This window comes from Musa acuminata, chromosome BXJ1-9 (genome assembly GCF_036884655.1).
Source record: "Musa acuminata AAA Group cultivar baxijiao chromosome BXJ1-9, Cavendish_Baxijiao_AAA, whole genome shotgun sequence".
Lineage (NCBI taxonomy): Eukaryota > Viridiplantae > Streptophyta > Magnoliopsida > Zingiberales > Musaceae > Musa > Musa acuminata.
The window spans coordinates 36,798,291-36,870,379 of record NC_088335.1 but is presented as its reverse complement, the minus strand read 5'-3'; the positions used below and the strand labels follow the sequence as shown (position 1 = coordinate 36,870,379).

The 72,089-nt window shown below is 35.6% G+C and overlaps 2 protein-coding genes across 2 annotated transcripts; both read left to right on the top strand.

Annotated features, from left to right (window-relative positions):
* Nucleotides 1-16,015: 16,015 nt before the first annotated feature.
* LOC135594323 (tricetin 3',4',5'-O-trimethyltransferase-like) lies at nucleotides 16,016-18,257 on the top strand. Its single transcript, XM_065084718.1, has 4 exons — nucleotides 16,016-16,522; nucleotides 16,620-16,930; nucleotides 17,054-17,118; nucleotides 17,933-18,257. The coding sequence occupies exons 1-4, from the start codon at nucleotides 16,098-16,100 to the stop codon at nucleotides 18,227-18,229; spliced, it is 1,098 nt and encodes a 365-aa protein (XP_064940790.1). The 5' UTR covers nucleotides 16,016-16,097; the 3' UTR covers nucleotides 18,230-18,257.
* A 45,147-nt stretch (nucleotides 18,258-63,404) lies between these two features.
* LOC135594322 (tricetin 3',4',5'-O-trimethyltransferase-like) lies at nucleotides 63,405-65,657 on the top strand. Its single transcript, XM_065084717.1, has 4 exons — nucleotides 63,405-63,922; nucleotides 64,020-64,330; nucleotides 64,454-64,518; nucleotides 65,333-65,657. The coding sequence occupies exons 1-4, from the start codon at nucleotides 63,498-63,500 to the stop codon at nucleotides 65,627-65,629; spliced, it is 1,098 nt and encodes a 365-aa protein (XP_064940789.1). The 5' UTR covers nucleotides 63,405-63,497; the 3' UTR covers nucleotides 65,630-65,657.
* The last annotated feature ends 6,432 nt before the right edge of the window (nucleotides 65,658-72,089 follow it).

The following is a 72,089-nucleotide window of genomic DNA, read 5'->3' as shown; positions in this document are numbered from 1 at the left end:
GAATCGAGCTCCTCCGAAGACGAGGAGAAAATCAAGAAAGGTGAGGTGGCAAACTACGCCTTAACCGCCCTCAATGAAAAGGTAATCGAAATCCTCCTGATTTATTTTGAAATTACTTGATGCTTTCATGATGTATTTTCTTTTTTAGTTTAGAATTAATTTTCTTGAAAATTACATATTTAAAAATAAAAATACAAAAATTATGACCATGCTAGTAATTTCGAAAATGATAACATTGCATATTTTATGATAAACAAACAAAATGATTTTGATTGAAAATATGTAATCATAATGTGTATCATGTTTGATTAACATTGCCGAATGAAATCATGTTTGATTTGAAGTAATGCATAATGATGTAATAAAAATATTAAATGTTTTTGATATAATGATTGATAATTTTATGCATGAGATTTTAAGTTATACATGATGATAAGCATGTGTTATTCTCATGAGTGTATATGGCAAAACCATGTTCGAATGCATGAAAGTGTTAAATTTCATTTTCGGATTTTCTTGACCATAACAATTCATTTTTGAAAATCTATTCATCTTAATGATTTTGATGTCATGCATGAGTTTTTGAAGTAAATGTTGATTTGAAACTCTCATTTTAGATTAACATGTTCTTGGTCTAATCGTTTTTTATGACGAATTAAGATAACATAGTACATGTACATCTATGTATGAATTTTTGATAGTCTTTTGATGATAGATGTGTTTGGTCTTGACGATTTCATAATGAAACTTATGTTTTGATTTTAAATGATGATACATGTTTTCATAAAAGACTTGAATACCCTCACATCAAATCAATTGTATGAAATGGAAATGAATTTTCTATCTTATTGAGATTAATGAGTTTATTTTACCAATCTTGTGAATCTCATGAAAATAAACATGATGAATATTTTGAAAAATAAATGAGTGTATCATGCTTTTGGTATTAATGATTTCATGATATTTTGTGAATCTCGAAATTGATTTTGATAACTTGATAATGAATTTCAAGTTATCGATTTAAATTTGAATGAGTTTGTATTCAAATTATGATCTTGATTTCTTGGATATACTACTTGAGATTTTTTTTAATCACAATCTCTTCTTTGTACACCTACAATTTTTGTTATTTATAAAAGAAAGAGATTTGATAAAATGAATCATGTCTTTTGGCATTCAAATAGTCTTATCTTTGATGATATGATTTCTTTGTATCTATGATATAAATACCTTGAAATGATTGAAATATTTTACACTTTTATGCTCTTCCCTACTTCTTTCTTGTTTTCAATGATAAAACGGGGAGAAGTTTTGATCATGCATGGTAGGATATAATTTGACAAAATTGATATCATCATGATATGAAACATTTATGATGTGCAATTATGCATGCAATACTTGTGCTTTCTAATTATGATGTGATGTATTGCATATGATGTAAATCATGATTTAAAATGCTATGAGTGCTAAGTTACACATTTTGAGAAGAAATTGCTATACTGAAATATTAATGTAATTATGAATGATGATATGATATTATGCATGTAATACTTCAACTTATGATAATGATGCATGCAATGATAAAATATTCATGATGAAAAATTGTCTTGACATTCATAACTTGATTATTCATCCTTTGTCATGATTTTGAAATCGTTGTAAAAGGAAAAAGAACTACAAAACTGTATTCTTCCTTTCTTTTTGACAATGACAAAGGGGGAGATAGCTAGCTTGCATAAGTCAAGAAGATGCAAAAACTTGATTGCTAGCTTGCCTATCTTAAGTAGTAAAGATTGCTAACTTGCTTATTTCAAGAAGCAAAAATTGTCTTCTTGAACATCACTATCTTGAATATCTCAAGAAGCAAAACTTGCAACTTGCACATTGCAATAGGAAGCAAGAATCATGAGCTTACACAAGAAAGCTATCTTGCATTTGCTTTCGAAATTTTTGCTAACTTATATATTGTGAAACTTGTATATCATAAAAATTGCTAGCTTATGGTCTAAAGAGAAGCACAAAGTTGCTATCTCAAAAGAAACAAATGTGCTATCTTGCCTATCTCAAGAGGCAAAAATGCTAACTTGCACATCTAGCAAAACTTGACAAATTTGCATATTTCAAGAAGCAAGAGTTGCCTTCTTGAATATCTCTAAATTGCTAGCTTGCAAGTTCTAAAATGTTGTAACATTGCTAGCTTGCATGTTCTAAAAGTGCTATCTTGTATGCTGTAAAACTTGCATATCTAAAACTTGATAGCTTGAATATTCTAAGCATGATGTAACATTTGCTAAATTTTCTGGCTTCAAAACTGCATGATGATAAAACTTGATAATATGTTTTTCATGCAATAAGTTAAACCAATATCACAAACACTTTATTGTGGTACTTCTCCTTTTTGTTGATGACAAAGGGGGAGAAGTATGTTGATGATATGACATGTTATGCATAAGTTTATGCATAAGTTCATGATGATATGTTACAAGTATTCATGATGAATATTGCAATGACTTGAATTCAAGGTTCTATCAATATGGCATATTGATAGGGGGAGTGTGTTTAAACTCCGGGAGTTAAGGTTAAATCCGTCATCAAGTAGTTGTCATCATCAAAAAGGGGGAGATTGTTGAATCTCGTATTTTGATGATGAAACCACTTGATATATGTTTATGATTTAATCTGTGTTTTGAGTAACACAGGATGCTTTGATCAGGATGAGACAATTAAAGCAGGAAAATCATGTTGTGCCGGAGATACATGTCAGAAGATTGGACGTCGGGCTGATGGATCGGTCGACGTATCGATAGAAGGCTTCGGGCCGTGGACTTGGGCATCGGACCAAGAAGAGCGGGTATTGCGCCAAGGATATCGGAGTTGCGGAGTCAACAGGCCGATTGGGCAATAGGCCGCAGGAGAGGACGATGCGCCGAAGAATCAGACGAAGCGTCGAGGGACCAATGACATGCCAGACAACTTGGTTAATTGCTTAGGATTAATTATCTCGATCGAAGTTTTATTTTAATTGTGCAGGATTAACTATGATAACGATAAAGATATAAAGCGAAACAAAGTATCGGAGTCAAGCGCGAAGGATTCGTTGTGAGTTCGAGAGTTTGACGGAAGTCCGAAGGTTCATCGGGAATGTTACCGGAACTAGCCGAGAATGAGTTGGGAGCTTGCCGAAGGGTTTTCGGAAGCTCGCCGGAAGGTTCGTTGGAAGTTCGCGGAGCTCGCCGAGAAAGATAGGAGCTTGCCAAAGAAGCTCGTTGGAACTCGCTAAAATCAAATCGTGAAGTCTAGGAGCTTGCCGGGAGTCTGTAGAATGGTTTCCGAGAGTTCATCGGAAGACCGTCGGAAGTTTGCCGGAAGCTCGCCAGAAGAAGTCTTGACTTGCGGACTTTGTAATAGCTTAGAAAATATCTTTAAAATCATAGTTAACACATTAATTAGGGTTAGGATTAGGTGTTAATCCTATAACCCAAGTAGGGGCCAATTAGGCCCAAGTTCGGACTGGTTTGGGCCAAGTTTGGGGCCAAACCAAGTGAGCTGAAATAGTGAAAGAGGTGGCACCGCCAGGGTCAGCGGTGGCACCGCCTAGGAGAGGATCTTCCAGCGAAGCTGGGCAGTGCAACCGCCCCAGGCAGGCGGTGGCACTGCCTGGGGCTCAATCTCCGAGCGAGACTGGGCGGTGCAACCTCCTATGACAGGAGGTAGCACCGCCTGAGCTCGGTCTTCGAGCTCTGGCAGGCGGTGCAACCGCCCCAGTCAGGAGGTGCAACCGCCTGAGCTCGGTCTTCGAGCTCTGGCAGAGAGGTGCAATCGCCCCTAACAGAGGTGGCACCGCCTGAGCTCAGTCTTCGAGCTCTGCCAGGCGGTGCAACCGCCCCAGTCAGGAAGTGCAATCGCCTGATCCCGAAATTCCGGGAATTGATAGTTTTGAGCTCCAAATTTGAATTGGGTTGGGGTCTATAAATACCCCACCCATTCAGCACTGAAATGTGATCAACTAACACCGAAATCTTGATTCTTTTATGTGATTCTTAGAGCTCAAAATTGTTGTAAAGGCCAAAAGTTCTTCTCCCTCTGTTCTTCCAATTTTTGAGTTGTAAAGAGAGGAGAGAAAATTTCTGTAAGGGTTGTCTCTTAAGCCTGTCAAAAGGAGTGAAACTGTAAGAGGGTGGTTGGCCTTCGCCTATTGAAGGAAGGCCTCTAGTTGACGTCGGTGACCTCGTCGGTGGAGGAAGCCAAAAGTGGAGTAGGTCAAGATTGACCGAACCACTCTAAATCTTGGTTTGCATTTACTTTGAGCATTTTATCTTTACTGCAAACCTCCTAAATAGCTACTGCCTTCTGCGCTTTTATGAACAAGTCTCAAAGTTCAAACCTTTCCGAATCTGCCTTTAGATGTAAATCGGCTTTGTCGTGCGATCATCACAGTTCAGTTTACGTTTACGTTTTGATTTCAATCATATCTGCAAACTGCCTTCTGTGCACTTATAAAACATATCTCAAAGTTCAGTATCTTCAAAATTGACATTTAGACGTAAACCGGTTTTATCGTACGAACGTCGCATTTCAGTTTATACTTGTATTCTGGTTTTCGTCAGAGCTGCAATATGCCTGCATAGATTAACTTTCATATCATCTTGCTTAGAATCGGATTTTACACAGAAACTATTTTCATCATTCGAACGCAGTTTCGTTTTAATCGCAGAAAGTTTTCCGCTGCACTAATTCCCCCCCCTCCTCTTAGTGCTCTCGATCCTAACACATCGTATGTCCCTGTTTCCATGTAGATCCTTAAGAGAGGGTGAAGGAGGTTAGGCGTCCTCCTATCTAACGGTGATCCACACAGTAGGACTACGACGACGCTCCTCAAAAACTCCAAGCCTACTCTAAGATTGAGAGGGGAAGGAGAATATGAGAGGCAAGCAAAGGCTCTAACCTATGAGACTCTGAATACCTCCTATTTATATAAGTCCTCTGTCAAACTCTAATGGATCCTCCCCTAGTGGGTATTAGATCTGCATATAATAACCCAAGCCTTTTAGATTAGTGGATCTCTATCCAATAATCTCTCATGGGCTCTTATTGGATCTCGTCAATGGGATCCAATCATTCAGGAGCTTATTGGATATCCAATAAGACAAGGACTTCGTCGGATATTTTATATATGAACCTCTACTCATCGCAATGCCTACCATATATGTGTGACTCTCTAGGCCCAATATTGAGCTGGCTGTGAGTCATACTTGTCAGAACTCCTTATAACTCAGTGAATTATTATCTTTGTAATAATTCACTTGACTCATCGACTACGGACATACTAGGCCACTACGTCGTAGTCCCCAGACGATATAGGAGAATCCAATCCATTGGACCTATCTATCCTCATTTACCGTGTACCTATAGTCTCTCATCCATCTAATATCCTAGAGACCATATATCGAGCATGGTGCTGTTAGACCCATATAGTTTCTACTTGAGTCTCGCTCTAATCAAATTCTCCCGGAGAACTCTTTCTCTCTCAACCCGAATGACCCTAGCAAGGGATTTGTTTGAGCAAGAATACTTGGGATATTCTTCTCATGACGCTGAGAGTGGATGATCCTCTATCGACACTCAATAGCTCTCGTAAGGTCGATTACCACTCCCAATGATCAACTGTACTAAATTTGGGACAGCCAAACCTATAAGTCTTGTATTAAAGAGTGGAGCACTCATACAGGACATCTTTGGTTTCTCAAGTCTAAGGACCAGATATACCACTAGGACTACGGTTATCACGATGTCCCTCTCGAGTAACCTATGACCGGGATTATTTAGGATATGTGTTTAAAGGTGAATCGATCTCATTTTCGTGATATCATCATGATCCGATTCCCATTGCATAAATCCAAGGACATCATAATATATATATATATATATATATATATATATATATATATATATATATATATATATATATATATATATATATATATATATGCAATAGTTATAAAGTGATATATGTCAAAATATAATAAGCAAAGAGATTCTGTATCAAGTCACATGTGCCGTCACTCACGTGATTGGTTTGCTGGGTACCTATGACTAGCAATCTCCCACTTGACCTAAAGCTAATCACCTATGTGTTTGATCCCCATCAGACCCCTATGACGCTCAAAGACAATCCGAGACAACGGCTTTGTTAGTGGATCTGCAATGTTATTTTCGGAAGAAACTCTTTCCACTACTATATTTCTTCGGGTTACGATCTCTCTGATAAGGTGGAACCTTCTTAGAACATGCTTAGTTTTCTTCTCATTGGTACCTTCAGGTTCCTCGTCGTAGATAAGATCATTATCCTCTCTATTTTACTCCTTTTCAAAAAGATTAACTTTAGCTTTCTTTACAGGACACTCAAATTTTCCTAATATTTATTTCCTCCTACCGTATGGGTTTGGATGCTCAAATGTTGTACCCTTATTTTATTGGAATGCTATTTTCTCCTTTGTAGTTTTAGAGTTTGTCTCTTCTTGATCGATTACTTTTCTCTTCATCATTCAGCACCATTTGATAAGTCCTCAGGAGAGTGAATATAATGCATCAAAAGTTCACCGGAAGAATCAATTACATTGTTACCATGTTTCACGTTTGCTTAGAGCAGGATTGTTGGAATTCTTTGGAGTAGATCAGTCATCATCTACTGTAAAGTTTCATATGATTAACACAGATCAGCCATTTCTACTTCTAAATTAACTTATTTAATATTTCTCCTTTGTTGACGAGTCATTGATGAAGAATTAAAGATCCAAAATAAAATCATGATAACTTGACAAATGCCCAATAATTTGATAATAACTTTTAGTAGAGAACTCAAAATCATGCACCAGTTTTTTTTTAAAAAAAATTAGACAGAGAAAGCTTTAAATTCCTTATCAATAAAACTAATTTAATATGTAAAGTTAGTAAAGGACCCAATTCAAAGTAGTAAAGTGTAAGCTGCACTAATATCAACTTGTTGTCATATATAATTTTGGTCAAAAATCTGAAGGCTTTGACTAAGAAAAATATATGTTAGGATGCTACTAAACAAGGGGTGAACTTGACATTACCAATAGCATATATCGTTCAATACGACCAAGCAATAAACTTGACAGGGAGGCTCAATTTACATAAGAACTTGCTAAGAAGGATCTATAATTTTTTTTTAGAAGTAAAATCTATACTAAATTTCTTTTCATTCTGATGATAAGCATATGATTATCAAGAATACCCTTTAGCTTAAACACATCCCAACCAAAATATATGTTCCCAAGTAAACTCTTCTTCGTGCTAAAAGAGAGCTCATGGTTTCATTCTTAGGTATGAGGAGGAAGTTTCCTTAATTGTGGATATATATCCTTTGACTTGTGAAGCTCTTGCTTTTTAATTACCAATAATTGAAGCAGATGGGTATGACAAACGTCCGAATTGAAGTAGATCCACATTCACTAATGCTGAGGGATATTGTAAACCTTTATTTTCCATATATACCATAGCTAATTTTTAACATAATTTGAGACATCCAACTGCTGCTGTCTCTATGTTTTATTTACAATCATTCTCAACAAGACGATCCATCCCATGCCAAGCGTTGTCAGTCAAATTTCTTGTGTCATGACAACTGGTCCGCCGAACATTTTGATATCATATCCTCTATATGCTAATGCAATATTTTGTAATAGTTTAAGTAATACGTCTTTCCTTTGTTTTTTTTAAGGACTTCTTTTTTATTTTTGTCAGACACTGTCATCAACGTGAAACATGGGCAGTATATATATATTAATATGTATACATATATCTTTCATAATTCATACTTGCATGTTCTAGAATAAATTATAAGATATATACAAAATTCAAAAACTTATAGATATTTTAAGACTTAATAATTTTATTTTATATACCTTAAATATTGATCTGCTAGTAATATACCTAATTCCAAATCTTATCTAATAAATGAAGGTATTAACTAGTATAATTGCTAAAGTTCTTAATAGTTTATTATAAGGTTTTGGTTTCCAATCCTACCTTTATTTTTTATTGAAAAGTAAGACAAGACAAGATATTTTATCTTTCACTCAAAATTCTTTATAACTTCAAAACATTAAATGCTTTATGACCCAACATATCAAGATTTATATAATCAACAAAAGATACATTACAATAATTATACTCAAAATGAATTATTCTATTTCAAGAAATCCTTTAAAGAACCAATAGCAAATTTGGTTTGTGCTTCTATAGACATTTAATTTATTTCTTCTCTTGATACGATGAACGTCTCTCTTGATACAACGAAATTTTTTTTTTGATGAAATTAACCTCTTTATGACACTTTAATAAGTTTAAATCTAATATTCTCTCCCCTTAAACTTATTATATCCAACATATCAAGTTTCTTTCGAAGTTGTCGAAATATTTCAAATCTGAAATGTTTTGTAAGTATTGCTAGTCAAAGGTACCCTACAAGCCAATCATATGAGTGATGACATGCATGACATAACATGTAATCTTTTTGCTTATTATTATTATTATTATATTTTCTCATTTTATATTGCTTAATGCATAAATATATTATGATGTCTACAGATTTGTGCAATGAGAATCGGATTATGATGAGATCATGAAAATAAGACCGATTCACCTCTAAACATAAATTCTAAATAATCCTAGTTATAGGTTATTCGAGATGGACATCGAGATAACCGGACAAACTAGTATGCTGTATACTCATCTATATAAACCTAAATGCATCGACAATATCTTAAAGATGATTCATGGGTTATCGTAATACAAGAAGAGTTGAACCAATTTGAGAGAAATGAGGTATGAAGCTCATTCTGAGGTCAAATGACCATTTAGTTTTTGGTACTAAATGGATCTTTAGAAACAAGCAAGATGAATTTATTAGGAAAGGGGTTGGCAATAAGAAAGGGGGGGGGGGTGAATTAGTGCAGTAGTAAAATCATGTCGGTTACGAAAATTTCTTCATACATTGAAAACTGATTTTGGAAACTTAACTTGAAAGCATGTTTATAAAAGTATTGAAGGCAGTTTGCAGTTAATGTAAATTGCAAGAAGGAAATGCAAACTATATTTTATAGTGGTTCGGTCATCGTGACCTACATCCACTCCGCTGATTCTTCTTCCATCAAGTTCATCGGCATCCACTATCGGTCTTCCTTCAATAGGCGTAGGCCAACCACCTTTTACAACTCGATTCTCCTTTTACCAGGTTTAGGAGATAACCCTTACACCCCCACTCACTCCTCTCTCAAACTATTCTAACACTTAAAACTTTTGAGAGGAGTTCACACAAGATTGCAACAGCGTTTCTTTCTATTTTTAGTTCTCAAGCCATATGTATGTTAACCAAAGATGAGAGGGGTATTTATAGGCTTTAGGTTGATTCGAACTTGGAGCATAAAAACATCTCATCCCAGGTTTCCTTGGTCCGGGCAGTACCACCGCCAGTGTTAGTCTGACATTGATACTACATTGGGTGGTACCACTGCTTGGGAGGCTATGCTAAGTGGTACCACCACCAAGACTGGCAGTATCATCGCCTAGCACCCTATCGTGACATAATCTCGAAGACTATGCCACAATGGTATCATCTCTCGGAACACCGTTTGGGCCTCTTATTGGGCTTAACACAGTCTTTACATGAGCCCAACTGGCCCCTAATTGGGTTGGACCAAATCCAAACCCAATTATATGCTAACTATGTTTCCTAAGATATATTCTAAGCTAAACAAGTCTGTAAGTCTAGTTTCTTCCAGGGAGTTTCCGACGAACTCTTGGCAATGTTCCAATGGACTCTCGGTAAGCTCCTGGACTTCATGATGATATTCTTAGCGAGTTCCAATGAGTTTTTTTGGCAAGCTCCTAGACTTCTCGGTTGGTTCCTGTAGAACTTTCCACGAACGTCTGGACTTCCGACAAACTCTCGAACTCCCAACAAAATCGCATCCTTGACTCCGGGACTTCAATTTGCTTTATTCCTTGCTATCATAGTAAATCTTACACATGTAAAAACATACTTTGATCTAGATAATTAATACTAAGCATGAATCATGTTGTCCGGCATGTCATTGGTCTCTCGATGCTTCGTCTAATTCTTCGGCGCATCGTCCTTTCTTGCGACCTATTGCCCAATCGACCAGTTGACTCTACAACTCCAATATCCTTAGCACAATATCCACTCTTCTTTGCCCGATGCCTGAATCCATGGCCCGAAGCCTTCTGTTGATACGTCGACTGATTTTTCGGCTCGACCTCCAATCTTTTGATATGTTTTTCTCCGAGCACAACATAATTCTTTCTACTTTAATTGTCTCATCGTGATTGAGGCATCCTATATCACTCAAAACATAGATTAAATCATAAATACTTAATAATTGGTTTCATCATCAAAATCCGAGATTCAACATTCTCCCCATTTTTTATGATGCCAACCAATTTGATGACGGAGTTAACCTTAACTCCCGGAGTTTAAACAAACTCCTCCCATCATTATGGCATATTGATAGAACCTTGAATTCCAGCCGAATTCAAGTCATTGCAAATTTCAACATGAATATTTGCAACACATCATCATGCATAATATGATCATACTGCTCCCCCTTTGTCATCAACAAAAATGAAAAGTGCAACATTCAATGTGTTTTGAAATATAAGTTCAAATCTTTGCATAATAAACATTAAGTTTTATTATCATGTAAGCTAGCAAAAATTTTACAGCATTTTAAAATATGTAAATTAGTAATTTTGAGATGTTAAAGAAAGCAACTCTTGCTTCTTGAAATATACAAGTTGCAAGCTAGCAAATTTTTGCTTCCTTCACAATGTTTGAGCTTGTAATTTTGCTTCCAATGCAAAGTGCAAGTTAGCATGTTTTGCATCTTGAGCTAGTAATATTTCTCTCCCTTTGTCTTTGTCAAAAAGAAGGGAAGAATACAATTTTGTATTTCTTTTTCCCTTTACAACAATTTTCAAATCATGACAAAGGATAATTAACAAAGATGAAAAATCAAGTTATGAATGTCAAAACAATTTTTCATCAAGAATATTTCATCATTGCATGCATCATTATCATAAGTTGAAGTATAGCATGCATAATACCAAATCATCAAGTATATTTCTAAAATATAAAATGTATGATTCCATATCATCATTATTAATTACATCAATATTCTAATCATTATTTCAATCATAATAAATGAAAGATAAAGTCTAAAATTCAAGAGATCAAGATTATAATCCAAAAAATGTATAAAAAGAATTTATGTATTTGGAAGATCCAATATGTCTAAGTTTCTCATTTAAGCTAGCAATTTTCTTTCTCCCCTTTTTTATTGTACACAAGGAAGAAGTAGAGTGGAAGAATATAATTTTTACATCAATACTCTACTTATAATATAAGGTTTACAACCACAAATACAAAGGAATTTACACATCATGTTATGAAAGATAATAATATCAAATCATGAATGCCACAAGACATTATTTATTTTATGAAATCTCTTCTTTTTTAAAAATAACAAAAAGGAACATAAGATATCAAATGATACAATATCTTGATTCATGCATAAGAAATTTCAAGTTATAAATATCAAAAAATCAAGATAAAGCTCATTCAAATTTAAATCGTCAACTCAAAATCATTTTCAAGAGATTCACAAAAGTGATACAAATAGATTCATTAATATCCTTTTAAAAAAAATCAATAAAATAGAGAAATTTTTCAAGGAGAAAGGTTTCCTCTTTTTAGTTTCTTTTATACACCCATGTTTTTATCTTTTTTACCAAACAAAAATATGCATCATATTTAAAACCGAAAAAGCCACTATCATTATGGTAAAAATCGATAATCCATATATCGCAAGGATCATCATGCATAATTTCGAAATATAGATTTATTAAGTATGATCTCAAATTACATTATTTTATCAAGCATGATTTCATAAAGCATTTTTAATCAAAATAATTTTGTTTATCATATACATGTAATTTTCATGATTATTTTCAAAATTACTAGATAAGCATGATTCCTAAATTTTTTATGTTTTTATTTATTAAATATGTAATTTTCAAGAAAAATAATTATTCTAAACAAAATTAAAAGTAACTCATGAAAAGCATTATGTAATTTTGAAATAAACTAAGGGCATTTTGATTACCTCATCGTTGAAAGCTTTTAAGGCGTAGTTTGCCACCTCGCCTTTGTTGATTTTCTCCTCGTCTTTGTTGGAAAAATCTTTGGGGGCGACATCACATGCGCAGCGAAAGAATAAGAAAATAAAATCCTCGATTCCCAAAGAGATATTCGTCATCGTTCGAAGATTGGTACGTAAAATCCACGAAACTAAAAAATTACGTATTAAATAGATTATGTTACCTAGGGACATCGTATGTCCTTGTTTCCTTGTAGATCCTTAGGAGATGATGAAGGAGGTTAAGCGTCCTCCTCTCTAATGGTGATCCACACTGTAGGGCTATGACGATACTCCTCAAAAACTCCAGGCCTGCTCTGAGGTGGATAAGGGAAGGAGAATAGGAGAGGCAAGCAAAGGCTCTAGCCTATGTGGCTCTGAATACCTCCTATTTATAGAGGTCCCCTATCAAACTCTAATGGATCCTCCCCTAGTGGGTATTAGATCTGCATCTAATAACCCAAGCCTTTTAGATTAGTGGATCTCTATCCAATAATCTCTTATGGGCTCTTATTGGATCTTGTCCATGGGATCCAATCATTCAAGGGCTTATTGGATATCCAATAAGACAAGGACTCCGTCAGATATCTCATATCCGAACCTCTACTCATCGCAATGCGTACCATATGTGTGTGACCCTCTAGGCCCAATATCGAGCTGGCTATGAGTCATACCTGTCAGAACTGCTTCTAACTCAGTGAATTATTATCTCTGTAATAATTCACTTGACTCATCGACTACGGACGTACTAGGCTACTACGCCATAGTCCCTAGACGATATAGGGGTATCCAATCCATTGGGCCTATCTGTCCTTATTTACCGTATTCCTATAGTCCCTTATCCATCTAATATCCTAGAGACCGTATATCGAGAATGGTGCTATCAGACCCATATAGTTTCTACTCAAGTCTTACTCTAATCGAATTCTCCCGGAGAACTCTTTCTCTCTCAACCCGAATGACCTTGGCCAGGGATTTATCTGAGCAAGAACACATGAGATATTCCTCTCATGACGCTGAGAGTGGATGATCCTCTATCGAGACTCAATAGCCCTCGTAAGGTCGACTACCACTCCTAATGACCAACTGTACTAGATTTGGGACAGTCAAACCTATAAGTCTTGTATCAAAGAGTGGAGCACTCAAACAGGACATCCTTCGTGTCTTAAGTCTAAGGACCAGATATACCCCTAGGATTACGGTATCGCTATTTGACAATAAGGCATCATCAACCATCCAGCATTCTATAAGCGGATCAATCAGTGAACTCATTCTCCAATGAGCATCTGTACTATATCTCTAGTATACCTATACGAGCAGCATTGAGACCAATTGCATCCATCATATGGATGGGTATACAGCACACCAGTCTATCCGGTTATCACGATGTCCCTCTCGAGTAACCTATGACCGGGATTATTTAGAATATTACAAATTATATTCATAATCCCCTAATTAATTTGACCTAATTATATTCATAATCAACTCAATTACAATCTAAACTACTTCGATCTAGACAAATTATTACAAATCATGAATCACATATTTGTCCAGCACATCATTGGTTGATCCGGTGTTTCATCTGACCCTTCGGCTCATCGTCCTTTCCTTTAACGTATTATCTAATCGGCATGTTGACCTCCTGCAACACCGAATATTCTTGGCACAATATCCAATCATTCTAGTCCGATGCCTGAACTCGTGGAACGAAACCTTTTACCAGCACGTCGACCAATCTTCTAATATTGTCCATTACGGCCCAATAACTGATTTTTTCTACTTTAATCAATTTGTCTCTCCTTGATCGAAGCCAGTCCTACGTCACTTAAATACACATTAGATCATAACTTTATCAATTTATTTTATCATCAAAATCCAAGTTTCAATAGATATATCATAATTTAGTGAAAATAAAAAAAATGGAAAAAATAAGAAAGCTATAAATTGTTTAGATTTTGAATAAATCAAAAAATAAAAATACTATAAACTAGAAAAGGAGTGGTATATACCCATTTGGATCCAATTCAAAGCTTTAATTTATTATTATTATTAATTTATTAATTATATATTTTTTTTATAATTTACTATATATATATATATATTATTTTTTAATAATATAAATTGATATATAAGTAATTATTTAATGGAATTATTTTTGATATTAAGATGATACATTTTTATTGATATGTTCCATATAAATTTAACTTTTAAAGGGCAAAATTAGTAAATAAATAATTTTAAAGCTTAAAAATAAAAAATAATGGCCATATAGACCTTTCAAATTTATTTTTAAGTATCTTAAAAATTTTAAAATTATATATTTTCTTTTTAAAAAATATGTAAATAGTATTATTATATTACTCTTGAGTTTATAGTTAGAAAAATAGTATTAAATTTATATTTATTTTCAAAATAATTTATTATATTATATATTATTATTTGTAATAATATAAATTGAAATATAAGTAAATTATTTAATATAATTTATTTTAAAATAATTGAAGTTTTAGATTGGTTGAACTAGTTCAACTGTATAGGTCGGTTCATTAAAAATGTAGTATAGAAGATGGCAGCTTTTAACGGGAGAGATAAGATAGCAACTTTTAAGGAGAAAAGACAAAAGTTATTGGAAAAGTTTTGGAAAGTTGAGGCTCTCTTGAATGTTAAACATAGTGTTTGTGCTGACCAAGAGAACTTTTCATAATATAAAGATTTTTAATTTAAATTCGAGTATTTTATACATTCTTTAATATAATATTTTTTTTTCTAAAAAATCAGAATTTCTATCGAGTATAGTTAACATCGTTTTACAAATTTTAGGTTAGATAAGAAAATCCCAACCGAAAATAAGCACCCAAAGGAATCTTACAACTACAATTGATGTTATTCAACATTCAAACTTACAGTTTGTGCTGACCAAGCAAACTTACCTTAAAGATTTCTAATAGTATTTTTAAAATAATTTATTTTAAAATAATTGAAGTTTTAGATTGGTTGAACTAGTTCAATTGTATAGGTTGGTTCATTAAAAATGTAGTATAGAAGATGCAGCTTTTAACGGGAGAGATCAGATAGCAACTTTTAAGGAGAAAAGAGAAAAGATAAGACAGCAACTTTTAAGGAGAAAAGACAAAAGTTTTGGAAAGTTGAGGCTCTCTTGAATGCGAAAGATAGTGTTTCTGCTGACCAAGCAAACTTACCAGAACATAAAGATTTTTAATTCAAATTCGAGTATTTTATACATCCTTTAATATAATATTTTTATTTTTTAGAAAATCAAAATTTCTATCAAGTACAGTTGGTATCGTTTTACAAATTTTATGGTAGATAAGAGAATCCCAATCGAAAATGGAATCTTACAACTACAATTAATGTTATTCAACTTTCAAACATAGAGTTTGTGCTGACCAAGTAAACTTGCCAGAACATAAAAATTTTTAATTCAAATTTGAGCATTTTATTCATCCTTTAATATAATACTTTTTATTTTTCTAGAAAATCAGAATTCCTATCAAGTATAGTTGGTATCGTTTTACAAATTTTAGGGTAGATAAAAGAATCTCAATCGAAAATCAGTACCCAAAGAAATCTTACAGCTACAATTGATGTTATTCAACATTCAAACATAGTGTTTGTACTGGCCAAGCAAACTTGCCTGAACGTAAAGATTTCTAATAGTATAGCTATTCTTTATTAAAAAAGTCAACATAAATTAAACATGTGGTGCAGCGTGTTGAACGTGAGAAAAACCAAAATTACCGGGTATATAAGTGCTAGCAGCCCTATAGATTTCCTTCAGAAGGCCTCTCCCTCTATTCCACAGTTCAAATCCTCCTTCCTCTCTTGCTACTGCAACTCATGGCAAGCATGGGATCCATCAGGGATGTGATGCAGCCGACGCTCGATGAGGACGAGGAGGCATGCACGTACGCCCTGCATCTGGCGATCGGCTCCGTCCTCCCCATGGCCCTCAAGGCCGCCATCGAGCTCGAGCTACTGGAGATCATCGTCAGTGCCGGCCCCGGCGCCATGCTCGGCCCAGCCGACATCGCGGCCAAGCTGCCAACCGCAAACCCGCAGGCTGCAGTCATGGTGGACAGGATCCTCCGACTGCTCGCCGCCTACAGCGTTGTCAGCTGCACCGTCGAGGCCGGCGACGACGGCCGCCCCTCGCATAAGTACGGCGCCGCGCGCGTCTGCAAGTACTTGACCAAGAACGAGGACGGCGTGTCCCTGGAATCCATGAGTTTGATGAACCAAGACAAGGTCCTCATGGAAAGCTGGTAATCAGGAGAGAGCGTTAACGGAAAGCAATTAACTCTTCTCGTTTCTTGTCGTACTATTTAATCTGCTTGGGTTTCTCGTCGACAACGGTGGCAGGTATTACTTGAAGGATGCGGTGTTGGAAGGCGGCATCCCCTTCAACAAGGCCACCGGGATGGCGCCGTTCGAATACCACGGAAGCGACCCGCGGTTCAACTGGCTGTTCAACGACAGCATGAGGGGTCACTCCACCATCCTCATGAAGAAGCTACTCCAAGTTTACCGCGGCTTTGACAGCATCAAGGTGCTCGTCGACGTTGGTGGCGGCATCGGCGCCACACTCCACATGATCACCTCCAGGCACTCCCACGTCAAGGGCGTCAACTTCGACCTTCCTCATGTCATCTGTGAGGCACCACGCTACCCAGGTAGGTCCAACATGTAATGATTCAACGTAAGCACTTCTACCGTACCCAGTCCTACGTATTTATAAAGAAGGATTCTTGTGTAGTATTTGGCTTGCATTCATTCTTGGGATGTATTGGCTGCAGGAGTGGAGTATGTTAGTGGAGATATGTTTATAGGAATCCCAAGTGGAGATGCCATTTTCTTGAAGGTAATTAGAGATCTTGTCTAAGATCCAATTTCTACCTGGATCAGTTGGATGATCGGAATGACATCATGAGACACATCACACAAATAAAGTAGGATAATCAAGAACATGTGACTTATGTTATATGATTACAATTTTAAAATGATTGAGATTGCATTTAGAAATATATTTATATTTTTAATATGTAATTGAATAAAAAAATTTGAGTGATTATATAGTTATAGATTGCTTTGAGTGTTTGATAAATAATAGATGAAGACTGTATTTTAAATGTACATTGATTTAAGTATTATTTGATAAATTATATTTCAAAAGTCCATTGAATATTTATGATAAATTTATCATTATAATATTTTTAATATTTTTATTTTATATTTAAACTAATAAGTAAATAAATAAATTTTTTAAATATATAATAAATAAAAAATATAATCATATAATAAATATAAAATATTTTTAAAAATAAGTAGATAAAATTTTATCTTTTGGAAAATATAAATTATATTAGTTTCTAACTAAATCACAAATGCTGAAATGCTACTGAAATAGCATTTGCATTTGAGCATTTCAAATGCGACTTGAAAAAAATATAGTAAATACTGATTCAATACCAATTCATGTTTGAAATGTACATTAAAGATTTAAGATTTAAACACTTCAAATAACATCCAGACTAGATACGATTTAAACAAAATTTATTAAATACCGATTCACGCATTAGTACATTGGAATCAATAAACAATTGACTATTGCCTTTCCGTTATAGTGTTTTTTGGACTTACCTTTATTAATATTGACAAAGAAATTAAACATTCAGTGGATTCTTCATGATTGGAGTGATGAGCATTGTGTGAAGATATTGAAGAATTGTTGGAAGGCACTGCCCGAGAAAGGAAAGGTGATTGTGTTGGAAAGTGTTCTACCAACAATCCAGGAGTCGACTCCTCAAGCCAAATGTGCTTATGAAACAGATGTTATCATGTTGGCTCACAGCGATGGAGGCAGGGAGAGGACCCAAAAGGAGTTCCAGGACCTGGCAAGGGATGCTAGCTTCTCAGGATTCAACATCACTTATCTCTTCGCCGCTACTTGGGTCATGGAATTCACCAAATAGATTACTGGAAGCTATATATATATATATATATATATATATATATATATATATATATATATATATATATATATATATATATATATATATATATATATATATATATATATATATAGACACGCACAATGCTCAATCTCATTTTATATTCACAATGTTATCTTACTTGTTTTGCTTTATAAGACTCCTTGGTTGTCAGCTTGTATCCAAAATAAAGTTTTACAACAGCTAATGGATCCTGATTCTGTTGTCAAACATAGCATCCCGAAGTTTTGTTTCCGCTTCACAAGACATCCCATGCACTATGTTGGCAGAGGTCAAATGTAGTAACATATGGCTGGAAACAAACACCAGTCACGTAATAGATCAAGTCACCGATTTGCATGTTTATAATGAAACCGTAGACTCGGGTAATTAACTGCTGCATGAAAGTGAGTTGATCCTGACGCAGCCATCTCCATCTTCGCTGTAGGCCATTGTTGACCCCTCACTGGAACCAAAAGGTCGCCAGTGACCTCTCTGTGCTTCTGGATCATGCATACAAACAGTACATATCGTTTTCTCAAGTGTAGTGGATATATATATATATATATATATATATATATATATATATATATATATATATATATATATATATATATATATATATATATATATATATATATATATATATATATATATATATATGATATAATATCCATGCCAAAAAACATTACCATTGTCTCAGCGTGGAGCAACCATTTTATTATCATTTTTTATTTATTAATTACTTTAATTTTAATTATTAAAATTTTTAATTCTTGTGAAGATTGTTAGATTTAAATTTATAAAAAAATTAAAGTTAAAATTTTAAAAATATTTTTAAATATTTTAAAAATGAAAGGATGTGAAGGGACTGTATATATCCTTCTATATAGAAATATATATCCTTCTATGATAACCTTACGTTTTTGGACTCTATAAATAGAGTCTTAAAACAATTTTTTCTCTTTAATTTAATTTAGATTAAAACATTTTTTTTTCTCTTTATGATAATCAATTCAATTTAGATTAATACATATTTTTCTCTTTCATAATTTTTTTAGTATATTTATTTTGATTTTATATAATTGCTCGGCTCACTAAAAGAGATTAGTTAAGTGATCATGTTCACAAGGGGGATAATACTAATTGAATCTTGAAGTGAGAATCTCGATCAATCCTACACATAGAGATGAGATTTTACATTAAGATAGCTATTACAAACCTTTGGATTCTTTCTAAATTTTATTCTTCTATTTTATTATTTTAATATTTTATTAATTTTTAATCAAAATTTGAACATCTTATCTTTTTATCTCAATAGTTTAAGATAAAATCTCGATGGATTTTGATTAGGATGCTAATAAAGAGTGAATATGATTAAGACTGATTTTTGTCAATATTTGTTATTTTTTAAACTGAACGTTCCACTAGTGTGTAATTTCATCATATAATAGTTGTAATTTTATCAGTTCATCGGAATACATTTCCACTAATGGATTAGTAAGTTTCACTTTCTATTTTTGATTAGATATTTGATGACTGACATGTCAAATGTGTGTTATTTATGGGCCGATATCGCTGTACAGTTTTCCATTTATTCAAAAGGAAAGTTATTTATATCGATGTACAGTGTTTCATTTATTGAAAAGGAAAGTTATATACTATGTTTTGTTAGCCGATTTGTGTTAGAAATCCGTAATCACCCTTTTGGTTTTTAGAATTTTCGGTGTGTCCTTTACTTCCACAGCATTCAGACGTTTCCTCTTGTGCATGAACAAATGCCGTGCTTCCTATGCTGGTTCTACCCGTTTTGTACGTGCAATATGGCAATGTTTTGTTGGGCGGAAAATGCTTTTTAAAACATTTCTTCTAGCTACATCATTATATCATTACTAATTCATCTTGACCAACGATGATTCAGCATGTACATGTCACGTTGTTGTTATTGTTGTTGTCATTTTAAGAAATATCAACTAAAACATCATATACATGTCGCTTTACCGTTTCAGGTTCTTAAAACTTCAAATAGCTCCTCATCACTTGTGACTGTGTTGTTTAGATCTGTCGCACTAATCTTGGCTTTCTGTTACTGTGAAATTTAATTTCTGCTCGTCGAACCTTTGTTTTTTTGCTAAGCGCATGCCTGCACGCAAACAAAAAAATGTACTTAAGTACTAAAATATGTTGACAACACTATATGTTCCTTTGTGAATTTTATATAGTGTGAATGGAAGGTTGTGTTTCTGTCCATGTTGCTCGTTTTCTTTGTGTTTCTTTCCAAGAATTGTTGCTGATTAGTTTTTAGGATCACATGATTCATAGAGCATCCATGATCTATAAATTATGATCAAGTACAATGATTGCTATACATTATGTTTGATTTAATAGACAAATTTTGCAGCATGGTTTCTACAAAATTATCTCTAGAATTTAATGTATATATATATAAATATTATTGTTTTTTGAATTTTTGATTAATTAGGCTTTGATTTCTTCAATTGAATCATCGAATCTCTAATGTCTTTTAATGTTGTGAAAAATCTACCAAATATTGGTATTAATTCTTCTCTCATATCATTGTGAAGAATTGTTACTTGGCTTGGTATAACGTGATACTAGGATTTATAATTATTTATTATTTTGCAACATGATGTGGTATAGTGCCAAAATTATATGATATTCTTTCTCAACTTTAAAATTTATTGTTAAGAATATGCAGAGGGAACTATTTGGATGGATTTTTAAGTCATGAATAATAATATCATGATTAAACTTATGAGAAAGAAAAAGACTTGGGTAATACTTAAAAAGAGAACTATAATATTTAATAAACTTGAGAATGGATGCTCCATCAACCAAGCCGAGCTTCTGTATAACCCAAGAGACCTTAAGAATATAATAAAAAATTCAAATCCCATAATTTTAGGAAACGAGTGGTACTATCATCGTAAATTTTGATGTCGTAATTCTAGACTTCTATAATATTACTATCATAAAATTTAAATCATGGATGATACTATCATCGTCATAGGTGGTACCATCGTCAAAAAGACTAACAAAATACAAATAGTGCTTATTAGTTAACTTAAGTGGTACTATCACTTGGACATGATGGTACCATCATCCATTTATCCTTTCAATGAGCCTAATTTGATCTAGTTTTAAGCCTAATAATTTTCTTGACTAATTGGTATTATTTCGGCCCAATACCAACTCAAATTGACCCAAAATGACATCGATCGAGATTTTGACAAATCAACCATACATCCGATAAATTTATAAAGCTTTCGGCATATTGTATGCTCTTTTGACATATCGTCAGATTATCTAACTCAAATTGACAAAAAAAAAATGACAACAATCGAGGTTTTAATAAATCAACAACATAACCGACATATTTATGAAGCTTTCGACATATTCTATGCTCTTTCGACATGTTGTCTAGTCTTGTAGCATGTTGTATGCTCTTTCGATGTGTCATTCGATCTTTTAGCACTTCGTTTGAACCTCTGACATGTTAACTTTTCTACTAGCATGTCAAAGGTTTTTTATAACATCCCATTTTCTAGCGTAATATCTAATCTTTTTGGCACGATGCCTAAAACTATAGTACAAATTCTGATCTCAAGCATATTAACCAATTCTCTAGTTCAAACATCCAATTTTTAATATGATAATTGCTTTGCATAATGTCCGACTCTCCTACTCAATAGTTGGACCTTTGGTGGTCAAATTCTATGATCGAAGTATTCTCGTACATCACTTATCTCAAAAGAATATTAATCCAATAAACTCATCAATTGGTTTCATTATCAAAATTCAGGATTCAACAATCATCACATAGCCTAAAAACATAACTTTATTTGTTATGAAATATATTTTTTGAGATTGATGTACAATTGGTTGTCACGAAGAACCCTAAATATATTTTTAAGTGCTCTAAATGATATAATTTATCATGGCTATATACTAAGATATCATCAAAGTAAATAATAATATACTTTTCTAGGAATCATTTCAAGACTTGTAATCAACTTTATAAAAATACAAGGGGCATAGGAAAGCCCAAATGACATAACAAGTCATTAATACACCCCTCTTTAATTTTAAAAATCGTCTTTCATTCATCACTTAGTATAATACAAATTTGATGATAACTATAATGAAAGTCAATTTTAGAAAGAATTTTAGCAACCACAAGCATATCAAACATGTCATCAAGACGTGGGATTGAAAATCTATATTTAATTATTTTTTTGTTTACAACCATAGTATCAATACACATTCTTAATGTTTTATCTTTTTTTTTATTATTAAAAGAGTTGATACTGCACACGGACTAAGTAATTCCTTAATTAGTCTTTTGACCAGTAAACTCTCTATTTGTTTTCGTAATATAGCATATTCTTTTCGTAACATATAATAATGAGGAAGGTAAAAAATTATAGCACCCAGAATAAAATCAATATAATGTTGGATATCACAAAAAAAAGGATAAGTCAGTTGGAAGGTCATCGCTAGCCAAACCTTCAAACTACTCTAGCATATTTTTTACTTCTTTTGAAATCTCATGGGTACAGTTTTATCTATCTTGTTTAGCCACCGATCAATATTCTCTTCTTTGTAGGGCTATTTAAACTCTTTGTAATTTATCAAACTAACTAAATTTTCATATTGTACAGTGGTAGTGTTGAATCTCGTATTTTGATGATGAAACTACTTGATATATGTTTATGATTTAATCTGCGTTTTGAGTGACGCAGGATGCTTTGATCAGGATGAGACAATTAAAGCAGGAAAATCATGTTGTGCCGGAGGAACATGTCAGAAGATTGGACGTCGGGCTGGTGGATCGGTCGACGTATCGACAGAAGGCTTCGGGCCGTGGACTCGGGCATCGGGCCAAGTAGAGCGGGTATTGTGCCAAGGATATCGGAGTTGCGGAGTCAACTGGCCGATTGGGCAATAGGCCGCAGGAGAGGACGATGCGCCGAAGAATCAGACGAAGCGTCGAGGGACCAATGACATGCCGGACAACTTGGTTAATTGCTTAGGATTAATTGTCTCAATCGAAGTTTTGTTTTAAGTGTGCAGGATTAACTACGATGAAAGATAGACAAGCAGCAGGAGTTGCGCCGGAGTCAAGTTCATGATCACGTTGGGAGTTCGAGAGTTCGACGGAAGTACGGACGGTCGTCGGAGGTTCTGCGGGAACAGATCCGAGAAGTCCAGAAGCTTGCCAAGCGAAGCTCGTCGGAACTCGCCAAGTGGATCATCGCAAAGTCCAGGAGTTTGCCGGAAGTCCGCAGAAGCATCACCGAGGGTTCATCGGATGATCGACGGAAGTTCGCCGGAAACTCGCCGGAAGAAGCGATTGACGCATCGGAGCAAAGCTGCAGAAGTTGTCTTAGAGTTAATCGTAGTTAGCATGATGATTAAGCATGAAAATGGGAGGTGATCCCATTAGCTTAATCTTGGGGCAATTGGGCCCCTGAAAAGATTCAAAGTGGGCCGAATGGAGTGAACCATTCGGACCCTGATTGCACCAGGAGGTGCAACCGCCCCAGCCAGGAGGTGCAACCGCCTGGGCTGTGGGGTTGGGAGGTGCAACCGCCCCAGCCAGGAGGTGCAACCGCCAGGGCTGCGAGGCTGGGAGGTGCAACCGCCCCAGCCGAGAGGTGCAACCGCCCAGAGCTCAGTCTACGAGCTAAACTGGGCGGTGCAACCTCCTCTGCCAAGAGGTAGCACCGCCAGAGCTCAAGTTTCGAGCTCTGCCAGGCGATGCAACCACCGAGCTCAGTCTTCGAGCTCTGGCAGAGAGGTGCATCAGCCTGAGCTCAGTCTCGAGCCCTGCCAGGTGATGCAATCACCGAGCTCAGTCTTCGAGCTCTGGCAGAGAGGTGCATAAGCCTGAGCTCAGTTTGGAGCTCTGCCAGGTGATGCAACCACCGAGCTCAGTTTCGAGCTCTGCCAGGTGATGCAATCACCAAGCTCAGTCTTCGAGCTCTGCCAGGTGATGCAATCACCGAGCTCAGTCTTCGAGCTCTGGCAGAGAGAAGCAATCGCCTGAGCTCAGTCTTCGAGCTCTGCCAGGCGGTGCCACCTCTCCAGTCAAGAGGTGCAACCGCCTGATCCCAGAATTCTGGGATTTGATCGATTTGATCGTTTTGAGCTCCAAATTTGAACTGGGTTGGGGCCTATAAATACCCCACCCATTCAGCACTGAAAAGATACAGATCCACACCGAATTCTTGATCTTTTCAGTGATTCTAAGAGCTCAAATTTGTGTAAAGTCCTAAAGTTCTCCTCCTTCTGTTCTTCAAGTCTTGAGTTGTAAAGAGAGGAGAGAAAGGATCTGTAAAGGTTGTCTCCTGAGCCTGTCAAAAGGAGAGAAACTGTAAAAGGGCAGTTAGCCTTCGCCCATTGAAGGAAGGCAGCTAGTTGACGTCGGTGACCTCGTCGGAGGAGGAAGCCAAAAGTGGAGTAGGTCAAGACTGACCGAACCACTCTAAATCTCTGGTTTGCTTTTACCTTGAGCACTTTATCATTACTGCAAACCTCCTACATTGCTACTGCCCTCAGCGCCTTTACGAACGAGTTTTTAAGCTCTGATCTTTCAGAATCTGCATTCAAACGTAAATCGTGTTTTCGTACGATCTTCACACTGCAGTTTACGCTTACATTCGGATTCCATTTATAACTGCAAATTGCTTTCTACGTAAAACGCTTTTCAAGGTTCAAAACTGCTTTTAGACGCAAAACTACATTTAGACGTAAAATTACGTTTAGACGTAAAACTGCGTTTAGACGCAAAACTGCGTTTAGACGTAAAACTGCGTTTAGACGTAAAACTGCGTTTAGACGCAAAACTGCGTTTAGACGTAAAACTGCGTTTTGACGTAAAACTGCGTTTGGACGTAAAACTGAGTTTAGACGCAAACTGCGCTTAGACGCAAACTGTGCTTAGACGCAAACTGCGCTTAGACGCAAACTGTGTTTAGACGCAAACTGCGCTTAGACGCAAAACTGCGCTTAGACGCAAACTGCACTGTGATTCTGCTTTTATATCGAAATCATTTTTTATCGGACGAACGCAGCTTTAGCTTTTAAATTGCTGTAAGATTTCCGCTGCACTAATTCACCCCCCCCCTCTTAGTGCTCTCGATCCTAACAATTGGTATCAGAGCAGGGTATTTCTCATTTCGGATTTACACCCGAGAGAAATGGCTCTTCAAGAGGGCTATTCGGTCTTTCGTCCACCGTTCTTTAACGGATTGGACTACACTTACTGGAAAACTCGAATGAGAGTTTTCTTGATTTCTCTAAATCTGGATTTATGGAATATCATTGAAAACGGTTTTCAACTTCCCTCTAAACCAACAAACGAATGGTCGGATTTGGAGAAGAAGTATTTTTCTTTAAACGCAAAGGCTATGAATGCCTTATTTTGCGCTTTGGACAAAAATGAGTTCAATCGGATTTCTACGTGCGAAACGGCTTTTGACATTTGGCGAACACTTGAAATCACGCACGAGGGAACTAGTAGAGTCAAAGACTCGAAAGTTCACTTTTTATTGCATGATTTTGAGCTTTTTCGAATGCAACCAAGCGAGACTATAGGCGACATGTACACCCGTTTCACGGATGTCGTCAATAGTTTAAGAGCTCTTGGAAAATGTTTTTCGGATTTTGAACTCGTAAACAAGATTTTGCGTTCTCTTTCTAAGAAGTGGAATTCAAAAGTAACTGCAATACAAGAAGCTAAAAACCTAAACAACTTACCACTTGAAGAACTAATTGGTTCGTTGATAACATACGAAATGGTGCACAATGAACATGATGAACATGTTGAACACAATCACCTTCCAAAGAACAGGAAGGATTTGGAACTCCGGACAAATGAATGCCACTTGAGCGATGACTCAAGTGATGAGGACAATGATGAACAAAACAACCTTCCAAAGAACAGGAAGGATTTGAGACATAGAACATTTGAAGACCACTCGAGCATAAGCTCAAGTGATGGTGAACTTAAACTACAAATGAAACGAAAATTAAAAAGCAAAAAGAATGGAACTACTTGCTTTAAACGCAAGAAGAAGAACAAAAGTTGGGATGAATCGAGCTCCTCCGAAGACGAAGAAAAAATCAACAAAAGCGAGGTGGCAAACTACGCCTTAACAGCCTACGACGTTGAGGTAATTAGAATGCCTTTGATTTATTTTGAAATTACTTGACGCTTTCATGATGTATTTTCTTTTTAGTTTAGAATTAATTTTCTTGAAAATTACATGATCATGCTAGTAATTTCGAAAATGATAATATTGCATATGCTATAATAAATAAATAAAATGATCTTGATTGAAAATATGAAATCATGGTTAAGAAGTAAAAATGTGTATTACGTTGATTTCCATTGATATTTCTCGACTTTAATTAAAGATAATGTTTGATTTGAAGAAATGCATAATGATGAAATTAAATATTTTGATTAACAATTTTATGCATGAGGTTTTAAGCCAATGATAAGCATGTGTTATTCTCATGAGTATATTTGAAAAACTATGGCAAAAATGTGCTCGAATGCATGAACGTGTTAAGATTATTTTTCGGACATTCTTGATTCAATGATCAAATCACTTAATTGCCATGATGATTTTACACTATAACATGTTGGAAATTATATGTTTTGGATACTTAAATTTTTATGATCATGAGCATGTTTTATCTTCATAATTGAACTTGAAAATCTATAGCAAAATCTTATCCGAATGCATGAAAGTACTAATTTCATTTTCGGATTCACTTAACAATTGGTATCCTAACAATCGGGTTTTCTCATACACTTATGAAAAATATTTTTCTAAAATGGATTTGATGAAATGATTCCTGCTTATAAATTCCATCTTGAAATATGAATGATAGTGTCTTTGCTTGCAAAGATTTGTTTCACATACATATCTCCTATGATTCATGTGCAGAAAAAGAATTTATAAATCATAATACAATGAGAATTCTAATGCAAAAATAAAGTGCTTTTGTGATTCTTTGCTAAAGAGAATAATTATTAAAATCATGATCTTGATAATTATAACATGAAGCTCTTTATAAATCAAGATCGTTCATTATGCTCCCTAGATTTATCAAAAAGGAGTTCTTCAAATGAAATGCAACTTGTCTTTTGATTTCATGATATTTTGTGAATCTCGAAATTAATTTTAATGACTTGATTATGAATTGATTTGAATAAGTTTTATTTAAATCATAATATTGATCTTGCAAAATTGAAGTCACAAATAATATCTTGTGGTATTCATGAATTGATACTCACAATATGAAAGCATTGATATTCATGACTTGGATTGGATTGAAACATTGTGTGCTTAAATTAATCATTCTCCTATGTTTCAAAAATTCCTTAAATGCCTTATGTGATGATTGAAAACTAACTTGATTTATGATGAATCATGAATCATGACTTGATCTATGATGTAAATGCCTTGAAATAATTGAAATATTTAACACTTTTATGCTCTTACCCCTACCTTCTTCTTGTTTTCAATGATAAAATGGGGAGAAGTTTTGATCATGCATGGTAGGATATAATTTGACAAAATTGATACCATCATGATATGAAACATTTATGATGTGCAATTATGCATGCAATACTTGTGCTTTCTAATTATGATGTGATGTATTGCATATGATGTAAATCATGATCTAAAATGCTATGAGTGCCAAGTTACACATTTTGAGAAGAAATTGCTATATTGAAACATTAATGTAATTATGAATGGTGATATGATATCATGCATGTAATACTTCAACTTATGATAATGATGCATGCAATGATAAAATATTCATGATGAAAAATTGTCTTGACATTCATAACTTGATTATTCATCCTTTGTCATGATTTTGAAATCGTTGTAAAAGGAAAAAAGAAGTACAAAACTGTATTCTCTCTTCCTTTTTTACAATGACAAAGGGGGAGATAGCTAGCTTGTACAAGTCAAGAAGATGCAAAAACTTGACTGCTTGCTTGCCTATCTTAAGTAGCAAAGATTGCTAACTTGCTCATTTCAAGAAGAAAAATTGTCTTCTTGAACATCACTATCTTGAATATCTTAGTTGAAGCAAAACTTGCAATTTGCACATTGCAATAGGAAGCAAGAATCATGAGCTTACACAAGAAAGCTATCTTGTATTTGCTTTCGAAATTTTTGCTAGCTTATATATTGTGAAACTTGTATATCGTAAAAATTGCTAGCTTGTTGGTCTAAAGAGAAGCAAAAAGTTGCTATCTCAAAAGAGGCAAAAATGCTAACTTGCGCATCTAGCAAAGTGAGCAAAATTTTCAAGAAGCAAGAGTTGCCTTCTTGAACATCTCAAAACTGCTAGCTTGCATGTTCTAAAAGTGCTATCTTGTATGCTGTAAAACTTGCATATCTAAAACTTGATAGCCTGAATATTCTAAGCATGATGTAACATTTGCTAAATTTTCTGGCTTCAAAACTGCATGATGATAAAACTTGATAATATGTTTTTCATGCAATAAGTTGAACCAATATCACAAACACTTGATTGTGGTACTTCTCCTTTTTGTTGATGACAAAGGGGGAGAAGTATGTTGATGACATGACATGTGATGCATAAGTTTATGCATATGTTCATGTTGACGTGTTGCAAGTATTCATGATGAATATTGCAATGACTTGAATTCAGGTTGAATTCAAGGTTCTATCAATATGGCATATTGATAGGGGGAGTTTGTTTAAACTCCGGGAGTTAAGTTTAACTCCGTCATCAAGTGGTTGTCATCATCAAAAAGGGGGAGATTGTTGAATCTCGTATTTTGATGATGAAACTACTTGATATATGTTTATGATTTAATCTGCGTTTTGAGTGACGCAGGATGCTTTGATCAGGATGAGACAATTAAAGCAGGAAAATCATGTTGTGCCGGAGGAACATGTCAGAAGATTGGACGTCGGGCCGGTGGATCGGTCGACGTATCGACAGAAGGCTTCGGGCCGTGGACTCGGGCATCGGGCCAAGTAGAGCGGGTATTGTGCCAAGGATATCGGAGTTGCGGAGTCAACTGGCCGATTGGGCAATAGGCCGCAGGAGAGGACGATGCGCCGAAGAATCAGACGAAGCGTCGAGGGACCAATGACATGCCGGACAACTTGGTTAATTGCTTAGGATTAATTGTCTCAATCGAAGTTTTGTTTTAAGTGTGCAGGATTAACTACGATGAAAGATAGACAAGCAGCAGGAGTTGCGCCGGAGTCAAGTTCATGATCACGTTGGGAGTTCGAGAGTTCGACGGAAGTACGGACGGTCGTCGGAGGTTCTGCGGGAACAGATCCGAGAAGTCCAGAAGCTTGCCAAGCGAAGCTCGTCGGAACTCGCCAAGTGGATCATCGCAAAGTCCAGGAGTTTGCCGGAAGTCCGCAGAAGCATCACCGAGGGTTCATCGGATGATCGACGGAAGTTCGCCGGAAACTCGCCGGAAGAAGCGATTGACGCATCGGAGCAAAGCTGCAGAAGTTGTCTTAGAGTTAATCGTAGTTAGCATGATGATTAAGCATGAAAATGGGAGGTGATCCCATTAGCTTAATCTTGGGGCAATTGGGCCCCTGAAAAGATTCAAAGTGGGCCGAATGGAGTGAACCATTCGGACCCTGATTGCACCAGGAGGTGCAACCGCCCCAGCCAGGAGGTGCAACCGCCTGGGCTGTGGGGTTGGGAGGTGCAACCGCCCCAGCCAGGAGGTGCAACCGCCAGGGCTGCGAGGCTGGGAGGTGCAACCGCCCCAGCCGAGAGGTGCAACCGCCCAGAGCTCAGTCTACGAGCTAAACTGGGCGGTGCAACCTCCTCTGCCAAGAGGTAGCACCGCCAGAGCTCAAGTTTCGAGCTCTGCCAGGCGATGCAACCACCGAGCTCAGTCTTCGAGCTCTGGCAGAGAGGTGCATCAGCCTGAGCTCAGTCTCGAGCCCTGCCAGGTGATGCAATCACCGAGCTCAGTCTTCAAGCTCTGGCAGAGAGGTGCATAAGCCTGAGCTCAGTTTGGAGCTCTGCCAGGTGATGCAACCACCGAGCTCAGTTTCGAGCTCTGCCAGGTGATGCAATCACCAAGCTCAGTCTTCGAGCTCTGCCAGGTGATGCAATCACCGAGCTCAGTCTTCGAGCTCTGGCAGAGAGAAGCAATCGCCTGAGCTCAGTCTTCGAGCTCTGCCAGGCGGTGCCACCTCTCCAGTCAAGAGGTGCAACCGCCTGATCCCAGAATTCTGGGATTTGATCGATTTGATCGTTTTGAGCTCCAAATTTGAACTGGGTTGGGGCCTATAAATACCCCACCCATTCAGCACTGAAAAGATACAGATCCACACCGAATTCTTGATCTTTTCAGTGATTCTAAGAGCTCAAATTTGTGTAAAGTCCTAAAGTTCTCCTCCTTCTGTTCTTCAAGTCTTGAGTTGTAAAGAGAGGAGAGAAAGGATCTGTAAAGGTTGTCTCCTGAGCCTGTCAAAAGGAGAGAAACTGTAAAAGGGCAGTTAGCCTTCGCCCATTGAAGGAAGGCAGCTAGTTGACGTCGGTGACCTCGTCGGAGGAGGAAGCCAAAAGTGGAGTAGGTCAAGACTGACCGAACCACTCTAAATCTCTGGTTTGCTTTTACCTTGAGCACTTTATCATTACTGCAAACCTCCTACATTGCTACTGCCCTCAGCGCCTTTACGAACGAGTTTTTAAGCTCTGATCTTTCAGAATCTGCATTCAAACGTAAATCGTGTTTTCGTACGATCTTCACACTGCAGTTTACGCTTACATTCGGATTCCATTTATAACTGCAAATTGCTTTCTACGTAAAACGCTTTTCAAGGTTCAAAACTGCTTTTAGACGCAAAACTACATTTAGACGTAAAATTACGTTTAGACGTAAAACTGCGTTTAGACGCAAAACTGCGTTTAGACGTAAAACTGCGTTTAGACGTAAAACTGCGTTTAGACGCAAAACTGCGTTTAGACGTAAAACTGCGTTTTGACGTAAAACTGCGTTTGGACGTAAAACTGAGTTTAGACGCAAACTGCGCTTAGACGCAAACTGCGCTTAGACGCAAACTGTGTTTAGACGCAAACTGCGCTTAGACGCAAAACTGCGCTTAGACGCAAACTGCACTGTGATTCTGCTTTTATATCGAAATCATTTTTTATCGGACGAACGCAGCTTTAGCTTTTAAATTGCTGTAAGATTTCCGCTGCACTAATTCACCCCCCCCCTCTTAGTGCTCTCGATCCTAACAGGTAGGAGATTCCGTTAATGGCTAGAAAGGAAACTTTACTCCATTTTTAGCTAGAGAAAAGCATTTTGATCAAATTATCATAGTCTACTAAGAAGTAAATGACATGCATCCATCCATAGGAAGTATAATAAAATGAAGTTCATCTTTATACCTCCCAATAGAGAATTTGATGTTGCACCTTTAAGACATCAAGATCTCTCTACCCTTCTTAGACTATGAAACCTTATATAGCTTTGGATGATGTCACAATGAAAGCTTTAGTTTATCTACCATAAGCTTTGAAGTCATATTCTATATACTACTTAAATAAATCATTAGAAGACTTTTTTTTTCAACGAGACAAGCAATATGTTCTAAAAATATTATTTCTAGACCACTAATCATCTTCTTGGGTTATCATGATATAATGGAAAATAAGATTTTTCATCCTCAAAGTTGAACTCATAGTTTTCTTCTCATTGGTACCTTCAGGTTCCTCGTCGTAGATAAGATCATTATCCTCTCTATTTTACTCCTTTTCAAAAAGATTAACTTTAGCTTTCTTTATAGGACACTCAAAAGAATAGTCACTAGCTTCATCACATATGACATTTAGTACTCGAAGTAGAACCATCTTTTTCCTAATATTTATTTCCTCCTACCATATGGGTTTGGATGCTCAAATGTTGTACCCTTATTTTATTGGGATGCTATTTTCTCCTTTGTGGTTTTAGAGTTTTTCTCTATTTGATCGATTACTTTTCTCTTCATCATTCAGCACCATTTGATAAGCCTCCTCAGGAGAGTGAATATAATGCATCAAAAGTTTACCGGAAGAATCAATTGCATTGTTACCATGTTTCACGTTTGCTTAGAGCAGGATTGTTGGAATTCTTTGGAGTAGATCAGTCATCATCTACTGTAAAGTTTCATATGATTAACATAGATCAGCCATTTCTACTTGTAAATTAACTTATTTAATATTTCTCCTTTGTTGAGGAGTCATTGATGAAGAATTAAAGATCCAAAATAAAATCATGATAACTTGACAAATGCCCAATAATTTGATAATAAATTTTACTAGAGAACTCAAAATCATGCACTAGTTTTTTTTTTTTAAAATTAGACAGAGAAAGCTTTAAATTCCTTATCAATAAAACTAATTTAATTTGTAAAGTTAGTAAAGGGCCCAATTCAAAGTAGTAAAGTGTAAGCTGCACTAATATCAACTTGATGTCATATATAATTTTGGTAAAAAATATGAAGGCTTTGACTAAGAAGAATATATGTTAGGATGCTACTAAACCAGGGGTGAACTTGACATTACCAATAGCATATATCGTTCAATATGACCAAGCAATAAACTTGACAGGGAGGCTCAATTTAAGTAAGAACTTGCTAATGCATAAATATATTATGATGTCTACACATTTGTGCAATGAGAATCGGATCGTGATGAGATCGTGAAAATGAGACCGATTCACCTCTAAATATAAATTCTAAATAATCCTAGTTATAGGTTATTCGAGATGGACATCGAGATAACCGGACAAACTAGTATACTGTATACTCATCTATATAAACATAAATGCATCGACAAGATCTTAAAGATGATTCATGGGTTATCGTAATACAAGAAGAGTTGAACCAATTTGAGAGAAATGAGGTATGAAGCTCATTCCGAGGCCAAATGACCATTTAGTTATTGGTACTAAATGGATCTTTAGAAACAAGTAAGATGAATTTGTTAGGAAAGGGGTTGGCAATAAGAAGGGGGGGGGGGGGGGGGGGGTGTGAATTAGTGCAGCGGTAAAATCATGTCGGTTACGAAAATTTCTTCATACATTGAAAACTGATTTCGGAAACTTAACTTGAAAGCGTATTCATAAAAGTATTAAAGGCTATTTGCAATTAATGTAAATTGCAAGAAGGAAATGCAAACCATATTTTATAGTGGTTCGGTCATAGTGACCTACAACCACTTCGCTGATTCTTTTTCCATCGAGTTCACCGGCATCCACTATCGGTCTTCTTTCAATAGGCGAAGACCAACCACCTTTTACAACTCGATTCTCATTTTACCAGGTTTAGGAGATAACCCTTACATCCCCACTCACTCCTCTCTCAAACTATTCTAACACTTAAAACTTTTGAGAGGAGTTCACACAAGATTGCAGCAGCGTTTCTTTCTATTTTTACTTCTCAAGCCTTGTGTATGTTAACCAAGGATGAGAGGGGTATTTATAGGCTTTAGGTTGATTCAAACTTGGAGCCTAAAAACATCTCATCCCAGGTTTCCTAGGTCCGGCCAGTACCACCGCCAGTGTTTGTCTGACATTGATACTACATTGGGTGATACCATTACCTGGGAGGTTGTGCTAGGTGGTACCACCACCCAGACTGGCAGTATCATCGCCTAGCACCCTACTAGAGGTGGTACCATCGCCTAGACTGGCGATACCATTGCCTGACATTATCTCAAAGACTATGCCACGATTGTGTTATCTCTTGGGACACTGTTTGGGCCTCTTATTGGGCTCAACACAGTCTTTACATGGGCTCAACTAGCCCCTAATTGGATTGGCCCAAATCCAATCCTAATTATGTGCTAACTATGTTTCCTAAGACATATTCTAAGCTAAACAAGTCTGTAAGTCTAGTTTCTTCCAGCGAGCTTCCGGCAATCTTCCAGCGAACTTCCGACGAACTCTCGACAATGTTCCAGCGGACTCTCAGCAAGCTCCTGGATTTCATGATGATATTCTTGGCAAGTTCCAATGAGCTTCTTTGGCAATCTCCTGGACTTCTCGACTGGTTCCTGTAGAACTTCCGACGAACGTCTAGACTTCCGACAAACTCTCAAACTCCCAACAAAATCGCGTCCTTGACTCCGGGACTTTAATTTGCTTTATGCCTTGCTATCATAGTTAATCATGCATATGTAAAAACATACTTTGATCTAGACAATTAATACTAAGCATGAATCATGTTGTCCGGCATGTCATTGGTCTCTCGATGCTTCATCCGATTCTTCGGTGCATCGTCCTCTCTTGCGGCCTATTGCCCAATCGGCCAGTTGACTCTACAACTCCAATATCCTTAGCACAATATCCACACTTCTTTGCTCGATGCCCGAATCCATGGCTCGAAGCCTTCTGTTGATACGTCGACTGATCTTCCGGCTTGACGTCCAATCTTCTGACATGTTTTTCTCCTAGCACAACATGATTCTTCCGACTTTAATTGTCTAATCCTGATTGAGGCATCCTGCATCACTCAAAACGAAGATTAAATCATAAATACTTATTAATTGGTTTCATCATCAAAATCCGAGATTCAACATTCTCCCCATTTTTGATGATGACAACCAATTTGATGACGGAGTTAACATACTCCCGGAGTTTAAACAAACTCCCATCATCAATATAGCATATTGATAGAACCTTGAATTCTAGCCGAATTCAAGTCATTGTAAATTCCAACATGAATATTTGTAACACATCATCATGCATAACATGATCATACTTCTCCCCCTTTGTCATCAACAAAAATGAGAAGTGCAACTTTCAATGTGTTTTGAAATATAAGTTCAAATCATTGCATAATAAACATTAAGTTTTATTATCATGTAAGCTAGCAAAAATTTTACAGCATTTTAAAACATGCAAATTAGCAATTTTGAGATGTTAAAGAAAGCAACTCTTGCTTCTTGAAATATACAAGTTGCAAGCTAGCAAATTTTTGCTTCCTTTGCAATGTTTGAGCTTGCAATTTTGCTTCCATTGCAAAGTGAAAGTTAGCATGTTTTGCATCTTGAGCTAGTAATACTTCTCCCCCTTTGTCTTTGTCAAAAAGAAGGGAAGAATATAATTTTGTATCTCTTTTTCCCTTTATAATAATTTTCAAATCATGACAAAGGATAAATAACAAAGATGAAAAATCAAGTTATGAATGTCAAAACAATTTTTCATCATGAATATTTCATCATTGCATGCATCATTATCATAAGTTGAAGTATAGCATGCATAATACCAAATCATCAAGTATATTTCCAAAATATAAAATGTATGATTCCATATCATCATTCATAATTACATCAATATTTAAATCATTATTTCAATCATAATAAATGAAATATCAAGTCTAAAATTTAAGAGATCAAGATTATAATCCAAAAAATGTATAAAAAGAATTTATGTATTTGGAAGATCTAACATGTCTAAGTTTCTCATTTAAGCTAGCAATTTTCTTTCTCCCCTTTTTTATTGTAAACAAGGAAGAAGTAGAGTGGAAGAATATAATTTTTACATCAATACTCTACTTATAATATAAGGTTTACACATCATGTCATGAAAGATAATAATATCAAATCATGAATGCCACAAGACATTATTTATTTCATCAAATATTTTCTTTTTTAAAAATAGCAAAAAGGAACATAAGAGATCAAATAATACAATATTTTGATTCATGCATAAGAAATTTCAAGTTATAAATCTCAAAAAATCAAGATAAAGCTCATTCAAATTCAAATCGACAACTCAAAATCATTTTCAAGAGATTCACAAAAGTGATACAAATAGATTCATTAATATCCCTTTTAAAAAAATCAATAAAATAGAGAAATTTTTCAAGGAGAAAGGTTTCTTCTTTTTAGTTTGTTTTATACAATCATGTTTTTGTCTTTTTTACCAAATAAAAATATACATCATATTTAAAACCAAAAAAACCACTTTCATTATGGTAAAAATCGATAATCTATATATCGCAAGGATCATCATGCATAATTTCGAAATATAGATTTCTTAAGTATGATATCAAATTACATAATTTCATCAAGCATGATTCATAAAGCATTTTTAATCAAAATCATTTTGTTTATCATAAACATGTAATTTTCATGATTATTTTCAAAATTACTAGATAAGCATGATTCCTAAATTTTTATATTTTCATTTATTAAATATGATATTTTTAAGAAAAATAATTATTCTAAACTAAATTAAAAGTAATTCATGAAACGCATGTAATTTTGAAATAAACTAAGGGCATTTTGATTACCACATCGTCGAAAGCTTTTAAGGTGTAGTTTGCCACCTCGCCTTTGTTGATTTTCTCCTCGTCTTTGTTGGGAAAATCTTTGGGGGCGACATCACATGCGCAGTGAAAGAACAAGAAAACAAAATCCTCGATTCCCAAAGAGATGTTCGTCATCGTGCGAAGATTGGTGCGCAAAATCTACGAAACTAAAAAACTACGTTAGATTATGTTACCTAGGGACATCGTGTTGAATCTCGTATTTTGATGATGAAACCACTTGATATATATTTATGATTTAATCTACGTTTTGAGTAACGCAGGATGCTTTGATTAGGACGAGACAATTAAAGCAGGAAAATCATGTTGTGCCGGAGAAACATGTCAGAAGATTGGACATCAGGCCGATGGATCGGTCAACGTATCGACAGAAGGCTTCGGGCCGTGGACTTAGGCATCGGGCTAAGAAGAGCGGGTATTGTGCCAAGGATATCGGTGTTGCGGAGTCAACTAGCCGATTGGGCAATAGGCCGCAGGAGAGAACGATGCGCCGAAGAATCAGACGAAGCGTCGAGGGACCAATGACATGCCGGATAACTTGGTTAATTGCTTAGGATTAATTGTCTCGATCGAAGTTTTATTTTAATTGTGCGGGATTAACTATGATAACGATGAAGACATAAAGCGAAACAAAGTGTCGGAGTCAAGCGCGAAGGATTCGTTGTGAGTTCGAGAGTTCGACGGAAGTCCGAAGGTTCATCGGGAATGTTACCGGAACTAGCCGAGAATGAGTTGGGAGCTTGCCGAAGGGTTTTTCGGAAGCTCGCCGGAAGGTTCGTTGGAAGTTCGCGGAGCTCACCAAGAAAGATCAAAGCTTTCCAAATAAGCTTGTTGGAACTCGCTAAGATAAAATCCTGAAGTCTAGGAGCTTGCCGGGAGTCCGTAGAATGGTTTCCGAGAGTTCATCGAAAGACCGCCGGAAGTTTGCCGGAAGCTCGCCAGAAGAAGTCTTGACTTGCGGACTTTATAATAGCTTAGAAAATGTCTTTAAAATCATAGTTAGTACGTTAATTAGGGTTAGGATTAGGTGTTAATCCTATAACCCAAGTAGTGGCCAATTAGGCCCAAGTTCGGACTGGTTTGGGCCAAGTTTGGAGCCAAACTAAGTGAGCTGAAATAGTGAAAGAGGTGGCACCGCCCAGGAGAGGATCTCCCAGCGAAGCTGGGCGGTGCAACCGCCCCAGGCAGGCGGTGGCACCGCTTGGGGCTCAGTCTCCGAGCGAGACTGGGCGGTGCAACCTCCCATGACAGGAGGTAGCACCGCTTGAGCTAGGTCTTCGAGCTCTGGCAGGCGGTGCAACCGCCCCAGTCAGGAGGTGCAATCGACTGAGCTCGGTCTTCGAGCTCTCGCAGAGAGGTGCAACCGCCCCTGACAGAGGTGGCACTGCCTAAGCTCAGTCTTCGAGCTCTACCAGGCGGTGCAACCGCCCCAGTCAGGAGGTGCAACCGCCTGATCCCGGAATTCCGGGAATTGATAGTTTTGAGCTCCAAATTTGAAGTGGGTTGGGGCCTATAAATACCCCACCCATTCAGCACTGAAATGTGATCAACTAACACCAAAATCTTGATTCTTTTCTGTGATTCTTAGAGCTCAAAATTATTGTAAAGGCCAAAAGTTCTTCTCCCTCTGTTCTTCCAAGTTCTGAGTTGTAAAGAGAGGAGAGAAAATTTCTATAAGGGTTGTCTCCTAAGCCCGTCAAAAGGAGTGAAACTGTAAGAGGGTGGTTGGCCTTCGACTATTGAAGGAAGGCCTCTAGTTGACGTCGGTGACCTCGTCGGTGGAGGAAGCCAAAAGTGGAGTAGGTCAAGATTCACCGAACCACTCTAAATCTCGGTTTGCATTTACTTTGAGCATTTTATCTTTACTACAAACCTCCTAAATAGCTACTGCTTTCTGCGCTTTTACGAACAAGTCTCAAAGTTCAAAGCTTTCCGAATCTACGTTTAGATGTAAATCGGCTTCGTCATGCGATCATCACAGTTCAGTTTACGTTTACGTTTTGATTTCAATCATATCTGCAAACCACCTTCTGTGCACTTATAAAACATATCTCAAAGTTTAGTATCTTCAAAATTGACATTTAGACGTAAACCGATTTTATCATACGAATGTCGCATTTCAGTTTACGCTTGTATTCTGGTTTTCGTCTGAGCTGCAATCTGCCTGCATAGATTAACTTTAATATCATCTTGCTTAGAATCAAATTTTACATAGAAACTGTTTTCATCATTCGAACGCAGTTTCGTTTTAATCACAGAAAGTTTTCCGCTGCACTAATTCACCCCCCCCCCCCCTCTTATTGCTCTCGATCCTAACAATTGGTATCAGAGCTCGGTTTTTCTCATTTCGGATTTACACCCAAGAGAAATGACTCTTCATGGCTTTCAAGAGGGCTTATCGGTCTTTCGTCCACCGTTGTTTAACGGATTGGACTACAGTTATTGGAAAACTCGAATGAGAGTTTTCTTGATTTCTACAAATTTGGATTTATGGAACATCATTGAAAACGGTTTTCAACTTCCCTTTAAACCGATGAACGAATGGTTGGATTTGGAGAAGAGGTATTTTTCCTTAAACGCAAAGGCTATGAATGCCTTATTTTGCGCTTTGAACAAAAATGAGTTCAATCGGATTTCTACGTGCGAAATGGCTTTTGACATTTAGCAAACACTTGAAATCATGCACGAGGGAACTAGTAGAGTCAAAGACTCGAAAGTTAACATTTTATTGCATGATTTTGAGCTTTTTCGAATGCAACCAAGCGAGACTATAGGCGATATGTACACCCGTTTCACGGATGTCGTCAATAGTTTAAGAGCTCTTGGAAAATGTTTTTCAGATTTTGAACTCGTAAACAAGATTTTGCATTCTCTTTCTAAGAAGTGGGATTCAAAAATAACTACAATACAAGAAGCTAAAAACCTAAACAACTTACCACTTGAAGAACTAATTGGTTCGTTGATAACATATGAAATGGTGCACAATGCACATGATGAACATGATGGACAAAATCACCTTCCAAAGAACAGGAAGGATTTGGAACTCCGGACAAATGAATACTACTTGAGCGATGACTCAAGTGATGAGGACAATGATGAACTTGAACTTCGAATACTAAATCTTAATAAGTTTATTAAATAAAAATCTAAAATAGACAATGAACTTGCACGGAGGAAGAGGCCAAAGAAGAAGAACATAAAGTGGGATGAATCGAGCTCCTCCGAAGACGAGGAGAAAATCAAGAAAGGTGAGGTGGCAAACTACGCCTTAACCGCCCTCAATGAAAAGGTAATCGAAATCCTCCTGATTTATTTTGAAATTACTTGATGCTTTCATGATGTATTTTCTTTTTTAGTTTAGAATTAATTTTCTTGAAAATTACATATTTAAAAATAAAAATACAAAAATTATGACCATGCTAGTAATTTCGAAAATGATAACATTGCATATTTTATGATAAACAAACAAAATGATTTTGATTGAAAATATGTAATCATAATGTGTATCATGTTTGGTTAACATTGCTGAATGAAATCATGTTTGATTTGAAGTAATGCATAATGATGTAATAAAAATATTAAATATTTTTGATATAATGATTGATAATTTTATGCATGAGATTTTAAGTTATACATGATGATAAGTATGTGTTATTCTCATGAGTGTATATGGCAAAACCATGTCCGAATGCATGAAAGTGTTAAATTTCATTTTCGGATTTTCTTGACCATAACAATTCATTTTTGAAAATCTATTCATCTTGATGATTTTTATGTCATGCATGAGTTTTTGAAGTAAATGTTGATTTGAAACTCTCATTTTAGATTAACATGTTCTTGGTCTAATCGTTTTTATGCCAAATTAAGATAACATAGTACATGTACATCTATGTATGAATTTTTGATAGTCTTTTGATGATAGATGTGTTTGGTCTTGACGATTTCATAATGAAACTTATGTTTTGATTTTAAATGATGATACATGTTTTCATAAAAGACTTGAATACCCTCACATGAAATCAATTGTATGAAATGGAAATGAATTTTCTATCCTATTGAGATTAATGAGTTTATTTTACCAATCTTGTGAATCTCATGAAAATAAACATGATGAATATTTTGAAAAATAAATGAGTGTATCATGCTTTTGGTATTAATGATTTCATGATATTTTGTGAATCTCGAAATTGATTTTGATAACTTGATAATGAATTTCAAGTTATCGATTTAAATTTGAATGAGTTTGTATTCAAATTATGATCTTGATTTCTTGGATATACTACTTGAGATTTTTTTTAATCACAATCTCTTCTTTGTACACCTACAATTTTTGTTATTTATAAAAGAAAGAGATTTGATAAAATGAATCATGTCTTTTGGCATTCAAATGGTCTTATCTTTGATGATATGATTTCTTTGTATCTATGATATAAATACCTTGAAATGATTGAAATATTTTACACTTTTATGCTCTTCCCTACTTCTTTCTTGTTTTCAATGATAAAACGGGGAGAAGTTTTGATCATGCATGGTAGGATATAATTTGACAAAATTGATACCATCATGATATGAAACATTTATGATGTGCAATTATGCATGCAATACTTGTGCTTTCTAATTATGATGTGATGTATTGCATATGATGTAAATCATGATTTAAAATGCTATGAGTGCTAAGTTACACATTTTGAGAAGAAATTGCTATATTGAAATATTAATGTAATTATGAATGATGATATGATATTATGCATGTAATACTTCAACTTATGATAATGATGCATGCAATGATAAAATATTCATGATGAAAAATTGTCTTGACATTCATAACTTGATTATTCATCCTTTGTCATGATTTTGAAATCGTTGTAAAAGGAAAAAGAACTACAAAACTGTATTCTAAAATTGCTAGCTTGCAAGTTCTAAAATGTTGTAACATTGCTAGCTTGCATGTTCTAAAAGTGCTATCTTGTATGCTGTAAAACTTGCATATCTAAAACTTGATAGCTTGAATATTCTAAGCATGATGTAACATTTGCTAAATTTTCTGGCTTCAAAACTGCATGATGATAAAACTTGATAATATGTTTTTCATGCAATAAGTTAAACCAATATCACAAACACTTTATTGTGGTACTTCTCCTTTTTGTTGATGACAAAGGGGGAGAAGTATGTTGATGACATGACATGTTATGCATAAGTTTATGCATAAGTTCATGATGATATGTTACAAGTATTCATGATGAATATTGCAATGACTTGAATTCAGTTCTATCAATATGGCATATTGATAGGGGGAGTGTGTTTAAACTCCGGGAGTTAAGGTTAACTCCGTCATCAAGTAGTTGTCATCATCAAAAAGGGAGAGATTGTTGAATCTCGTATTTTGATGATGAAACCACTTGATATATGTTTATGATTTAATCTGTGTTTTGAGTAACACAGGATGCTTTGATTAGGATGAGACAATTAAAGCAGGAAAATCATGTTGTGCCGGAGATACATGTCAGAAGATTGGACGTCGGGTTGATGGATCGGTCGACGTATCGATAGAAGGCTTCGGGCTGTGGACTTGGGCATCGGGCCAAGAGGAGCGGGTATTGCGCCAAGGATATCGGAGTTGCGGAGTCAACTGGCCGATTGGGCAATAGGCCGCAGGAGAGGACGATGCGCCGAAGAATCAGACGAAGCGTCGAGGGACCAATGACATGCCAGACAACTTGGTTAATTGCTTAGGATTAATTGTCTCGATCGAAGTTTTGTTTTAATTGTGCAGGATTAACTATGATAACGATGAAGACATAAAGCGAAACAAAGTGTCGGAGTCAAGCGCGAAGGATTTGTTGCGAGTTCGAGAGTTCGACGGAAGTCCGAAGGTTCGTCGGGAATGCTACCGGAACTAGCCGAGAATGAGTTGGGAGCTTGCCGAAGGGTTTTTCCGAAGCTCGCCGGAAGGTTCGTTGGAAGTTCGCGGAGCTCGCCGAGAAAGATCGGAGCTTGCCAAAGAAGCTCGTTGAAACTCGCTAAAATCAAATCCTGAAGTCTAGGAGCTTGCCGGGAGTCTGCAGAATGGTTTCCGAGAGTTCATCGGAAGACCGTCGGAAGTTTGCCGGAAGCTCGCCAGAAGAAGTCTTGACTTGCGGACTTTGTAATAGCTTAGAAAATATCTTTAAAATCATAGTTAACACATTAATTAGGGTTAGGATTAGGTGTTAATCCTATAACCCAAGTAGGGGCCAATTAGGCCCAAGTTCGGACTGGTTTGGGCCAAGTTTGGAGCCAAGCCAAGTGAGCTGAAATAGTGAAAGAGGTGGCACCGCCAGGGTCAGCGGTGGCACCGCCTAGGAGAGGATCTCCCAGCGAAGCTGGGTGGTGCAACCGCCACAGGCAGGCGGTGGCACCGCCTGGGGCTCAATCTCCGAGCGAGACTGGGCGGTGCAACCTCCCCTGACAGGAGGTAGCACCGCCTGAGCTCGGTCTTTGAGCTCTGGCAGGCGGTGCAACCACCCCAGTCAGGAGGTGCAACCGCCTGAGCTCGGTCTTCGAGCTCTGGCAGAGAGGTGCAACTGCCCCTAACAGAGGTGGCACCGCCTGAGCTCAGTCTTCGAGCTCTGCCAGGCGGTGCAACCGCCCCAGTCAGGAGGTGCAACCGCCTGATCCCGGAATTCCGGGAATTGACAGTTTTGAGCTCCAAATTTGAACTGGGTTAGGGTCTATAAATACCCCACCCATTCAGCACTGAAATGTGATCAACTAACACCGAAATCTTAATTCTTTTCTGTGATTCTTAGAGCTCAAAATTGTTGTAAAGGCCAAAAGTTCTTCTCCCTCTATTCTTCCAATTTCTGAGTTGTAAAGAGAGGAGAGAAAATTTCTGTAAGGGTTGTCTCCTAAGCCCGTCAAAAGGAGTGAAACTGTAAGAGGGTGGTTGGCCTTCGCCTATTGAAGGAAGGCCTCTAGTTGACGTCGGTGACCTCGTCGGTGGAGGAAGCCAAAAGTGGAGTAGGTCAAGATTGACCGAACCACTCTAAATCTCGGTTTGCATTTACTTTGAGCATTTTATCTTTACTGCAAACCTCCTAAATAGCTACTGCCTTCTGCGCTTTTATGAACAAGTCTCAAAGTTCAAAGCTTTCCGAATCTGCCTTTAGATGTAAATCGGCTTTGTTGTGCGATCATCACAGTTCAGTTTACTTTTACATTTTGATTTCAATCATATCTGCAAACTGCCTTCTGTGCACTTATAAAACATATCTCAAAGTTCAGTATCTTCAAAATTGACATTTAGACGTAAACCGGTTTTATCGTACGAACGTCGCATTTCAGTTTATACTTGTATTCTGGTTTTCGTCTGAGCTGCAATATGCCTGCATAGATTAACTTTAATATCATCTTGCTTAGAATCGGATTTTACACAGAAACTGTTTTCATCATTCGAACGCAGTTTCATTTTAATCGCAGAAAGTTTTCCGCTGCACTAATTCACCACCCTACTCTTAGTGCTCTCGATCCTAACACATCGTATGTCCCTGTTTCCATGTAGATCCTTAAGAGAGGGTGAAGGAGGTTAAGCGTCCTCCTATCTAACGGTGATCCACACAGTAGGACTGCGACGACGCTCCTCAAAAACTCCAAGCCTACTCTAAGATTGAGAAGGGAAGGAGAATATGAGAGGCAAGCAAAGGCTCTAACCTATGAGACTCTGAATACCTCCTATTTATATAGGTCCTCTGTCAAACTCTAATGGATCCTCCCCTAGTGGGTATTAGATCAGCATATAATAACCCAAGCCTTTTAGATTAGTGGATCTCTATCTAATAATCTCTCATGGGCTCTTATTGGATCTCGTCAATGGGATCCAATCATTCAGGAGCTTATTGGATATCCAATAAGACAAGGACTCCGTCGGATATTTCATATATGAACCTCTACTCATCGCAATGCCTACCATATATGTGTGACTCTCTAGGCCCAATATTGAGCTGGCTGTGAGTCATACTTGTCAGAACTCCTTATAACTCAGTGAATTATTATCTTTGTAATAATTCACTTGACTCATCGACTACGGACATACTAGGCCACTACGTCGTAGTCCCCAAACGATATAGGGGAATCCAATCCATTGGACCTATCTATCCTCATTTACCGTGTACCTATAGTCTCTCATCCATCTAATATCCCAGAGACCATATATCGAGCATGGTGCTGTTAGACCCATATAGTTTCTACTCGAGTCTCGCTCTAATCAAATTCTCCCGAAGAACTCTTTCTCTCTCAACCCGAATGACCCTAGCAAGGGATTTGTTTGAGCAAGAATACTTGGGATATTCCTCTCATGACGCTGAGAGTGGATGATCCTCTATCGACACTCAATAGCTCTCATAAGGTCGATTATCACTCCCAATGACCAGCTGTACTAAATTTGGGACAGCCAAACCTATAAGTCTTGTATCAAAGAGTGGAGCACTCATATAGGACATCTTTGGTTTCTCAAGTCTAAGGACCAGATATACCACTAGGACTACGGTTATCACGATGTCCCTCTCGAGTAACCTATGATCGGGATTATTTAGGATATGTGTTTAAAGGTGAATCGATCTCATTTTCGTGATATCATCATGATCCGATTCCCATTGCATAAATCCAAGGACATCATAATATATATATATATATATATATATATATATATATATATATATATATATATGTAATAGTTATAAAGTGATATATGTCAAAATGTAATAAGCAAAGAGATTCTGTATCAAGTCACATGTGCCGTCACTCACGTGATTGGTTTGCTGGGTACCTATGACTAGCAATCTCCCACTTGACCTAAAGCTAATCACCTATGTGTTTGATCCCCATCAAACCCCTATGACGCTCAAAGACAATCCGAGACAACGGCTTTGTTAGTGGATCTGCAATGTTATTTTCGGAAGGAACTCTTTCCACTACTATATTTCTTCGGGTTACGATCTCTCTGATAAGGTGGAACCTTCTTAAAACATGCTTAGTTTTCTTCTCATTGGTACCTTCAGGTTCCTCGTCGTAGATAAGATCATTATCCTCTCTATTTTACTCCTTTTCAAAAAGATTAACTTTAGCTTTCTTTACAGGACACTCAAAAGAATAGTCTCAAGCTTCGTCACATATAACATATAACATTTAGTATTCGAAGTAGACACATCTTTTTCCTAATATTTATTTCCTCCTACCGTATGGGTTTGGATGCTCAAATGTTGTACCCTTATTTTATTGGAATGCTATTTTCTCCTTTGTAGTTTTAGAGTTTGTCTCTTCTTGATCGATTACTTTTCTCTTCATCATTCAGCACCATTTGATAAGTCCTCAGGAGAGTGAATATAATGCATCAAAAGTTCACCGGAAGAATCAATTACATTGTTACCATGTTTCACGTTTGCTTAGAGCAGGATTGTTGAAATTCTTTGGAGTAGATCAGTCATCATCTACTGTAAAGTTTCATATGATTAACACAGATCAGCCATTTCTACTTCTAAATTAACTTATTTAATATTTCTCCTTTGTTGAGGAGTCATTGATGAAGAATTAAAGATCCAAAATAAAATCATGATAACTTGACAAATGCCCAATAATTTGATAATAACTTTTAGTAGAGAACTCAAAATCATGCACCAGTTTTTTTTTTAAAAAAATTAGACAGAGAAAGCTTTAAATTCCTTATCAATAAAACTAATTTAATATGTAAAGTTAGTAAAGGACCCAATTCAAAGTAGTAAAGTGTAAGCTGCACTAATATCAACTTGATGTCATATATAATTTTGGTCAAAAATCTGAAGGCTTTGACTAAGAAAAATATATGTTAGGATGCTACTAAACCAGGGGTGAACTTGACATTACCAATAGCATATATCGTTCAATACGACCAAGCAATAAACTTGACAAGGAGGCTCAATTTACGTAAGAACTTGCTAAGAAGGATCTATAATTTTTTTTGAGAAGTAAAATCTATACTAAATTTCTTTTCATTCTGATGATAAGCATATGATTATCAAGAATACCCTTTAGCTTAAACACATCCCAACCAAAATATATGTTCCCAAGTAAACTCTTCTTCGTGCTAAAAGAGAGCTCATGGTGCTCACATACTAAAAACGGATGAATTGGTTTCATTCTTAGGTACGAGGAGGAAGTTTCCTTAATTGTGGATATACATCCTTTGACTTGTGAAGCTCTTGCTTTTTAATTACCAATAATTGAAGCAGATGGGTATGACAAACGTCCGAATTGAAGTAGATCCACATTCACTGATGCTGGGGGATATTGTAAACCTTTATTTTCCATATATACCATAGCTAATTTTTAACATAATTTGAGACATCCAACTGCTGCTGTCTCTATGTTTTATTTACAATCATTCTCAACAAGACGATCCATCCCATGCCAGGCGTTGTCAGTCAAATTTCTTGTGTCATGACAACTGGTCCGCCGAACATTTTGATATCATATCCTCTATATGCTAATGCAATATTTTGTAATAGTTTAAGTAATACGTCTTTCCTTTGTTTTTTTTAAGGACTTCTTTTTTATTTTTGTCAGACACTGTCATCAACGTGAAACATGGGCAGTATATATATATTAATATGTATACATATATCTTTCATAATTCATACTTGCATGTTCTAGAATAAATTATAAGATACATACAAAATTCAAAAACTTATAGATATTTTAAGACTTAATAATTTTATTTTATATACCTTAAATATTGATCTGCTAGTAATATACCTAATTCCAAATCTTATCTAATAAATGAAGGTATTAACTAGTATAATTGCTAAAGTTCTTAATAGTTTATTATAAGGTTTTGGTTTCTAATCCTACCTTTATTTTTTATTGAAAAGTAAGACAAGACAAGATATTTTATCTTTCACTCAAAATTCTTTATAACTTCAAAACATTAAATGCTTTATGACCCAACATATCAAGATTTATATAATCACCAAAAGATACATTACAATAATTATACTCAAAATGAATTATTCTATTTCAAGAAATCCTTTAAAGAACCAATAGCAAATTTGGTTTGTGCTTCTATAGACATTTAATTTATTTCTTCTCTTGATACGATGAACGTCTCTCTTGATACAACGAAATTTTTTTTTTGATGAAATTAACCTCTTTATGACACTTTAATAAGTTTAAATCTAATATTCTCTCCCCTTAAACTTATTATATCCAACATATCAAGTTTCTTTCGAAGTTGTCGAAATATTTCAAATCTGAAATGTTTTGTAAGTATTGCTAGTCAAAGGTACCCTACAAGCTAATCATATGAGTGATGACATGCATGACATAACATGTAATCTTTTTGCTTATTATTATTATTATTATATTTTCTCATTTTATATTGCTTAATGCATAAATATATTATGATGTCTACAGATTTGTGCAATGAGAATCGGATCGTGATGAGATCATAAAAATAAGACCGATTCACCTCTAAACATAAATTCTAAATAATCCTAGTTATAGGTTATTCGAGATGGACATCGAGATAACCGGACAAACTAGTATACTGTATACTCATCTATATAAACCTAAATGCATCGACAATATCTTAAAGATGATTCATGGGTTATCATAATACAAGAAGAGTTAAACCAATTTGAGAGAAATGAGGTATGAAGCTCATTCTAAGGCCAAATGATCATTTAGTTATTGGTACTAAATGGATCTTTAGAAACAAGCAAGATGAATTTATTAGGAAAGGGGTTGGCAATAAGAAAGGGGGGGGGGTGAATTAGTGCAGTAGTAAAATCATGTCGGTTACGAAAATTTCTTCATATATTGAAAACTGATTTTGGAAACTTAACTTGAAAGCATGTTTATAAAAGTATTGAAGGCAGTTTGCAGTTAATGTAAATTGCAAGAAGGAAATGCAAACTATATTTTATAGTAGTTCGGTCATCGTGACCTACATCCACTCCGCTGATTCTTCTTCCATCAAGTTCATCGGCAACTACTATCGGTCTTCCTTCAATAGGCGTAGGCCAACCACCTTTTACAACTCGATTCTCCTTTTACCAGGTTTAGGAGATAACCCTTACACCCCCACTCACTCCTCTCTCAAACTATTCTAACACTTAAAACTTTTGAGAGGAGTTCACACAAGATTGCAACAGCGTTTCTTTCTATTTTTAGTTCTCAAGCCATGTGTATGTTAACCAAAGATGAGAGGGGTATTTATAGGCTTTAGGTTGATTCGAACTTGGAGCATAAAAACATTTCATCCTAGGTTTCCTAGGTCCGGGCAGTACCACTGCTAGTGTTAGTCTGACATTGATACTACATTGGGTGGTATCACTGCTTGGGAGGCTATGCTAGGTGGTACCACCACCAAGACTGGTAGTATCATCGCCTAGCACCCTATCGTGACATAATCTCGAAGACTATGCCACGATGGTGTCATCTCTCGGAACACCATTTGGGCCTCTTATTGGGCTTAACACAGTCTTTACATGAGCCCAACTGGCCCCTAATTGGGTTGGACCAAATCCAAACCCAATTATGTGCTAACTATGTTTCCTAAGATATATTCTAAGCTAAACAAGTCTGTAAGTCTAGTTTCTTCCAGCGAGTTTCCGACGAACTCTTGGCAATGGTCCAGTGGACTCTCGGTAAGCTCCTGGACTTCATGATGATATTCTTAGCGAGTTCCAATGAGTTTTTTTGGCAAGCTCCTAGACTTCTCGGCTGGTTCCTGTAGAACTTCCGACGAACGTCTGGACTTCCGACAAACTCTCGAACTCCCAACAAAATCGCGTCCTTGACTCCGGGACTTCAATTTGCTTTATTCCTTGCTATCATAGTAAATCCTACACATGTAAAAACATACTTTGATCTAGATAATTAATACTAAGCATGAATCATGTTGTCCGGCATGTCATTGGTCTCTCGATGCTTCGTTTGATTCTTCGACGCATCGTCCTCTCTTGTGGCCTATTGCCCAATCGACCAGTTGACTCTACAACTCCAATATCCTTAGCACAATATCCACTCTTTTTTGCCCGATGCCTGAATCCATGGCCCGAAGCCTTCTGTTGATACGTCGACTGATTTTTCGGCTCGACCTCCAATCTTTTGATATGTTTTTTCTCCGAGCACAACATAATTCTTCCTACTTTAATTGTCTCACCCTGATTGAGGCATCCTATATCACTTAAAACACAGATTAAATCATAAATACTTAATAATTGGTTTCATCATCAAAATCCGAGATTCAACATTCTCCCCATTTTTTATGATGCCAACCAATTTGATGACGGAGTTAACCTTAACTCCTGGAGTTTAAACAAACTCCTCCCATCATTATGGCATATTGATAGAACCTTGAATTCCAGTCGAATTCAAGTCATTGCAAATTTCAACATGAATATTTGCAACACATCATCATGCATAACATGATCATACTGCTCCCCCTTTGTCATCAACAAAAATGAAAAGTGCAACATTCAATGTGTTTTGAAATATAAGTTCAAATCTTTGCATAATAAACATTAAGTTTTATTATCATGTAAGCTAGCAAAAATTTTACAGCATTTTAAAATATGTAAATTAGTAATTTTGAGATGTTAAAGAAAGCAACTCTTGCTTCTTGAAATATACAAGTTGCAAGCTAGCAAATTTTTGCTTCCTTCGCAATGTTTGAGCTTGCAATTTTGCTTCCAATGCAAAGTGCAAGTTAGCATGTTTTGCATCTTGAGCTAGTAATATTTCTCTCCCTTTGTCTTTGTCAAAAAAGAAGGGAAGAATACAATTTTGTATTTCTTTTTCCTTTTACAACAATTTTCAAATCATGACAAAGGATAAATAACAAAGATGAAAAATCAAGTTAGGAATGTCAAAACAATTTTTCATCAAGAATATTTCATCATTGCATGCATCATTATCATAAGTTGAAGTATAGCATGCATAATACCAAATCATCAAGTATATTTCTAAAATATAAAATGTATGATTCCATATCATCATTATTAATTACATCAATATTCTAATCATTATTTCAATCATAATAAATGAAAGATCAAGTCTGAAATTCAAGAGATCAAGATTATAATCCAAAAAATGTATAAAAAGAATTTATGTATTTGGAAGATCTAACATGTCTAAGTTTCTCATTTAAGCTAGTAATTTTCTTTCTCCCCTTTTTTATTGTAAACAAGGAAGAAGTAGAGTGGAAGAATATAATTTTTACATCAATACTCTACTTATAATATAAGGTTTACAACCACAAATACAAAGGAATTTACACATCATGTCATGAAAGATAATAATATCAAATCATGAATGCCACAAGACATTATTTATTTTATGAAATCTCTTCTTTTTTAAAAATAACAAAAAGGAACATAAGATATCAAATGATACAATATCTTGATTCATGCATAAGAAATTTCAAGTTATAAATATCAAAAAATCAAGATAAAGCTCATTCAAATTTAAATCGTCAACTCAAAATCATTTTCAAGAGATTCACAAAAGTGATACAAATAGATTCATTAATATCCTTTTAAAAAAAATCAATAAAATAGAGAAATTTTTCAAGGAGAAAGGTTTCCTCTTTTTAGTTTGTTTTATACACCCATGTTTTTATCTTTTTTACCAAACAAAAATATGCATCATATTTAAAACCGAAAAAGCCACTATCATTATGGTAAAAATCGATAATCCATATATCGCAAGGATCATCATGCATAATTTCGAAATATAGATTTATTAAGTATGATCTCAAATTACATTATTTTATCAAGCATGATTTCATAAAGCATTTTTAATCAAAATAATTTTGTTTATCATATACATGTAATTTTCATGATTATTTTCAAAATTACTAGATAAGCATGATTCCTAAATTTTTTATGTTTTTATTTATTAAATATGTAATTTTCAAGAAAAATAATTATTCTAAACAAAATTAAAAGTAACTCATGAAAAGCATTATGTAATTTTGAAATAAACTAAGGGCATTTTGATTACCTCATCGTCGAAAGCTTTTAAGGCGTAGTTTGCCACCTCGCCTTTGTTGATTTTCTCCTCGTCTTTGTTGGAAAAATCTTTGGGGGCGACATCACATGCGCAGCGAAAGAATAAGAAAATAAAATCCCCGATTCCCAAAGAGATATTCGTCATCGTTCGAAGATTGGTACGCAAAATCCACGAAACTAAAAAATTACGTATTAAATAGATTGTGTTACCTAGGGACATCGTATGTCCTTGTTTCCTTGTAGATCCTTAGGAGATGGTGAAGGAGGTTAAGCGTCCTCTTCTCTAATGGTGATCCACACTGTAGGGCTACGACGACACTCCTCAAAAACTCCAGGCCTGCTCTGAGGTGGATAAGGGAAGGAGAATAGGAGAGGCAAGCAAAGGCTCTAGCCTATATGGCTCTGAATACCTCCTATTTATAGAGGTCCCCTATCAAACTCTAATGGATCCTCCCCTAGTGGGTATTAGATCTGCATCTAATAACCCAAGCCTTTTAGATTAGTGGATCTCTATCCAATAATCTCTTATGGGCTCTTATTGGATCTTGTCCATGGGATCCAATCATTCAAGGGCTTATTGGATATCCAATAAGACAAGGACTCCGTCAGATATCTCATATCCGAACCTCTACTCATCGCAATGTGTACCATATGTGTGTGACCCTCTAGGCCCAATATCGAGCTGGCTATGAGTCATACCTGTCAGAACTGCTTCTAACTCAGTGAATTATTATCTCTGTAATAATTCACTTGACTCATCGACTACGGACGTACTAGGCTACTACGCCGTAGTCCCTAGACGATATAGGGGAATCCAATCCATTGGGCCTATCTGTCCTTATTTACTATATTCCTATAGTCCCTTATCCATCTAATATCCTATAGACCGTATATCGAGAATGGTGCTATCAGACCCATATAGTTTCTACTCGAGTCTTGCTCTAATCGAATTCTCCCGGAGAACTCTTTCTCTCTCAACCCGAATGACCTTGGCCAGGGATTTATCTGAGCAAGAACACATGAGATATTCCTCTTATGACGTCGAGAGTGGATGATCCTCTATCGATACTCAATAGCCCTCGTAAGGTCGACTACCACTCCCAATGACCAACTGTACTAGATTTGGGATAGCCAAACCTATAAGTCTTATATCAAAGAGTGGAGCACTCAAACAGGACATCCTTGGTGTCTTAAGTCTAAGGACCAGATATACCCCTAGGATTACGGTATCGTTATTTGACAATAAGGCATCATCAACCATCCAGCATTCCGTAAGCGGATCAATCAGTGAACTCATTCTCCAATGAGCATATGTACTATATCTCTAGTGTACCTACACGAGCAGCATTGAGACCAGTTGCATCCTGTTAGGATCGGAGCGGCACTAAGAGGGGGGGGGGTGAATTAGTGCAGCGGATTAAAACTTTGGTTTTAGAAAATCTTTCGTACGATAAGAACGGAACTTGAAAAGCTTAATGTTGAAAGCATATTCTTAAATATGCGCAGCAAGGGTAATAAGGAACTAAAGCATGTAAGAAGGTTTGCAATAATGTAAATAGCAATAAAGAAATGCAAACCAAGGATCACGCCGATTTTAGAGTGGTTCGGTCAAATGACCTACTCCACTTGCGAGGCCCCTCTTCAATGAGGCTCCCACCTTCCACTAGCAAATCTCTTGAAATGGAAGGGTAAATACCCCTCTTACAACTCTTTACAAGCGGTTCACTCTCTTACAGATTTTCGAGAAGGGATGAGGTGAACACTAGCAAATTGAAAAGAAGACAAGCTAACACTTTTCTAAGACCTTTCTCTCAAACACTTGCTGCTTAAAAAGTTGTCCTCTCTGCTGTAATTTGAGGGGTATTTATAGGCCTCAAGAGGATTCAAATTTGGGCTCCAAAATTTGAATTTTCTTTGGGTTCCCGATGCTGGCGGTGCCACTGCCCAGCCAAGCGGTGCCACCGCCCAGCGCTCGGGTGCTGGGAGGTGCAACCACCCAGCCCAGGAGGTGTCACCGCCTAGCCAGGCGGTGCCACCGCCTACAGTGTTTTCAGCCCGTCTACAGTGTTTTCAGCCCACTAGTTGGGCTTCAAACTTAGCCCAAGCCAAGTCTGGTTTTGGGCCCAGTTGGCCCCTAACCAGGATATAGGATTATCTCTTAATCCTAATCCTAATTACAAGTTAACTACATGACAAAAACGTCTCCTAAGCAAGTTTTTCAACCACGAACGTCGAGTCTTGTTCCGACGAGCTTTCCGACGAACTTCTTCCGACGGGCTCCTAGTAAGCTCCCTAACTTGTGATGACTTTAATGAGTAGCCGAGCCTTCTCGGTGATCTCCGTGAACCTCCGATGATCTCTTCGGCGAACTTCCGAAAATTTCGACAGGTTCCCGATTTCTTTTCGGTTGGTTCCGGCAACATCTCCGACGATTCTTCGGATTCTTAAACGTCCATCGAACTTGACTCCGGTATCCTTGCTTTGTGTTTTCTGGCTTATCGTAGTTAATCCTGCACACTTAACTCAATAATATGGATTAGATCAAATAACCCATCAATTGACTTTATCATCAAAATCCGAGATTCAACAATCTCCCCCTTTTTGATGATGATAATCAATTGATGACGGAGTTAAACATAACTCCCCCTATCTATATGCCATATTATGAGAAGTTCAAAACACTTGAATTTCATCCATTGAATTCAAGTATAAACCGATAAGTTCTAACTGTAGAACTTATTGTTATTCTCATAATGTAAATGCGAAACTTTGATGAAAATCTTTTTCAAGTCGAAAGATAAGAGACAAATTTTACTATGACAGGAGATAAAGATTTTCAACATGAATTTCATGATAATACATGTTGGACATGCTTTCAATATGATCAATCGATCTTGCGATATTCTCAAGGATTTTGCAAGGCATATTCTTAAAGATTTTGAAAAGTTTTTGCAATTCATATTTAGTCATGCTATTAAGAATGATATAAGTCATCACTTTTCTCCCTCTTTGTCATCAACAAAAAGGGAAATGAGACTTGAAGCACATTTTTTGTCATACAAAATTCAGCATGCGTCCATATTATCTAATCTCTTCTTTCTATAAATAACAGAAATTGTAGATGTACAAGAGAGAGATTAGTGAAAAAAATATTCACGTAGTAACTCCGATAAGTCAAGATCATAATTTGAATACAAACCCATTCAAAATTAATTCGTCAACTTGAAACTCATAATCAAGCCATTAATTTCGAGATTCATAAAATCATTAGAGAAAGAATACAACATTAAGATTAATCGTACAAATTTGCCAAAAATACTTATCCAGAATTCAGCTTAAAAAAGAAAAATCAGCATTCATCCGAAAGCATGTATCCAGAATTTTTAAAAAGACATTTTTCGAAAAATATATTCAAACGAGCTTATTTTTAGGGACAATTTAACATACCTAGTTCCCTTCTAATAAATTCAAATTGGTCCTCATTTAAGGCTTTTGTAAAGATATCTGCCAATTGATGCTTTGTGTCAATGAATTCTAGAACAACATCATTGTTAAGGACATGATCGCGTATGAAATGATGCCTAACGTCAATGTGCTTAGTTCTAGAGTGCTGAATTGGATTTTTAGTAAGACATATGGCACTAGTATTATCACATTTTATAGGAATATTCTTAAAGTGAATTCCATAGTCTTCTAATGTATTTTTCATCCAAACAACTTGTGCACAGCATGCACTTGCAGCAATGTATTCGGCTTCCGTCGTAGATAGTGCAACTGAACTTTGTTTCTTGGAAGTCCAAGAAACAAGTGCATGTCCTAAAAATTGGCATGTTCTGGATGTACTTTTTCTATCTATCCTGCATCCGCCAAAATCGGCATCGGCATAAGCTAATAAATCAAAATTTTTAGATTTTGGATACCACAATCCTAAATTTGGAGTTCCTTTAAGATACCTAAATATTCTTTTAACACTTTTAAGATGAGATAATTTAGGATTAGATTGAAACCTAGCGCAAAGTCCTACACTAAACATAATATCCGGTCTAGTCGCGGTGAGGTAGAGTAGGTTACCTATCATTCCCCTATATGTTTTTTGATCGAAATGTTCACTATTTTCATCCATATCTAACTTAGTTGCAGTACTCATAGGGGTGTTTATTGCTTTTGAATTATCCATGTTAAATCGTTTTAACAATTCTAATGTGTATTTATATTGGTTAAGAAATATACCATCCTTAAGTTGTTTGATTTGTAATCCTAAAAAGAAGGTTAATTCACCCATTAAACTCATTTCAAATTCATGACTCATAGATTTGGCAAATGATTCACATAGTGATTCATCCGAAGAGCCAAAAATGATATCGTCAACATAAATTTGCACAATAAGAAAATTCTTTTCAAAATGTTTAATAAACAATGTAGTATCAACCTTGCCTTTGGTAAAATTATTTAAAATAAGAAAGGAACTAAGCCTTTCATACCAAGCTCTAGGGGCTTGTTTCAAGCCATAGAGAGCCTTAGTCAATTTGAATACATGATTAGGAAGAAGAGAATTTTCAAATCCGGGAGGTTGTTCGACATATACTTCTTCGGAAATAAAACCATTCAAGAAGGCACTTTTGACATCCATTTGAAATAGTTTAAAATTATAACTACTAGCATAGGCAAGGAGCATCCTTATGGCTTCTAATCGAGCCACGGGAGCAAAGGTTTCTTCGTAATCGATACCTTCTTCTTGGTTGAAACCTTTGGCCACTAATCTAGCCTTGTTTCTAACCACGATACCATTTTCGTCTTGCTTGTTTCTAAAGACCCATTTAGTACCAATGACTAAATGGTCACTAGGTCTAGGAACAAGCTCCCATACCTTATTCCTCTCAAATTGATTCAATTCCTCTTGCATTGCAATAACCCAAAAATTATCTTTTATGGCCTCGTCAATGCACTTAGGTTCGATTTGAGAAAGGAAGGCAGCATTAGCACAAAAATTCTTGAAAGAGGAACGAGTTTGAACCCCTTTAGATGTATCCCCTATAATTAGCTCCTTTGGATGAGCATCTATATACTTCCATTCCTTAGGTAAGGAAATTTCGGAAGAAGGTGCATCCAAGTTGCTATTTTGAGGAGGGGGTTCATTTAAATTCAAATTATCAAAACCAAGATCATCATCAAAATCATTTTTCTTTAAATTTGAAACTTCATTAAAAACTACATGAATAGACTCTTCAATTACTAAAGTTCTTTTATTAAAAACCCGAAAAGCTTTAGAAACGGAAGAGTAACAAAGAAAGATGCCTTCATCGGATTTAGCATCAAATTTTCCTAAGGCATCCCTTTCATTTAAAATAAAGCATTTACAACCGAAAACTTTAAAATAGGAGATATTTGGTTTTTTGTTATTCCATAATTCATAGGGAGTTTTTGATAAGGATGGTCTTATTAGGACTCTATTCATGATGTAGCAAGCCGTATTTACGGCTTCGGCCCAAAAGTACTTAGGTAAACTATGTTCATTCAACATAGTTCTTGCCATTTCTTGTAAGTTTCTATTTTTTCTTTCAACTACTCCATTTTATTGGGGATTTCTCGGAGTGGAGAAGTTGTGATTGTATCCATTAACTTCACAAAAATTTTGAAAGTCATGGTTTTGAAATTCGCCACCATGATCACTCCGAATTGATGAAATCATGAAACCTTTTTCGTTTTGAGTGAGTTTACAAAATTTAGAGAAACACTTGAAACAATCACTTTTGTGAGTTAAGAAATAGGTCCAAGTGTATCTAGAGTAGTCATCCACAATCACAAAAGCATATTTGCTTCCACCTAGACTTGTTGTATCAATTGGTCCAAATAAGTCCAAATGGATCAATTGTAATGGTCTAGTGGTGCTAATTTGATTTTTTGGTTTGAAGCTTGTTTTTATTTGTTTCCCTAGTTGACATGCATCGCATACCTTATCCTTAATAAACTTCAAATTCGGAATCCCTCGGACTAATTCTTGAGATGAGATTTTAGATATTGTTTTCATGCTTGCATGGCCTAATCTCCTATGCCAAAGCCAAGCATCATCATTTACGGCGGAGAAACACATTTCATTTCTTAGTTCATCAAGATTGATGGTATAGACATTATTTTGTTTTAAAGCAATCATAGTCATGTTATGATTTGGTTTTTCAATAATACACATATTTGATTCAAATCTAACGATATAACCTTTATCGCATAATTGACTAATGCTCAATAGATTATGTTTCAATCCATCAACTAGTAACACATCATCAATGGAAAAACTTGATTTGTTACCTATGGTTCCCTTGCCAATGATTTTGCCTTTGTTGTTGTCTCCGAAGGTGACATAGGCTTCGTCCATGCTAGTGAGCTTGGAGAATTGGGATGGATCTCCGGTCATATGCCTTGAGCATCCACTATCAAGATACCATCTCTTGCTCCTAGCATGTGATGGTGTATGTTTCTACAAGAAGGAATTATTTTTAGGTACCCATTTACTTTTGGGTGCCTCAAAACCTAATCTAACTTGTTTATCATGTTGCATAGACTTGATCATGGTTCCTTTAGGAACCCAAATCAATTTGTTTGGACTAATTTTCTTGAATGGACATTTGTAAGTTATATGTCCATATTTATAACAAAAGTTACAATTGCTTTGGTGTTGAACATGTAAGATAGGACCTTTAATAAAGGTGGTTGGATTTTGGTGAGTACTTCTCACAAATCCGATTCCACTCCTTTTAGGAACGTGACCCTTATTTGTAAGGATCATATTTAAGGACTTGCTACCGACCTCGAATTTCTTCAAGGTATCTTTAAGTACCAAGTTCTCATTTTGGAGAGTTTCTAGATCATGGCATTTAGCACATGGAGCTATACTATCATGATATTCAGTTTTTAATTTATCAAAATCACAAGTAAGGCTATCATGCTCCTTTTTTAGCATTTTGTACTTTCTACTAATTGTCTTACATTCATCAAATAACTCATGGAAGACATTTAATAATTCATGATAAGGTAAATCTGCATTAATTAAATCCGTTACCTCTTCTTCGAAAGCCATTAGGGCGTAGTGAGCAACTTGCTCGGTGTTGGACTCCTCTTCTTCGGACGTGCTTGAATCATCCCATGTTGCCTTGAGCGCCTTCTTCTTTGATGCTTTCTTTTTGGCTTGTGGACAATCGTTCTTGTAGTGTCCCGGTTTCTTGCACTCATAGCAAATTACTTGGTCATTCTTGTGTTCGAATTTATTTTTTGTATTATTTTTAAATTTGTTTTTTCTTAAATATTTTTTAAATTTTTGAGTCAAAAGTGCAATGTCATTGTCACTGTCCTCATCACTTGATGTTCCTTTCAAGTGGTCTTCTTGTGATGTGAGTGCCATATCCTTCCTGTTCTTTGGAAGGGGGTTCTCAAGCTCGTCATGAGCTTGACATATCATTTCGTAGGTCATTAGAGACCCAATGAGTTCTTCAAGAGGGAATGTTTTAAGGTCTTTGGCCTCTTGAATGGCCGTAACTTTTGGATCCCAACTTTTAGGGAGGGATCTTAAGATTTTAGTTACTAGTTCAAAGTTAGTAAAATCTTTACCAAGAGCTTTGAGTCCATTGATGACATCCGTAAACCGGGTGTACATGTCTCCGATGGACTCACTTGGTTTCATTCGGAAAAGTTCGTAAGAGTGCACAAGAATGTTGATTTTGGACTCTTTCACTCGGCTAGTGCCTTCATGAGTGACCTCAAGAGTTCTCCAAATATCAAAAGCTGAATCACAAATTGAAACACGATTAAATTCATTTTTGTCTAGTGCACAAAACAAGGCATTTATAGCCTTTGCATTTAAAGAAAAAACCTTCTTCTTCGAATCATTCCATTCGCTCATCGGAAGAGAAGATATTTGAAATCCATTTTCAACAATAGTCCAAAGCTCTAAATCCATAGAAATGAGGAAGATCCTCATCCGAGTCTTCCAATACGTGTAATCCGACCCATTAAACATAGGTGGACGTGTGATAGAGTGTCCCTCATGCATGCCGGAGTAAGCCATCTCTCTTGGGTATTAAACCAAATATGAGAGTGAGCCTTGCTCTGATACCAATTGTTAGGATCGGAGCGGCACTAAGAGGGGGGGGGTGAATTAGTGCAGCGGATTAAAACTTCGGTTTTAGAAAATCTTTCGTACAATAAGAACGGAACTTGAAAAGCTTAATCTTGAAAGCGTATTCTTAAATATGCGCAGCAAGGGTAATAAGGAACTAAAGCATGTAAGAAGGTTTGCAATAATGTAAATAGCAATAAAGAAATGCAAACCAAGGATCACGTCGATTTTAGAGTGGTTCGGTCAAATGACCTACTCCACTTGCGAGGCCCCTCTTCGATGAGGCTCCCACCTTCCACTAGCAAATCTCTTGAAATGGAAGGGTAAATACCCCTCTTACAACTCTTTACAAGCGGTTCACTCTCTTACAGATTTTCGAGAAGGATGAGGTGAACACTAGCAAATTGAAAAGAAGACAAGCTAACACTTTTCTAAGACCTTTCTCTCAAACACTTGCTACTTAAAAAGTTGTCCTCTCTGCTGTGATTTGAGGGGTATTTATAGGCCTCAAGAGGATTCAAATTTGGGCTCCAAAATTTGAATTTTCTTTGGGTTCCCGATGCTGGCGGTGCCACCGCCCAGCGCTCGAGTGCTGGGAGGTGCAACCGCCCAGCCCAGGAGGTGTCACCGCCCAGCTCTCGGGTGCTGGGCGGTGCCACCGCCTACAGTGTTTTCAGCCCGTCTACAGTGTTTTCAGCCCACTAGTTGGGCTTCAAACTTAGCCCAAGCCAAGTCTGGTTTTGGGCCCAGTTGGCCCCTAACCAGGATATAGGATTATCTCTTAATCCTAATCCTAATTACAAGTTAACTACATGACAAAAACATCTCCTAAGCAAGTTTTTCAACCGCGAACGTCGAGTCTTGTTCCGACGAGCTTTCCGACGAACTTCTTCCGACGGGCTCCTAGTAAGCTCCCGAACTTGTGATGACTTTAATGAGTAGCCGAGCCTTCTCGGTGATCTCCGTGAACCTCCGACGATCTCTTCGGCGAACTTCCGAAAATTCCGACAGGTTCCCGATTTCTTTTCGGTTGGTTCCGGCAGCATCTCCGACGATTCTTCGGACTCTTAAACGTCCATCGAACTTGACTCCGGTATCCTTGCTTTGTGTTTTCTGGCTTATCGTAGTTAATCCTGCACACTTAACTCAATAATATGGATTAGATCAAATAACCCATCAATTGATTTTATCATCAAAATCCGAGATTCAACACATCCATCATATGGATGGGTATACAACACACCAGTCTATCCGGTTATCACGATGTCCCTCTCGAGTAACCTATGACTGAGATTATTTAGAATATTACAAATTATATTCATAATCCCCTAATTAATTTGACCTAATTATATTCATAATCAACTCAATTACAATCTAAACTACTTCGATCTAGACAATTTATTACAAATCATGAATCACATATTTGTCCAGCATATCATTGGTTGATCCGGTGTTTCATCTGACCCTTCGGCTCATCGTCCTCTCCTTTAACGTATTATCTAATCGGCATGTTGACCTCCTACAACATCCGATATTCTTGGCACAATATCCAATCATTCTAGTCCGATGCCTGAACTCGTGGAACGAAACCTTTTACCAGCACGTCGACCAATCTTCTAATATTGTCCATTACGGCCCAATAACTGATTTTTTCTACTTTAATCAATTTGTCTCTCCTTGATCGAAGCTAGTCCTACGTCACTTAAATACACATTAGATCATAACTTTATCAATTTATTTTATCATCAAAATCCAAGTTTCAATAGATATATCATAATTTAGTGAAAATAAAAAAAATGGAAAAAATAAGAAAGCTATAAATTGTTTAGATTTTGAATAAATCAAAAAATAAAAATACTATAAACTAGAAAAGGAGTGGTATATACCCATTTGGATCCAATTCAAAGCTTTAATTTATTATTATTATTAATTTATTAATTATATATATATATTTTTTATAATTTACTATATATATATATATTATTTTTTAATAATATAAATTGATATATAAGTAATTATTTAATGGAATTATTTTTGATATTAAGATGATATATTTTTATTGATATGTTCCATATAAATTTAACTTTTAAAGGGCAAAATTAGTAAATAAATAATTTTAAAGCTTAAAAATAAAAAATAATGGCCATATAGACCTTTCAAATTTATTTTTAAGTATCTTAAAAATTTCAAAATTATATATTTTCTTTTTAAAAAATATGTAAATAGTATTATTATATTACTCTTGAGTTTATAGTTAGAAAAATAGTATTAAATTTATATTTATTTTCAAAATAATTTATTATATTATATATTATTATTTGTAATAATATAAATTGAAATATAAGTAAATTATTTAATATAATTTATTTTAAAATAATTGAAGTTTTAGATTGGTTGAACTAGTTCAACTGTATAGGTTGGTTCATTAAAAATGTAGTATAGAAGATGGCAGCTTTTAACGGGAGAGATAAGATAGCAACTTTTAAGGAGAAAAGACAAAAGTTATTGGAAAAGTTTTGGAAAGTTGAGGCTCTCTTGAATGTTAAACATAGTGTTTGTGCTGACCAAGAGAACTTTTCATAATATAAAGATTTTTAATTTAAATTCGAGTATTTTATACATTCTTTAATATAATATTTTTTTTTCTAAAAAATCAGAATTTCTATCGAGTATAGTTAACATCGTTTTACAAATTTTAGGTTAGATAAGAAAATCCCAACCGAAAATAAGCACCCAAAGGAATCTTACAACTACAATTGATGTTATTCAACATTCAAACTTACAGTTTGTGCTGACCAAGCAAACTTACCTTAAAGATTTCTAATAGTATTTTTAAAATAATTTATTTTAAAATAATTGAAGTTTTAGATTGGTTGAACTAGTTCAATTGTATAGGTTGGTTCATTAAAAATGTAGTATAGAAGATGCAGCTTTTAACGGGAGAGATCAGATAGCAACTTTTAAGGAGAAAAGAGAAAAGATAAGACAGCAACTTTTAAGGAGAAAAGACAAAAGTTTTGGAAAGTTGAGGCTCTCTTGAATGCGAAAGATAGTGTTTCTGCTGACCAAGCAAACTTACCAGAACATAAAGATTTTTAATTCAAATTCGAGTATTTTATACATCCTTTAATATAATATTTTTATTTTTTAGAAAATCAAAATTTCTATCAAGTACAGTTGGTATCGTTTTACAAATTTTATGGTAGATAAGAGAATCCCAATCGAAAATGGAATCTTACAACTACAATTAATGTTATTCAACTTTCAAACATAGAGTTTGTGCTGACCAAGTAAACTTGCCAGAACATAAAAATTTTTAATTCAAATTTGAGCATTTTATTCATCCTTTAATATAATACTTTTTATTTTTCTAGAAAATCAGAATTCCTATCAAGTATAGTTGGTATCGTTTTACAAATTTTAGGGTAGATAAAAGAATCTCAATCGAAAATCAGTACCCAAAGAAATCTTACAGCTACAATTGATGTTATTCAACATTCAAACATAGTGTTTGTACTGGCCTAGCAAACTTGCCTGAACGTAAAGATTTCTAATAGTATAGCTATTCTTTATTAAAAAAGTCAACATAAATTAAACATGTGGTGCAGCGTGTTGAACGTGAGAAAAACCAAAATTACCGGGTATATAAGTGCTAGCAGCCCTATAGATTTCCTTCAGAAGGCCTCTCCCTCTATTCCACAGTTCAAATCCTCCTTCCTCTCTTGCTACTGCAACTCATGGCAAGCATGGGATCCATCAGGGATGTGATGCAGCCGACGCTCGATGAGGACGAGGAGGCATGCACGTACGCCCTGCATCTGGCGATCGGCTCCGTCCTCCCCATGGCCCTCAAGGCCGCCATCGAGCTCGAGCTACTGGAGATCATCGTCAGTGCCGGCCCCGGCGCCATGCTCGGCCCAGCCGACATCGCGGCCAAGCTGCCAACCGCAAACCCGCAGGCTGCAGTCATGGTGGACAGGATCCTCCGACTGCTCGCCGCCTACAGCGTTGTCAGCTGCACCGTCGAGGCCGGCGACGACGGCCGCCCCTCGCATAAGTACGGCGCCGCGCGCGTCTGCAAGTACTTGACCAAGAACGAGGACGGCGTGTCCCTGGAATCCATGAGTTTGATGAACCAAGACAAGGTCCTCATGGAAAGCTGGTAATCAGGAGAGAGCGTTAACGGAAAGCAATTAACTCTTCTCGTTTCTTGTCGTACTATTTAATCTGCTTGGGTTTCTCGTCGACAACGGTGGCAGGTATTACTTGAAGGATGCGGTGTTGGAAGGCGGCATCCCCTTCAACAAGGCCACCGGGATGGCGCCGTTCGAATACCACGGAAGCGACCCGCGGTTCAACTGGCTGTTCAACGACAGCATGAGGGGTCACTCCACCATCCTCATGAAGAAGCTACTCCAAGTTTACCGCGGCTTTGACAGCATCAAGGTGCTCGTCGACGTTGGTGGCGGCATCGGCGCCACACTCCACATGATCACCTCCAGGCACTCCCACGTCAAGGGCGTCAACTTCGACCTTCCTCATGTCATCTGTGAGGCACCACGCTACCCAGGTAGGTCCAACATGTAATGATTCAACGTAAGCACTTCTACCGTACCCAGTCCTACGTATTTATAAAGAAGGATTCTTGTGTAGTATTTGGCTTGCATTCATTCTTGGGATGTATTGGCTGCAGGAGTGGAGTATGTTAGTGGAGATATGTTTATAGGAATCCCAAGTGGAGATGCCATTTTCTTGAAGGTAATTAGAGATCTTGTCTAAGATCCAATTTCTACCTGGATCAGTTGGATGATCGGAATGACATCATGAGACACATCACACAAATAAAGTAGGATAATCAAGAACATGTGACTTATGTTATATGATTACAATTTTAAAATGATTGAGATTGCATTTAGAAATATATTTATATTTTTAATATGTAATTGAATAAAAAAATTTGAGTGATTATATAGTTATAGATTGCTTTGAGTGTTTGATAAATAATAGATGAAGACTGTATTTTAAATGTACATTGATTTAAGTATTATTTGATAAATTATATTTCAAAAGTCCATTGAATATTTATGATAAATTTATCATTATAATATTTTTAATATTTTTATTTTATATTTAAACTAATAAGTAAATAAATAAATTTTTTAAATATATAATAAATAAAAAATATAATCATATAATAAATATAAAATATTTTTAAAAATAAGTAGATAAAATTTTATCTTTTGGAAAATATAAATTATATTAGTTTCTAACTAAATCACAAATGCTGAAATGCTACTGAAATAGCATTTGCATTTGAGCATTTCAAATGCGACTTGAAAAAAATATAGTAAATACTGATTCAATACCAATTCATGTTTGAAATGTACATTAAAGATTTAAGATTTAAACACTTCAAATAACATCCAGACTAGATACGATTTAAACAAAATTTATTAAATACCGATTCACGCATTAGTACATTGGAATCAATAAACAATTGACTATTGCCTTTCCGTTATAGTGTTTTTTGGACTTACCTTTATTAATATTGACAAAGAAATTAAACATTCAGTGGATTCTTCATGATTGGAGTGATGAGCATTGTGTGAAGATATTGAAGAATTGTTGGAAGGCACTGCCCGAGAAAGGAAAGGTGATTGTGTTGGAAAGTGTTCTACCAACAATCCAGGAGTCGACTCCTCAAGCCAAATGTGCTTATGAAACAGATGTTATCATGTTGGCTCACAGCGATGGAGGCAGGGAGAGGACCCAAAAGGAGTTCCAGGACCTGGCAAGGGATGCTAGCTTCTCAGGATTCAACATCACTTATCTCTTCGCCGCTACTTGGGTCATGGAATTCACCAAATAGATTACTGGAAGCTATATATATATATATATATATATATATATATATATATATATATATATATATATATATATATATATATATATATATATATATATATAGACACGCACAATGCTCAATCTCATTTTATATTCACAATGTTATCTTACTTGTTTTGCTTTATAAGACTCCTTGGTTGTCAGCTTGTATCCAAAATAAAGTTTTACAACAGCTAATGGATCCTGATTCTGTTGTCAAACATAGCATCCCGAAGTTTTGTTTCCGCTTCACAAGACATCCCATGCACTATGTTGGCAGAGGTCAAATGTAGTAACATATGGCTGGAAACAAACACCAGTCACGTAATAGATCAAGTCACCGATTTGCATGTTTATAATGAAACCGTAGACTCGGGTAATTAACTGCTGCATGAAAGTGAGTTGATCCTGACGCAGCCATCTCCATCTTCGCTGTAGGCCACTGTTGACCCCTCACTGGAACCAAAAGGTCGCCAGTGACCTCTCTGTGCTTCTGGATCATGCATACAAACAGTACATATCGTTTTCTCAAGTGTAGTGGATATATATATATATATATATATATATATATGATATAATATCCAAGCCAAAAAACATTACCATTGTCTCAGCGTGGAGCAACCATTTTATTATCATTTTTTATTTATTAATTACTTTAATTTTAATTATTAAAATTTTTAATTCTTGTGAAGATTGTTAGATTTAAATTTATAAAAAAATTAAAGTTAAAATTTTAAAAATATTTTTAAATATTTTAAAAATGAAAGGATGTGTAGGGACTGTATATATCCTTCTATATAGAAATATATATCCTTCTATGATAACCTTACGTTTTTGGACTCTATAAATATAGTCTTAAAACAATTTTTTCTCTTTAATTTAATTTAGATTAAAACATTTTTTTTTCTCTTTATGATAATCAATTCAATTTAGATTAATACATATTTTTCTCTTTCATAATTTTTTTAGTATATTTATTTTGATTTTATATAATTGCTCGGCTCACTAAAAGAGATTAGTTAAGTGATCATGTTCACAAGGGGGATACTACTAATTGAATCTTGAAGTGAGAATCTCGATCAATCCTACACATAGAGATGAGATTTTACATTAAGATAGCTATTACAAACCTTTGGATTCTTTCTAAATTTTATTCTTCTATTTTATTATTTTAATATTTTATTAATTTTTAATCAAAATTTGAATATCTTATCTTTTTATCTCAATAGTTTAAGATAAAATCTCGATGGATTTTGATTAGGATGCTAATAAAGAGTGAATATGATTAAGACTGATTTATGTCAATATTTGTTATTTTTTAAACTGAACGTTCCACTAGTGTGTAATTTCATCATATAATAGTTGTAATTTTATCAGTTCATCGGAATACATTTCCACTAATGGATTAGTAAGTTTCACTTTCTATTTTTGATTAGATATTTGATGACTGACATGTCAAATGTGTGTTATTTATGGGCCGATATCGCTGTACAGTTTTCCATTTATTCAAAAGGAAAGTTATTTATATCGATGTACAGTGTTTCATTTATTGAAAAGGAAAGTTATATACTATGTTTTGTTAGCCGATTTGTGTTAGAAATCCGTAATCACCCTTTTGGTTTTTAGAATTTTCGGTGTGTCCTTTACTTCCACAGCATTCAGACGTTTCCTCTTGTGCATGAACAAATGCCGTGCTTCCTATGCTGGTTCTACCCGTTTTGTACGTGCAATATGGCAATGTTTTGTTGGGCGGAAAATGCTTTTTAAAACATTTCTTCTAGCTACATCATTATATCATTACTAATTCATCTTGACCAACGATGATTCAGCATGTACATGTCACGTTGTTGTTGTTGTTGTTGTCATTTTAAGAAATATCAACTAAAACATCATATACATGTCGCTTTACCGTTTCAGGTTCTTAAAACTTCAAATAGCTCCTCATCACTTGTGACTGTGTTGTTTAGATCTGTCGCACTAATCTTGGCTTTCTGTTACTGTGAAATTTAATTTCTGCTCGTCGAACCTTTGTTTTTTTGCTAAGCGCATGCCTGCACGCAAACAAAAAAATGTACTTAAGTACTAAAATATGTTGACAACACTATATGTTCCTTTGTGAATTTTATATAGTGTGAATGGAAGGTTGTGTTTCTGTCCATGTTGCTCGTTTTCTTTGTGTTTCTTTCCAAGAATTGTTGCTGATTAGTTTTTAGGATCACATGATTCATAGAGCATCCATGATCTATAAATTATGATCAAGTACAATGATTGCTATACATTATGTTTGATTTAATAGACAAATTTTGCAGCATGGTTTCTACAAAATTATCTCTAGAATTTAAAGTATATATATATAAATATTATTGTTTTTTGAATTTTTGATTAATTAGGCTTTGATTTATTCAATTGAATCATCGAATCTCTAATGTCTTTTAATGTTGTGAAAAATCTACCAAATATTGGTATTAATTCTTCTCTCATATCATTGTGAAGAATTGTTACTTGGCTTGGTATGATGTGATACTAGGATTTATAATTATTTATTATTTTGCAACATGATGTGGTATAGTGCCAAAATTATATGATATTCTTTCTCAACTTTAAAATTTATTGTTAAGAATATGCAGAGGGAACTATTTGGATGGATTTTTAAGTCATGAATAATAATATCATGATTAAACTTATGAGAAAGAAAAAGACTTGAGTAATACTTAAAAAGAGAACTATAATATTTAATAAACTTGAGAATGGATGCTCCATCAACCAAGCCGAGCTTTTGTATAACCCAAGAGACCTTAAGAATATAATAAAAAATTCAAATCCCATAATTTTAGGAAACGAGTGGTACTATCATCATAAATTTTGATGTCGTAATTCTAGACTTCTATAATATTACTATCATAAAATTTAAATCATGGATGATACTATCATCGTCATAGGTTGTACCATCGTCAAAAAGACTAACAAAATACAAATAGTACTTATTAGTTAACTTAAGTGGTACTATCACTTGGACATGATGGTACCATCATCCATTTATCCTTTCAATGAGCCTAATTTGATCTAGTTTTAAGCCTAATAATTTTCTTGACTAATTAGTATTATTTCGGCCCAATACCAACTCAAATTGACCCAAAATGACATCGATCGAGATTTTGACAAATCAATCATACATCTGATAAATTTATAAAGCTTTCGGCATATTGTATGCTCTTTTGACATATCGTCAGATTATCTAACTCAAATTGACAAAAAAAATGACAACAATCGAGGTTTTAATAAATCAACAACAAAACCGACATATTTATGAAGCTTTCGACATATTCTATGCTCTTTCGACATGTTGTCTAGTCTTGTAGCATGTTGTATGCTCTTTCGATATGTCATTCGATCTTTTAGCACTTCGTTTGAACATCTGACATGTTAACTTTTCTACTAGCATGTCAAAGGTTTTTTATAACATCCCATTTTCTAGCGTAATATCTAATCTTTTTGGCACGATGCCTAAAACTATAGTACAAATTCTGATCTCAAGCATATTAACCAATTCTCTAGTTCAAACATCCAATTTTTAATATGATAATTGTTTTGCATAATGTCCGACTCTCCTACTCAATAGTTGGACCTTTGGTGGTCAAATTCTATGATCGAAGTATTCTCGTACATCACTTATCTCAAAAGAATATTAATCCAATAAACTCATCAATTGGTTTCATTATCAAAATTCAGGATTCAACAATCATCACATAGCCTAAAAACATAACTTTATTTGTTATGAAATATATTTTTTGAGATTGATGTACAATTGGTTGTCACGAAGAACCCTAAATATATTTTTAAGTGCTCTAAATGATATAATTTATCATGGCTATATACTAAGATATCATCAAAGTAAATAATAATATACTTTTCTAGGAATCATTTCAAGACTTGTAATCAACTTTATAAAAATACAAGGGGCATAGGAAAGCCCAAATGACATAACAAGTCATTAATACACCCCTCTTTAATTTTAAAAATCGTCTTTCATTCATCACTTAGTATAATATAAATTTGATGATAACTATAATGAAAGTCAATTTTAGAAAGAATTTTAGCAACCACAAGCATATCAAACATGTCATCAAGACGTGGGATTGAAAATCTATATTTAATTATTTTTTTGTTTACAACCATAGTATCAATACACATTCTTAATGGTTTATCTTTTTTTTTATTATTAAAAGAGTTGATACTGCACACGGACTAAGTAATTCCTTAATTAGTCTTTTGACCAGTAAACTCTCTATTTGTTTTTGTAATATAGCATATTCTTTTCGTAACATATAATAACGAGGAAGGTCAAAAATTATAGCACCCAGAATAAAATCAATATAATGTTGGATATCACAAAAAAAGGATAAGTCAGTTGGAAGGTCATCGCTAGCCAAACCTTCAAACTACTCTAGCATATTTTTTACTTCTTTTGAAATCTCATGGGTACAGTTTTATCTATCTTGTTTAGCCATCGATCCATATTCTCTTCTTTGTAGGGCTATTTAAACTCTTTGTAATTTATCAAACTAACTAAATTTTCATATTGTACAGTGGTAGGAGATTCCGTTAATGGCTAGAAAGGAAACTTTACTCCATTTTTAGCTAGAGAAAAGCATTTTGATCAAATTATCATAGTCTACTAAGAAGTAAATGACATGCATCCATAGGAAGTATAATAAAATGAAGTTCATCTTTATACCTCCCAATAGAGAATTTGATGTTGCACCTTTAAGACATCAAGATCTCTCTACCCTTCTTATACTATGAAACCTTATATAGCTTTGGATGATGTCACAATGAAAGCTTTAGTTTATCTACCATAAGCTTCGAAGTCATATTCTATATACTACTTAAATAAATCGTTAGAAGACTTTTTTTTTCAACGAGACAAGCAATATGTTCTAAAAATATTATTTCTAGACCACTAATCATCTTCTTGGGTTATCATGATATAATGGAAAATAAGATTTTTCATCCTCAAAGTTGAACTCATAGTTTTCTTCTCATTGGTACCTTCAGGTTCCTCGTCGTAGATAAGATCATTATCCTCTCTATTTTACTCCTTTTCAAAAAGATTAACTTTAGCTTTCTTTATAGGACACTCAAAAGAATAGTCACTAGCTTCATCACATATGACATTTAGTACTCGAAGTAGAACCATCTTTTTCCTAATATTTATTTCCTCCTACCATAGGGGTTTGGATGCTCAAATGTTGTACCCTTATTTTATTGGGATGCTATTTTCTCCTTTGTGGTTTTAGAGTTTTTCTCTATTTGATCGATTACTTTTCTCTTCATCATTCAGCACCATTTGATAAGCCTCCTCAGGAGAGTGAATATAATGCATCAAAAGTTTACCGGAAGAATCAATTGCATTGTTACCATGTTTCACGTTTGCTTAGAGCAGGATTGTTGGAATTCTTTGGAGTAGATCAGTCATCATCTACTGTAAAGTTTCATATGATTAACATAGATCAGCCATTTCTACTTGTAAATTAACTTATTTAATATTTCTCCTTTGTTGAGGAGTCATTGATGAAGAATTAAAGATCCAAAATAAAATCATGATAACTTGACAAATGCCCAATAATTTGATAATAAATTTTACTAGAGAACTCAAAATCATGCACTAGTTTTTTTTAAAAAAAATTAGACAGAGAAAGCTTTAAATTCCTTATCAATAAAACTAATTTAATTTGTAAAGTTAGTAAAGGGCCCAATTCAAAGTAGTAAAGTGTAAGCTGCACTAATATCAACTTGATGTCATATATAATTTTGGTAAAAAGTATGAAGGCTTTGACTAAGAAGAATATATGTTAGGATGCTACTAAACCAGGGGTGAACTTGACATTACCAATAGCATATATCGTTCAATACGACCAAGCAATAAACTTGATAGGGAGGCTCAATTTAAGTAAGAACTTGCTAATGCATAAATATATTATGATGTCTATACATTTGTGCAATGAGAATCGGATCGTGATGAGATCATGAAAATGAGACCGATTCACCTCTAAACATAAATTCTAAATAATCCTAGTTATAGGTTATTCGAGATGGACATCGAGATAACCGGACAAACTAGTATACTGTATACTCATCTATATAAACATAAATGCATCGACAAGATCTTAAAGATGATTCATGGGTTATCGTAATACAAGAAGAGTTGAACCAATTTGAGAGAAATGAGGTATGAAGCTCATTCCGAGGCCAAATGACCATTTAGTTATTGGTACTAAATGGATCTTTAGAAACAAGTAAGATGAATTTGTTAGGAAAGGGGTTGGCAATAAGAAGGGGGGGGGGGGTGTGAATTAGTGCAGCGGTAAAATCATGTCGGTTACGAAAATTTCTTCATACATTGAAAACTGATTTCGGAAACTTAACTTGAAAGCGTATTCATAAAA

Excerpts from the sequence above, each read along its gene's own strand:
- LOC135594323 (XM_065084718.1), top strand. The coding sequence starts at position 16,098 with ATGGCAAGCATGGGATCCATCAGGGATGTGATGCAGCCGACGCTCGAT. Across the intron at positions 16,523-16,619 it reads AAGGTCCTCATGGAAAGCTG|GTATTACTTGAAGGATGCGG; the intron begins GTAATCAGGAGA and ends CAACGGTGGCAG. Across the intron at positions 17,119-17,932 it reads GAGATGCCATTTTCTTGAAG|TGGATTCTTCATGATTGGAG; the intron begins GTAATTAGAGAT and ends TTAAACATTCAG.
- LOC135594322 (XM_065084717.1), top strand. The coding sequence starts at position 63,498 with ATGGCAAGCATGGGATCCATCAGGGATGTGATGCAGCCGACGCTCGAT. Across the intron at positions 63,923-64,019 it reads AAGGTCCTCATGGAAAGCTG|GTATTACTTGAAGGATGCGG; the intron begins GTAATCAGGAGA and ends CAACGGTGGCAG. Across the intron at positions 64,519-65,332 it reads GAGATGCCATTTTCTTGAAG|TGGATTCTTCATGATTGGAG; the intron begins GTAATTAGAGAT and ends TTAAACATTCAG.